The sequence below is a fragment of the Muscardinus avellanarius genome (genome assembly GCF_963383645.1).
Source record: "Muscardinus avellanarius genome assembly, chromosome: 13".
NCBI lineage: Eukaryota > Metazoa > Chordata > Mammalia > Rodentia > Gliridae > Muscardinus > Muscardinus avellanarius.
Genome location: NC_137799.1, coordinates 94,924,591 through 94,996,679, shown reverse-complemented (window position 1 = coordinate 94,996,679; position 72,089 = coordinate 94,924,591). Strand labels below are relative to the sequence as shown.

The following is a 72,089-nucleotide window of genomic DNA, read 5'->3' as shown; positions in this document are numbered from 1 at the left end:
GAAGCGAGCTGTGCACATGTGTTTGCATAGATTTCCGCAAGGTGGGTGGGATGCGAGGGGGCCGCTAGGCGCAGGGGGTGGCGCTATGCGGAGAGGAAAGACCCAGTGAAAACAGGGCATTTTTTTTGTCCCCTGAACAAGTTTACCTTGGGCTGCAGCTTAGCATTAGCTCTGAAATAAAACGAAACACGGCAGACGGCGAAAGGGAAAGGAAGGTGCAAGGTGCTGGGCGCTGCGGGAGCGCGCCTCCCTCCGGGTGGGTTTCAACCTGTGAAATCCTGGAAGATGTCGGCCGCCTCCACCCAGGCCTGGAGGCAGGCCAGTCCCCGCTCCCGGATCTGCTTCCACCCGCGGTGGGTGATCACCTCCCCGTCCTGCTTCACGACCACCAGCCTGGGCAGGGCTGTGATGTTGTACTTCCTCCTCAGCTCACTGCGGGAGAAAAGAGGGGGGCCGGCGGTTAGCACGGCTGCGACCCGGGCTGGCCCCTCCCGAGACGACTGGGGTGGGCCCCGCTGCTCCTTTCTAGTTTCTAACCAGGCCCAAGAGGTGGTGCGCACCTCGAGAGCTGAGCTGCTTCTGGACTTAGCTATTTTATTATCTTTTTTTATATTGTGGAGGTGGTGGTTGTTTGGGGTTTGTTTGCTTGCAATGCTGGGGATGAACCCAGAGCCTGGACGTACTAAGCAAGCATCCTGCGACTGAGCTACGCCCAGCTCTGTCATTTAAAGTTTTTGTTTGTTTTTGGTACTGAAGATCGAACCTAGGGGCATTCTATCTCCAAGCTACAACCCCAGCCCTTTTATTTGTATTATTATGGTTTTTTTTTTAAGTTTTGAAACAGGGTCTCACTAAGTTGTGAGGTGGGGCTCAAACTCGCCATCCCCCTGTCTCAGCCTCCCAAGTACTAGGGTTACAGGTAACTTAGTAGCCACACCCAGCTGTTGGCTTCAGTAGTGGATGGGGCAGCTCTACATGCATAAATAAACCCAATAATTTTTTTTAGCATTCTTCTCTTGAGAGAGAACAAATACTAGGCATCATTTAATACTACAAGTTAGAATTCCATGAGTTCTAAAGACATTTTTCCTTATGAAATCAATGATGTGGCTGTCTACACGATTATGGATGAAATATTTCTTTAGTCCACTTTCCCGTCACCTGTAACCCTGTGGACTGTCATTTTACAAAGTTCTCTGTATTCATTTGGGGAGAGCAGCGCCACCTTGACCCTGCGACGCTCCCCATATCCGCCATGGGGATCACCTCCCTGAGCACGGGGCTTCTAACCCAGGCAATCCTCCTCTCTCGGCCTCCCGCATGCTGGGATTACAAGTGTGCGCCACCATGCCCGGCCAATAAGGGCTCTTTTTAAGACAGAGTCTAAGCTGCACATTTTAGCTCACACCTGTAATCCCAGTACTCTAGGGGCTAAAATAGGATTACAGTTCAAGGCTAACTTCAGCAACTTAGTAAGATCCTGTTTCAAAATATAAAAAGGACTGGGGGTGTATCCCAAAGGTAGAATGCCCCTGGGTGTGGTGGCGCAGGCTTGTAATCTCAGCATTTGGGAGGCTGAGACAGGAGGATTGCAGTTTGCCAACAGCCTCAGCTACTTAAGTGAGATCCTTGGCAACTCAGAGAGACCCTGTTTCAAAATAAAGAATAAAAAATAGAGCCAGGCGTGATGATGCATACTTGTAATTCCCGTGCTCGGGAGGCTGAGACAGAAGGATCGCACGGGTTCGAAGCCAGCCTCAGCTACTTAGTGAGGCCCTGTTTCCAAATAAAATATAAAAAATGGGTCTGGGAGGATAGCCCAGAAGTATAAAGGCCCTGGGTTCCATCTCCAGTACCACGAGAGAGAGAGAGAGAGAGAGAGAGAGAGAGAGAGAGAGAGAGAGAGAGAGAGAAAGAACAGGCTTATCGCACAGTAAGTGCTTAATAAACAGTGGCTGTTCTTTTTGGATGGGAAGGACCAGCCTTCAGCCCAGGCAACACGTCCCTGGGCCACACTAACTAGTCCAGGACTGGGTAAGAACAGAAACAGAACCAGGCGGGCTCCACGGAACACCAGCCTCGTGCCAAGAAGGAGGATGCGTGTGAGGAGGTCAGCCATCCTGCCGCCGCCAGGAGAGAACAGACTAGCCGCAGCGCGGCCTGGGCCAGGAGGAAGGCCCAGAACTGTCGCCAGCGCCGTCACTTCCCTGGGGCCGAGCTGCCGGCTTCCAGGAGGTTCATTCAAGCCAGCCCGCAATCTTTATTACTCAATTTTTTTTTTCTTTTGGTTTTGCTTTTGTGGTACTGGGGACTGAACTCAGGGGCACTCTACCTCTCGACCACACCTTCCCCCAGCCCTTTTATTATTCTGAAACTGGGTCTTGCTGGTTTGCTGAGTCTCTAGGTTGCTGAGGCTGGCCTCAAACCTGTGACCCTCCAGTCTCTGCATCCCAAGACCTGAGATCACAGGTGTGCACCACCACGCCCTGCTGTTCCAGCGCCTGGAGCTCCTCCTGCTCTTATTTTAACCACCTTCAGTAATAAATGTGACAGTCGGGGAAGCTGAGGAAGGAGCCTGTGGGCCCTCAGCCCGGATTCCTCACCGGAGGCCTCTGCCCCAGGCAAATGTGACCTGGGAGTAGCCCCCACTCCTAGCACCTCAGCCCTGAGGGCGCAGAGAACAGAAGTGCTCTGGAGGGAAACCGTGGCCATGCCACAGGGCAGGGTGCGCAATCGTCCTGGTCCTCCTGCCGTCGGGGCTTCTGGGTTCCATAGCAACGCCTGGCTCCAGTTTTCCCTCAGCCGCAGACCCTTGCCAAGCAGACCTCTGGCACGGCTGCTCGCTGGCCCCACTGCCATCAACACACGCCCTGCAGCTGCCAGGTGCCGCGTCAGGGCTGGCTTGGTCCTGTGGGTTACGGGGCCAGGTGCCCCTGGAGAGCAGAGTTGAGTGCTTCCCGGAGCAAGAGCCGGCCTGGGAACCAGAAACATTCTGCCTCCCAGTTAGAGCTGGCGGGGGATGTTCTAACTGCCCGGCCTCCGAATGAAGGAAGCGGCCAGCAGAGACGGTAGAGTATCTGGGTCCGCGGACGCGCTTTCAAGAGCTGTCCACACACGGAGCCTCCGCACTCGGCCAGCAACGTTCCCGGAGCTATTCATCCTCTGCCAAAGACAGGAAGCCCTGGCCAATGGGCTTTTCAATCGAACCCAAAGGTAGCCCGGAAGGCGCCCAACACCCAGCCGCGGCCTGAGCTGAGCGGGCAGCAGGAGGAGCCCCTCCAGGCCTCCTGTGGGGCACTGGCACTCCTCTTCAAGAGGAGACCATCCTGTGAACAGCAACCCGACAGGAGTCCCTGCTGGTGACTCCTGGGCTCCCTCCTTCCTTCTTAGCCAGGCTGTGAGTCTGGCCCATAAACTCACCCACAAGGGAAGGAAGGAAGACAGCAAGAAGACTGGCCTGCAGAGACGCCTCCGGGGGTGCTGTCCCCATAAGACGAGGGACATCCGGGACCCTCCTGTCCGCCCGCCTGAACTTGGCACTGGCCAGGGAACCGGCACTGGCCAGGGAACCGGCAGCCCCAGCCAAGCATGCATAGCTCTACTTTCAAAAACATTAGTAAAAACAGCTGCCCCCCCCCCCCCCGCAGCACTGAAGGAGGTCGGCACAGGGCGGCAGGGTCCGGGGCTGCACTGAAAAGCACTGGTCCACCTTTTTTTTTTGCGGTGCTGGGAATGGAACCCAGGGGCATCCTACCTTTGAGCTTCACCCCCAGCCCAGTTTTTACTCTTTATTTTGAAACCGGGTCTCACTGAGTTGCAAAGGGCCTCACTAAGTAGCTGAGGCTGGCTGTGAACCGGGACCCTCCTGACTCAGCCTCCTGGGATTACAAGCGTGCGCCACCACGCCCGGCTCTATCCACTTTTTGATGACAAGCTGAGGGCTCTAATGTCTTCTCCCTAGAGGACCACCTGCCAGCAATGCCGAGGGTGGCCCCAAGTTACCCCCTGGGGGGTTCTTTTCCTTTTTCCTGTTTGTTATTGAACTCAGGGGGTGTTCTACCTCCAACCTTCACTCCCAGCCTTTTTTTTTTTTTTTTTCCTGCGGGTCTGGGGATGGAACCCAGGGGCATTTGACCTCCGAGCTACACCCCCTGCCCTATTTTTTATTCTTTATTTTGAACCCTGGTCTCACTGAGTTGCACAGCCCTAAGTAGCTGAGGCTGTCCGCGAACCTCGATCCTCCGGACTCAGCCTCCCGAATGCTGGGATTACAAGCGTGCGCCACCATGCCCGGCTCCCAGCCCTTTTAAAAAAAATGTTTATTTTTTACCTGTTTGGAAACAGGGTCTGGCCAAGTTGCTAAGGCTGGCCTCGAGCCTGCAATCCTCCTGTCTCAGCCTCCAAGAACTGATATTATTATCTGTACACACCCCACACCCAGCGTGGGATCTCTTTGGAAGCCTTGGCTGTTTTCTTCCTCCTCCTACCCAGAGGATTCTCCAGGAATCTGGTGGCCATCAGGGGAGAAGCACGGGCCACTGGGAGAGGTGCCACAGCGCCACAGGTGGGTGTGTGACAACCAGAACCCGCCCCAAGCACGGGGCACCAGCACCCTCGGCCGCCTCCCTGGAGCCCCCCGCTGCCGCCTGCGCTGCCTGGCTCCTCCTGGGCAGCTCCCTCCGTGTGCTCCCACCCGATCCCGCCAGTGCAGCTGCAGCCAGCACTAGTTAAAGTCGAGCGCCAGCAATGCCACAGAACCACCCACGCCCTGGTAATGCAGGGCCAGGAAAACCCCGAGAAGGTGGTAGGGACAATCAGGGAAAAACATCTCTGTGAGGGGCCACCCGGGTGGCCAGGCAGGATGACCAAGGCTCACATGCCTGCAGCTGCGCGCAGGCTCCACACATCTGCAGGGGACAGAGAATTTTTCATGGTCCCCAAAGTGATGCCCCTTCTGAGCAAGGCCGTGGTCCCTGGGGCTGAGGCTCATGGCGCCCTAAGAGGGGAAGTGGGCCAGGGCAGAAAGAAGGCTCAGATCCAGGAGAACTGGCCTCTGGCCTGAGTAACTCACCCATGAAGTGGGCACCGGACCAGGCGCCAGTCCACACCCAGCCTGCGCTGGCAGGGGCCCACTCACAGCCCGAGCACCCGGCCCCAGCCGCTGGAGGTGACGCCCTGCTCATGTCCCTGTGGCCCCAGAGCTGGTCCCCGGGGCAAGTTCTCTGTTAATTACTCTCCCATGGCTGTCTCACCTTCAAAACAAACATGTTCTCACAAAAGCTGCCGTGTCGCCTGAGTGCCACACAATCTATCCACCACTTCAAGGGGTTCTCTATGCATCCTCCTGCAAAGCTAACCAGCTGCCATGTAGACCTACTGCCAATAAATCTCTTATCACACGTGTGGCCTTAAGCTGAAGGCCCTCCACCTTCCTGGGAATCATCAAAAAATATGTTTGGGGGAAGAATCAAACATCTTCCAGTTAGTTACATTGCTACTCCAGCTCCCCGAAGTTAGCTTCTGTTCCCCCAGAAAGAGTATCATCTCCCAGTAATTAATCTGGGGGGCGACACCACAAGTTAATGATAGGCCTCAAGCAACAACGGGAAATTTCCATCAGCGCCGGGCGGAGCGCAGGGCCTTGGCAACCGTGACTTAAATGTCTGGACTCTTACATCCCAGGAGACCCCACTCTCTGGACCCCCGCGCACCCGGCAGCTCCCCGCGGCTTTCCGGGTGCCCACCCACCCTCCAGAGAGCGCTGCGGGCACCTCAGCTGTCCATAAGGCCGGCCCCAGGACTAGGGACAGGGCCGAGGGGGGAGCCAGGCGGCCCGCGGCCCGGGGGGCGGCTAGCCCCAACATCTGCCTCCGCGGCCCTCCCTGCGCGTGTGGACAGGGCACCCCCGGCCGTGACCTCGTGTGGACAGGGCACCCCCGGCCCTGACCTCGTGTGGACAGGGCACCCCCGGCTGTGACCTCGTGTGGACAGGGCACCCCCAGCCGTGACCCCGTGTGGACAGGGCACCCCCGGCCCTGACCCCGTGTGGACAGGGCACCCCCGGCCGTGACCCCGTGTGGACAGGGCACCCCCGGCCGTGACCTTGTGTGGACAGGGCACCCCCGGCCCTGACCCCGTGTGGACAGGGCACCCCCGGCCGTGACCCCGTGTGGACAGGGCACCCCCGGCCCTGACCTCGTGTGGACAGGGCACCCCAGGCCCTGACCTCGTGTGGACAGGGCACCCCCGGCCCTGACCTCGTGTGGACAGGGCACCCCCGGCCGTGACCCCGTGTGGACAGGGCACCTCCGGCCCTGACCTCGTGTGGACAGGGCACCCCCGGCCCTGACCTCGTGTGGACAGGGCACCTCCGGCCCTGACCTCGTGTGAACAGGGCACCCCCGGCCCTGACCTTGTGTGGACAGGGCACCTCCGGCCCTGACCTCGTGTGGACAGGGCATCCCCGGACCTGACCTCGTGTGGACAGGGCACCCCCGGCCGTGACCCCGTGTGGACAGGGCACCCCCGGCCCTGACCCCGTGGGGACAGGGCACCCCCGGCCGTGACCCCGTGTGGACAGGGCACCCCCGGCCCTGACCCCGTGGGGACAGGGCACCCCCGGCCGTGACCCCGTGTGGACAGGGCACCCCCGGCCCTGACCCCGTGGGGACAGGGCACCCCCGGCCGTGACCCCGTGTGGACAGGGCACCCCCGGCCCTGACCCCGTGTGGACAGGGCACCCCCGGCCGTGACCTCGCGGGACACCAGCGCTCCATCACTAGGTAAAGGGGGAGCCGGCGCCCTCCCGCCCCGCCCCGGCCACTCACAGCCGGCAGGGGTCGTGGAAGGGCAGTGCCAGCCAGGCGCCGTGCAGCTGGCGCATGAAGTCCCGCATCTCGCGGGCGCTGCGGTCGGCCGACACGAAGACCACCTCGAAGGGCGCGGGCCGCCGCGCGGCGCTCACCAGCGCGCCGTAGAAGTCGCGCAGCAGCGGCGTGAAGTCGCGGCTGGGCGCGCACCTGCCCGCCGCGAAGTACAGCGCCACCACCTTGTTCTGCAGCGCCGCCTCGGCCTCCACCGCCTCGCCCTCGCGGGTCAGCAGGCGCCGGCCGCCCAGCACGTCCACCATGGCGCGAGGGCGGCGGGACCAAAGCCGCGGGTCCGCTCCCGGCCCCGCAACTGCAGCCTGCGCCTGCCGAGCGGCCACGCCCCTGGCAACAAGCCACGCCCCCAGGCACGCCCCCACCAGCTCACCACGCCCCTCCCGGCAACCGCGCCACGCCCCCTGAGCCACGCCCTCGCAACTTGCCACGCCCATTCCAGCATGCCACGCCCCTAGCAACGGCACCACGCCCCCTGCACCACGCCCCTACCAGCTTGTCACGCCCTCGCAACTTGCCACGCCCCTCCCAGCAACTACGCCACGCCCCTACCAACTTGCCACGCTCATCCCAGCATGCCACGCCCCTAGCAACTGCGCCACGCCCCCTGCGCCACGCCCTACCAACTTGCCACGCCCCCTGCGCCACGCTCCTACCAACGTGTCACGCCCTCGCAACTTGCCACGCTCTTCCCACCATGCCACGCCCCTAGCGACGGCGCCACGCTCCTCCCAGCGTGTCACACCCTCCCAGTATGCCACGCCCTACCAACAGCGCCACGCCCCTAGCACCTTGCCACGCCCATCTCAGCCTGCCGCGCTCCTCCCAGCCTGCTAGGCCCCTACCGAGGGCGCCACGCCTCTCAAAGTGCTCAAATCTCACGTTTGGGGACGTTCATGCACGCACGTGTGTGTGTGTGTGTGTGTGTGTGTGTGTGCGCGCGCGCGCGCGCGTGTGATGCCCTCGTGCAGCTATTTATTATAAGTTAATAAATGTGTGTGCCCTTTTCCCTGAGAATCTGCCTGAGGTCCGATAATGTAAGAACCCAGGGAAGGAAGGGCTCCAACCCAGACAGGATCCGAACCACGCAGACCCTGCACTCCCCTCCTTTTCCAGAGTGGAGCACAGGAAGGCATTCTGCAGGTCCTACGCGAGCGCAGAGCAGAGCCAGGGAGGCTCCGCGGCACAGATGCGAATATGTGCGATTAAAAGCCGTGAGATCCAAGTGGTACTTGGCGCGTGTGAGCCCAGACCGTGAAGCGTGCGCTTTCTCGGCCCGATTCCCTCGGCCTCTCTATGGAGGCATCCGAGAGGAGGGCTGCTCTGCCCGAGCTCCGCAGCCTGGCGGGTCACACTGCGGCACTGGGCCAGGGAAAATGAGCTGCCCGGCAGAGCTGTCCTGGGGGCAGGCCGCCAGAGCCCTGCCACTCAGTGTTCCCTGGGAGTCCAGCACAGTGGACAGAGGAAGGGGAAGAAACCAGCAAAGGTGACAGGGGTTTTGTTTTGTTATGTGGTGCTGGGAATGAAACTCAGGAGCTTTCTACCTCGGGGATACACTCCCAGACCTATTTTTATATTTTATTAGGGAACAGGGTCTCACTAAATTGCTAAGTTGCTGAGGCTGACTTTGAACCTGTGCGACCCTCCGGTCTCAGCTCCCAAGTGCTGGGATTACAAGCATAGGCCGCCACACCCGGCTAGGAGCGGCAGTTTAGATGTAGCCTGTGAAGTCCCTGACTTTTGTCCCTCAGAAATATCCTAGTAAGAGCCGGGCGTGGTGGCACAGGCTTGTAATCCCAGCATTCCAGGGGTGCGTTTTGCTTCCGAGCCCAATCCTATTTTTATTTTTTGCTAAGTGGCCAAGGCTGATCTTAAACCTCCGGTCCTCCCATCTCAGTCTCTCAGGTACTGGGATTACAGCCACGGCACCTGGCTCGCTCTCTAAGGCATAAATTCCCACCCGTCTGTGTATTGGGAACTGAGCTCAGCTCTGTCTTGTGATAGTACTGACTAGAATCTGTCTATATTGGCTCAACTGGGTTCCAGCTTATTTTGCTTAGTAGTTCAGATTCCGGTGAAGATAAAGACACTTCCAGGTGAGCAAAAGCACAAGACAATTCATTAACAATTCAATAGAGAAAATAATCAAGACTCAAGCAAACTCTTTAGAATGTATGAAAGTGACTACAGGCATAAAATCACAAAAAAGAGTGCTGGATACCTGCGTGGCCAGGGAGAAATGGCTCCCCAGGGTGGCCTGTGAGGTCCCCCAGTGCCCTCCAGGGCCCTGGTGAGAACAAACCGGTCCCGGGTGCTGCATCCACTGGGGCGGCCTCAGATAGACGTCTTGGCTCTGCTTTTATGGGAACTGCTGCTTGAACTTTGTGTGAACCAGCTCAGCCGTCTCTGGAGCCCGCCCAAGGTGACCAGCCTTGGACCAAACGTCCCAGTGAGCTCGTTTTCCTCTGGCATCTGGGCCTGCTGAGGTCTCGTAAACAGGCTGATGTATTAAGTGCGTTGAGTAAGAAAAATAATCAGTAAGTCAAGGCAGCAGGGTAACCAAGATACCATGTGGCAAGAGGGAGTAGCGGCCTCTTCAGCCCTAACGGCAAGCGAAGATGCCGGGCATGGCAGCCCATTCTGTTATCCCAGTACTTGGGAGGCTGGGACAGAAGGATCGCAGGTTCAAGGCCAGCCTTAGCAACTCAGTGAGACTCTGTCAAAATAAAAAACAGAATGGGTTTGGGGTTGTAGCTCAGAGGTAGAACACACCTGAGTGCAATCCCCAGTGCCCCCTATACACGTAAGGGGGCGACGCACAGCCACGAACACGGCGTAGCTCTGGTTCTCTTGAGCCGTCACCAGGGGCTGTGATGCCTGAGTTGGCCTCTGGCCGCGGTGGGCTTCATGGAAGGTGGAGTTCTTCCAGAGCTCCTGTCAGCGGGGCGACGGGCTGTACATGACCCCCCAGGGAGAAGTGCCTTTCCCCGCTTGGACACAGGAGGGCTCATCAGAGGGAATTTCCTGGGTTGAGTGTCTGCCGGGTCCCAGCCCAGCCCCCTCCTCAGGGATGCTCTGCGTCTGCCCAGCAAAGGAGGGCCCTGTGAAGAAAAATTACCCTGCCTGCTCCACACGAAAGCCGCTCTGCCTTTCCTACCAAGGTATGCATAGGATGATTGTGAGGATCCATTTATTCCTACCACCACTTATGAATATACAAATTATGGAATTTTTTTTTTGCTCTTATCAGCACAGCAAACATTAGACATCTCAACGTGCAAACATAGCATACTGAATTTCCTGGTTTTAAATATTCCTGCTTCAGCCGGGCGTGGTGGCGCACGCTTGTAATCCCCGTGCTTGGGAGGCAGAGACAGGAGGATCGCGCTGGTTCGGAGCCAGCCGCGCTGGCTTAAGAGACCCTGTTTCTACATAAAAAGTAAAATAAATAAATAAATAAATAAATAAATAAATAAATAAATAAATAAAGTCTGGGAGTGTAGCCCGTGGGAGTGTACCCTGGAGGTAGAAGGGCTTCCAGGAACCCTAGTACCACCAAAATAAATAAATAAATAAACAAATAAATATTCCTGCTTCAGTTGTTTATTTTCCTAATTCCTAGGGATTGATGTCGTAAAATATTTGTGTGTTACTTTTCAGCACAGTGGTCAGTCCGTGGCATGGAAGGGGCGCTGGGGGTGAACCAGGCTGAGGTTTGTCAGTGAGGGGCTGTGGGTGCTCAGGCAGCCACCAGACACGTTCTTCCTAGGGAAGCTCTAAGGTGATTCTCCCACTAGACGGGCACCGACACAAGCTGTCAGCATGTATAGCCAGCTCTGGCTGCTACGACAAAATGCCACAGACAAGGTCCTTTAGATGACACGCATCCGCCCCTCACCTTCTGGAGCCGGGCGTCACGTCAGTGCGGCCAGAGCCTGGTGAGGGCCCTGCTGGTGTGCAGACAGCCACCTCCCCTCCACGTTCACGTCCTCGCCTGTGACGTTCCCACTGCCCACTTACACCAGGGCAGAGCACCACCTCGTGACCTCATTTAACCCGAGTCCCCCCCAATCTCCCAGAGGCCCTACGTCAGGACACAGCTGGGGGTCACAGGTCAGAGAGCCCTGCAGCCCCTCCGCGGCCCCGCCAGGACTGTGGTCCGCACTGAGGTTGTATGCTTCCTGGGTCTGCTGCAACAAAGGCGACTCGGTAGCTCAAGGCAACAGAAGTGGGTTGTTGCCCACCTGGTCTGAAAAATCAGGGTGTCTTCTGTAGGTTGACACCTGCAGGAGTGCTTTCTTTTTAATTAAAAAATTAAGTAATATTAAATTTTGGTATTAAGGATTGAACCTAGGATCATTCTACCTCTGAGCTACACTCCCAGCCCTCCCTTCCTTCCTGCCCTCCCTTCTCTAGTGTGTGTGTGGTACTGGGGATTGAACCCAGGGGAGTTCTACCTCTGAGCCACATCCTTAGCCCTATTTTACTTTTTAGTTTGAAATGCTGTGAGGTAATCCACATAGACATGCCAGACTCCACAGCGCCTAAGAAGTCACTTTATTTACAACCAGCTGGGGCAAGCAGTACCCTTTATACTGCCGCCTTTTATACCCCTTGGTTATGGAGTTGGGGGTATGGAAAAGTCAGGTCTTTATGGTTATAAAAATTATTACATCAGCTGGGCATGGAGGCGCACGCTTGTAATCCTAGCGCTTGGGAGGCTGAGACAGGACGATAGTACAGGTTCAAAGCCAGCCTTAGGTACTTAGGGAGGCTCTCAGCAACTTAGCGAGACCCTGTTTCCAAATAAAGTATAAAAAAATAGGCCTGGGAGTATAGCCTGGAGGTAGAAAAGCCCCTGGGTTTCACCCTCAGTACCACACATACAAAAATAATAATAATAATAATCATTACATCATTTGACGAATACCAGGTGTTCATTTAGAACAGACAACATATTTTATTCTGATGTTATCTTCCATCCCAGACAGCTTCCTCATACCCTGTGCAGCTAAGCAGATAACAGAAGCAGACAATAGCAGTTAAAATTCCTTTCCACAGCCGGGCGTGGTGGCATGTAATCCTAACATTCGGGAGGCTGAGACCAGAGGACCCCAGTTCGTGGACAGCCTCAGCTACTTAGCGAGGCGCCTCTGCAACTCAGTGAGGCCCCATTTCAGAATAAAGAATAAAGCGGGCGTGATGGCGCACGCTTGTAATCCGAGCATTCGGGAGGCTGAAACAGGAGGATCACGGTTCACGGTCAGCCTCAGCTGCTTAGTGAGGCCCTCTGCAACCCAGTGAGACCCGGTTTCAAAATAAAGAATAAAAAATAGGGCAGAGGGTGTAGCTCGGAGGTAGAACGCCCCTGGGTTCCATCCCCAGTACCACACACACAAAAATTCCTTTCCATATTCAGGTTTAGTTACCAGATATGCTTGCACAAGGCTTCTGCCCAAACCGCCTGAGAAACAGAGTCTCACTAGGTTGCTGAGTCTCACTAGGTTGTAGAGGCTGTCCTCGAACCTGTGATCCTCCTGTCTCAGCCTCCCAAGTGCTGAGATTACAAGCATACCGTCGTCACTCCTGGCATTATTTTTTACTTTAAAACAGGCTCTTACTAAGTTGCTGAGTTGTGGAGGCGGGCCTTGACCCTCTGGATCTTTCTGTCTCAGCCTCCCGAGTACTAGGACTCCAGCCAGGTGCTGCTGCACACAAGGCGCCTTCCAGGCACAAAGGAGACCTTCTTCCCTTGGGGCGATCTCTGGAGTGTGCCCCCCTGGCTGCTCCTCATTCACAGGCACCGTCAGATGTCCCAGACCCTGGGCTACTACTTAACACTGCTTGTTCCCAAATGACAGCCATTGAAAATATTCATGTGTTTAAGGAGAAATCCCCGTTCATAAGCCTTTCCAGTTATGAAAACTCTGAGTGCTACAGTTGGTGCAAGTCTCAAGAAAGTGGGTGTGCAAGCCGGGCGTGGTGGCGCACGCTTGTAATTCCAGCATTCGGGAGGCTGAGACTGGAGGATCGCAACTCGAGGACAGTCTCAGCACTTAGCGAGACCCTCCACAACTTAGTGAGACCTTGTTTCAAAATAAAGAATACAAAACAGGGCTGGGGGTGTAGCTCAGAGGTAGAATGCCGTTAGTTAGGTGCCATCCCCAGACCCACACACACAAAAAAGTGGGTGTGCTCTGGGGCGGGGAGACCCTGAACTCTTGCTCAGACCTGCAGCCTCTGCAGATGAAGTAAGATCGGAGAAATAAAACAGGAAGGAGACAAAGAGAAGGAAAGGGAGGCTGCAGCTTTGAATCTGAAATCTCTGCCATGGCCTTCTCCTTCATTCTCAAAGTCTGCTGTCCTCCAGACCCAAATTCCTAAAAATTTCCGTGATAGAGCACGGAACATCCAGTTAGTGGGCGTTTCCGTTTTGTTACCTAGAGCAGGTGCGCTGGACTGTTAGGGTCTAAATCCTTAACCGGCCCACAGGTCAGGGGAGCCGGCCCATCCCCTCCGAGGCTCAGCCTTTACCGCCTTCCTCACCAGTCCCTCAGAGAGGAGCCCTGTGGTCCCCCAGAAGCCTCTCGCACCAGCGGGGTGGCCCACGTTCTCTCCGGAACATGTGTTTTACTTTCCTAAAAACCCTCTGTCCACGTCCCTGACACATGCTGAAATTCCTTTTCATCATGTTAACCAAGGATCCCACAGCCGAGGAGTCAACGCTTCTCCCATGACAGGCAGGGGCTGCCTGTGGCTGAGCTGGGTTCACAAAGGCGAATGCGTCCCAGCAGCCTCCTGAGAGCAGGTCAGAGACCAGGTCACCCTCTAACCAGCGGGCCGAGAAAGGACTACGCGAAAAAACTAGGGACCACTCACTTTTTTAAGGTAAAAGGAACACCCTAAGACTACATTATCGTTTTCTTTTTTTTTTTTGGGGGGGTACAATATTGAACCTAGGGGTATTCCGCCTCCAAACTACGCCCCAGTCCTTTATTATTTTAAAACTGGGTCTAGCCGGAGTGGTGACGCACGCTAATCATCCCAGCACTTGGGAGGCTGAGACAGGAAGATCACACAGGTTTGAAGCCAGCCTCAGCTACTCGGTGAGGCTCTCAGTACCACAAAAAATAAGAAAGAAAAAAAAAAAACTGGATCTAAGTTTCTGAGGAGGTCTTCAGATCTGGGGTTCTCCTGTCTCAGTCTCCCAAGTGCGTGCTGGGATTTTGTGTGCCACCAAGCCTGGCTCATTTTCCTTCTTTTTTCCCTCCCATCCACTCTCTTTCCTTCCTTCCTTCCTCTTCTTCTTCTTCTCCTTCCTACAACCCCTGGTCCTCCTGCCTCAGCCTCCCTGGTTAGGGGGAGGTGCAGTTGGACCTGTCAGCTAAAAGTTTCATTCATTCCACAGGTGTGCGTGCGTGTGTGTGTGTGTGTTACTGGGATTGACCCCAGGGGCAGTCTCCCTCCATCTACACCCCCAGCCCTGTTTTACTTTATTTGTGGTAGTGGGATTGAGCCTGTCACGAGCAAACACGCCTTGGCTTCTGTGGTGAAAAGAATTACAACAGGAACCAGTTAGAGGTAAAGGCAGAGGTTTTGGTTCAAGTGAAGTAAGGATACTCGCAGAGAAAGAGTGGGCTAGCTCAAGGGCGTGAGACTCCAGAGCGGAGGAGGCCCTGGGGGTCCACGAGCTCGGGGTGACGAGGGGCACATGGCTGGACTGAGGGTCTGAACTTTCACCTCCTGGAACTGAGGGGCAGTGGCGGGTGGTATCTAACCTTGTCTCTCCTAACAACATTTCGTTTACAGCGCATCTCAGATATCTCAGGCAGGGAAGCGGGGCCATTGTGATTAATGGTGTGGGCTCATCGAAATTTCTGCCTAAAACACACCCTTAAGGAGTTGGAGATTGTAACCTTTACAGATTTATTTTTTAGGTGGTACTGGGGATGGAACTCGGGGGTATTCTACCTCCGAGCTATACTCCCAGCCCTATTTCTTTTTATTATTTTGAAACAGGGTCTCACTGAGTTGCAAGAAACCTCACTAAGTAGCTGAGGCTGGTTGCGAACCATGATCCTGTCTCAGCCTCCCGAATGCTGATTACAAATGTGCACAACCATGCCCTGCTCCTACTGACTTTGTACTAAAAAAAAAAAAATTAAGTGTTGGTACAAACAAGCCGTCTATTAGTTTTAATTTCCTTATTCAACACATTGCACTTGAATGAAAGCAGCCCACGTGCTGTTACAAACCGTAACACTGGGGACTGAACCCAGGGGCGTTCTACCGAGCTACACCCCAGACCCCCCTTTTTCCCGTTTTTTGTTTTTCAAACATCTCACTGGTTTTCTGGGGGTTTCATGAAATTGCTGAGGCTGGTCTCAAACCCGTGTTCCTCCTGTCTCAGCCTCCCAAGTACTGAGATTACCGGCATGAGCCTACATCACTCACGTAGACTTACGCATCTATACAGCCAGACCCCCTTTGCTCACTTTCTTCTAGGTTTTTTTCTTCCTTGAGATATTTTCAGTTCTCATCTGAGAGTGCTTAAGTATGTTCTTTAGTTGGATATACACTGAGCCTTTGCAAATCTAAAAATACTTAGAGTTCTTTTTTTCCTGTTTTTGTAGTACTGGGGATTGAGCACAGGGCCATCCTACCTTGAGCTACGCCCCCAACTCTATGTCCTTGAGCCTGCAACCTTCTTCCGGTGTCAGTCCGTCAAGTACTGGGGTGACAGACAAACACCCCACACCTGGCTCTTCCATCTGTCTCGACACCAAAGGTTCAGATCACCTAGAGGACGTGTGGGCCCAGGGACAAGATGATCAGTCCAATGAGAAGCGAGCCCTTGGTCTTCCCGCTGGGGGAGATGAGCTGGCACAGGATGTGGTCAGAGGGCTCGGCAGGGCTAAGGGAGCACAGGACAGGCTGCCCAGGAGCGACAGGACCTCCCCACGGCCCCCTCCAGTAGCCGCCTCTCTGGATGGGGCCTGGATGCCCTGGGTGTCACGCCACACTGCTGCCCCTCAGCCTTCCACCCCAGGCGGTGAGCAGAGGGAGTGGCTTGCAGTCTGGAGGCGCTTTCTCGCTCCCTCCCGGGTGTGCGCCACCTTCACCTCCGGGCCGTGTGGGCTACGCTACAGAGTCCTGCACATAGAAAGCGGGTTGTTCAGGCTGTGATGGAAACCTCCAAATATGCCCCAAAGCAGAACGTGGGGCCCAGGTTGCCCACCTCGGCGCTTCTTGACATGGGTCTTCACCTTAACACTTGTGCCATCCTGGCTCCACTGATGTCTTTTTCTGAAACATTTTAAAGCAGATCCCAGACATGGTGTTGCACGCAGAGGTGGGTCTGGGGACGGAACCCAAGGCATTTGACCTCCGAGCTACACCCCTTGCCCTATTTTTTATTCTTTATTTTAAAACAGGGTCTCACTGAGTTGCAGAGGGCCTCAGTAAGTAGCTGAGGCTGTCCGCGAACTGCGATCCTCCTGTCTCAGCCTCCCGAATGCTGGGATTACAAGCGTGAGCCGCCACGCCCGGCTCCCCAGAGGTACTTTTCACCCAGCCATTATTTATCTAAGAACACCAAGCCACGACTCCTCTAAGAGGACTTTACAACTGATGTGGATTCAGTTCTATGTCCCCAAAGCCTGCTGTCTTCCTCTTTCTCCAGGTTGTTCATCAAGAACCACCTCCCCTCCGCCATGTCCCCAGGCCGCGCGGCACTCGTGCTGTGGTCTGTGGTGACGCTGCAGTTTTCTCAGCCTGAGGCCGGCCAGTGCTGCCTCCAGGTGGCCTTCAGCTTGTTCCTCGTCCCCATTCTCACGTAGTTCTTCACTCAGGAGTCTCCTGGCCCTAAGAAAGAGACGGTGTACCTGTAATAGCTTCGACAGAAAACTGGCAGCCTGGAGGGAGAAGAGAGCAGCGTTTTCATGCAGGAGGATACACGGAATGTTTTCAAAGACAAAAAGGGACCTTTAAGAAGAACCAAGACGCCCATTTGGACTATCAACTTAAATGCCTGTGAACTGGTTTAATTCCTATTGAACATACCATATCTAGACTTAAAACGGTGCTTCCTTCTAAGAACACTATGATTTCAAATTCTTCTGTATTTATAAAATGGCTGTTGTTCAAAGCTGGACTTGGTACAGTGCCTCCACTGAAGAGGAAAACCCACTCTGCCGTTTAATGGGCTGAGGACAGAGCCAGATAAGAGTAGCTGTGGAGTCAGTAAGAAGCATCTCTTAAGTCGGGTGAGGTGGCGCAAGCTTGCAATCCCAGCATCTGGGAGGCGGAGACTGGAGGATTGTGGTGATACTTGGTGATACTTAGTGAGGCCCTACGCAACTCTGTTTCAAAATAAAAAATAAAAAATAGGGCCGGGGGTGTAGCTCAGAGGTAGAATGCCCCTGGGTTCCATCCCTACTTACAGAAAAAAAAAAAAAAAAAAGCATCTCTCAGCTGGACAGGGTTGCACCCTGTAATCCCCAGTACTTGGAAGAGGCAGAGACAAGAGGATCGCAGATTGAAGGCCAGTGCACAGTAACTTGGCAGGACCATTTCAAAATAAAACATAAAAAGGGCTGGAGCTGCAGGTCAGGAGTAGACCAACTCGGGGTTCAATCCCCAGCAACCTTCCTTCCCACAAATTCTTCTCTGGGTCCCTTAAAAGCCCAATGTAGCCGGGCGTGGTGGTGCACGCTTATAATCCCCGCATTCGGGAGGCTGAGACCGGAGGATCGTGGTTCACCGATAGCCTCAGCTACTTAGCGAGGCCCTTTAGAACTCCATGAGACTCTAAACAAAGAATGAAAAATAGGGCAGGGGGTGTAGCTCGGAAGTCGAATGCCCCTGGGTTCCATCCCCAGACTCGCAAAAAAAGAGAAAAGAAGATTAAAAAAAAAAAGCCCAACATTTCCCTTGGTCACCACTTTCCCTCAGTGTGTCCCGCTGAGTCTGAGGACACCCTGAGCCTCTGGCGCTGCCCCATTAGTCTCACCTCAGCGCCCCTCCCGGGGAAGGCTACAGATGCAGCCCCTGCAGTTACCCCCGCCACACCTCACTGTGGTCTTCCTGGCACATCCAGGTCCCTCCTCACCTGACTGACCCATGGCCAGGCCAACACACCCTGCTCCTACATAACTGCCCAGAGCAGGCACATGGCAAGGCCCCAGCCAGCCCTGGAGCACCAGGCAAGACCCAGAGGTGAGTAGCTGGATACCAGGACACAAGCCCAGCCCAGCAGAGGGCGCTGCTATATGGTGACCCTGAGGCTCACATGTGAGTGTGTCCCCAGGACTGCAGGCAGCATGGGGCTGGGCTGCCCTGCCCAGCAAGGGGGCTGCAACCTGTGTCCTCCCCAGGCTATATCATGCACATTTTAAGAACCAATGTGTATATTGGTTCTTAAAATGGTTCTTATGTATATATTTGATGGTATATTTATTTATGGTATATATATATATATATATATATATATATAAAATGGTAATATATATAAATTGGTTCTTATATATATATTTCACCCTCTGAAGTGTCGTTTGGAGGGTTCTAGTAGATTCATGGGCTGTGCTACCAATAGCACAATTCCTAGAACGTCTTCATAGCGCAAGGCGTCCCCAGACCCACTCAGCAATCACTGTGCATTCCCAGGACCACTTACCCACCGCCTGTCTCCAAGGCCTTGCTGTCTGGGCACGCCCGTTGGTGGAGTCTCAGTCTGCGGCCTGCGCACAGACTTCGTGTCGCTGGGTCTTCAGGATTCATTCCCACTGTAGCACATCTGCATGTCATCCCTTCACATGGCCGAGCGATACCTCATGGCCGTGTCTTATCTATCCATCAGTAGACATGTCAGGCTTCTACTTTTTGGCTGCTGTGAACAATTGTGTCTATCTTTATGTGGACATTGTGTTTTCATCTCTAACTGTAGGAATGGAGCTACCGGGTCATATGGTAACCGTATATTTTGTTTTTGCTTTTATTGGGTGGTACCAGGGGTTGAACCCAGGGATGCTCTACCTCTGAGCTATACCATCAGCCCTTATTTTTCATTTTAAGAGTCTTGCTACTCTGCCCATGCTGACCTCAAACTCAAGGTGTTCCTGCCTCAGTTTCTCAGCTACTAGGATTACAGGTGTGTGCCACCGCATAGGCTGTGATGGTCTTCTTTATTAGACGCATTCTACAGGCTGAAGCCAGTGTGAATGTACTTCTGTGGAGAATAAGTACCCTCTTCTCAGGACCTGTACAGCTCGATGAAAATCTCTCCAGCCGCATCTAAACACGACACAGTTGCGAGCAGTGCTGTGGAGCTGAGGCAGATGCTGAGGATAACTGGAGACTCAGTCACCTCCTGCCTCAGTTTCCAAATCTATAAAACAGAAACACTTGTGAAGGATTTAATGAGGTAACATAAAGCATGTCCGGAACTGTGCCGGAGGCGAGCTGTTGTTCTTAGATAGAAACTGTGCCACGGAGCTCTCGGTGGCGACAGTCGACTGAAGTCTGTGGCAGAAAGTTAGAGCCCAGTGATGTGATCTAATCACGTGACGACCACCAGGTGAGTGTGTGCAAGACAGCTGGCCAGGGTGCAGGGCCCTGTGCGAGGCCTCGGTGTTTACACGACTGACCTCCAATTGTGACGCTACACGCTCCCCTGAGCTGAGACAGAAAGCCTGGAGGTTCATGCCAGGCGTAGTGGCGCACACTTGTAACCCCAGCATTTGGGAGGTTGGGACAGGAAGATCTCGCAGTTAGCGAGCCCTTCGGAACCCAATGAGACCTTATTTCAAAATAAAGAATAAACAACAGGACTGAGAGTGTAGCCTGGCATGCGGGGAGGAGGCCAAGGATCCCCCAGACACACTAAAGGGGGAACAGTGATACCTGCACCACTGAAGCAGCTATGCGGACAGCCCGCAGGTGAGACACGCACTGCGGCCCCGTGCAGGGCTGTGTACACATGGAGATGTAAGCAAATTGAAAAATCGCAGGGCTTCAGTTCCACAAGTCACATTTCAAGCGAAGCCCAGGGCTGCCACACTGAGGTGCTGACGGGGAACACTTCTTCCACAACAGGCCGCTCCTCCGGCAGCCTGGCCTCAGAGCCTCTCCAGGCTGAGCCCCTGGCTCTCAGCCAGCCCCCGTGAAGCGGAGCAGGGGCTGCGCCTCCCTTTCAGGTTGCACTTGATAACACACACACACACACACACACACACACACACACACACACACACACACACACACACACACGGCTGCTGGCGTGTACCTGGCATCCTGGGGCTCCTGGCGCAGGCGCGTGCTGACAGGGCGGCTGACGTGAGCCCTGCTGCAGCGACGGTCTTCATTGGGTCTTTCCTGATCAACTCATGAGCCAGGAAGGTAGAGGAAGGGACTAGGGTCTCACACACCCTTCAACATAACCCCAAGGTCCACCTCTTAAAAGGTTCCACTACCTCCCAGTAAAATTCTTATATTGATATAAAATTTAATCTGAAGCTAGGCATGGTAGTGCACACATGAAATTCCAGTATTTGGGAGGCTGAGACAGGAGGATCATAGGTTGAAGGACAGCCTCAGTAGATCCTGTTTCAAAAGGAAGAGCTGGGGATGTACCGTGGTGGTAGAACACCTCTGGATTCAATCCCCAGTACCAAATGATAAAAAAAAAAAAAAAAAAAAACTAAATCCCTTGATCTGGAGGCTTAAAACAGGAAGACTCAGGGTAGGGCCCCAGCAGCACCTTGGGGACCAAATCTTTCACACAGGATCCCTGGGAGACACTCATGCACAACAGAGCAAGAGCCTGTCCCCTTTTCCTCTCTTCTCTGATGTCTGGCAGTGCCCCCCAGTGGAGCTGCCCCTGTATGCTCATTCAAGTTCTTATCACAGCTCTCAATGACCACTAAGTTCTTGCAAATATGAATCCCTTTCAGGACATTATCAAGGAATAACATGTGGGGCGTTAATTATCCAAATTAAGCTCTGTATCTTGGACTTGGAGCAATGACATTATATGCTGTAATTCAGACACAGAACCCAACAATCAGACCGTGACCTGTCTGAAAAGCTGTACATGTTCAGTATTGAGACACTACATGCACACCATGACTCAGACGGTCTGTAGATCAAATGTGGAACACACAGCTAAGGAACGCCAGGTGCACACAGCCAATGGGTTATGGCCAGATAGTACTCTGTTCCTACAGTACTTGACTGTTCAGAGAAACCCCAAGTGTACTCGAGAAAGGAACTCTGACCACATACAACTATTTTGTTTCTCCAAGAGTGGTTGTTTCTTGTAATAAGGAGGTTTCTTTAAAAGTTAAACATGTAACCAGGCGTGGTGGTGCACGCTTGTAATCCTAGTGCTTGGGAGGCTGAGACAGGAGGATCACAGGTTCGTAGCCAGCCTCCTTAGTGATCCTTAGGCCCTCAGCAACTTAGTGAGATACTAGTTCAAAAATAAAGAATAAAAAATAGGCCTGGGGGTGTAGCTCCAAGGTAGAATGCCCCTGGATTCTATCCCCAGTACCAGCAAAACCCCCACAAAAGCCCAAAAACGTAATTCGGTACAAAATATTTCCCTGTCCTAGTGTTTTCTTTTAGTTCTGTATCCTTTCAGGAATAGGATGGAGGCTACCCGAAGGTGACCGGGCTCTTCTGAGGAGGCAGCCAACATCACCTGACACTGAAGCCCAAGGGTGCGACCCCACCAGAAACAGCCTCAGTGACGGGAGGCAGATAAGCCCCTGGCAGGGCAAGCACGCCGCCTGCGGCCAGGGGAGACAACTGCGAACTCAACCCCTGTTTCCACAGCCCCAGTCTTCTAGAATGAAATCCCTATCTGGCTATAAAATAACCTATAAAGCAACCTGGAGGTTGAAAACAGAAGATTCAGGTCACGGTCATTAGAAACACAGAACACCGTCTCCTCACCCAAGGTACAAATTCCAAATATTAAAATGCTGCTAGCTGTCCCCAGGATAGTAGGTCTCCACCTATATGGGTCCTTAGAGGTGGGGGAAGAGCTTCGTAGAGTTATCTGGGCCTAACTTGAGTCTATGGGAAGCCTAGTGCTCCCCAGTCCACTTGGAGGGCTGGGTCAATTTATATAGAAGCGTGTCTAGTTCTGGTGATGGCCTCGTGCTGGTGCTGTTGAGACAAGGAGCCCATGTGTTTCCTCTGGTCTCTCTCCCTTTTCTTATAAGGTCACCAGGATTTTATCATGGGGCTCCACCTGTGACTGTATAACCAAACACTCCCCACAGGCCCAACTCTGAAGGTCAAAGTGAGCTTCAATTTAGGGAACATACTCCAAGCACAGCACCCAAGAACCTGAGCTTTCAACGCCGCCCCCATGATGCAGCTGGTTTTCAAGCTGCACTTGGAAGCACTGGCCAGACATAGGTCAGAAGTAATAACTGCATTCTTAGCACCATTGACCTCTGATGAGAAAACTACTCTGCAGTGAATTCCTGTCTCTGAAGACATTTAACCCCTATCCATCCCAGAGGAGTAAAGAACCCAAAAGGAGTTAGAAGCCAACCACCAGCCACTGATGAAGCAAGCACAGAACCACTTTTTAAGGACCCACAGTAGCAACCGAATTTTCTGGAAGGGCATATCTGGGTTTGTGAACTTTTTTTTGTACCTGTGCGATCCTCCTGTCTCAGTCTCCCAAGCGTGGGGATTACAAGCGTGCGCCACCACGCCCAGCCTGGCTTTGTGCAGGAGCATTGTCACGGCAAAGCCTGCCAACAAGAGGCGCATTCCTCACCTGGCAGTCACACGGGCCAACTCGCAGGCCGCGGAGGACTTGACGTGGCTTCTGTGTCTTCTTTCTTCACGGTCCTCCTGAGACCCACAGCAGGACTGCAGCCGCGCCAGACTCACCGGACTGCTCCTCCCGGAAAGCAGGGGCGAGCAGCCACCTGACTCCTGTCTGCTGGTGCCTGGTCTCAGCCCAGCAAGCTGCCCGGTGTGGACACCGCAGGGGCCTCTGCAAGCGAGATGGCAACGTTTGGGGGCCCGTGAAAGCAGCCTCGACGTCAGGAGAACCGCTGCGCTTTACCGCGTGACTCTGCCCTGGGAGAAGGGGCTCTGACGCAAAGGTGGGTCTCAGAGCTGTAGCCAAAGAGATCTACTTAAAGACGGACTGAACTTGACAAGGACCGCCAAGTGTTTCCTGGGTATAGGTACTTCAGGCACCGTATGAATGAACTTACTTCTTTCCTAATAACGTGCTCTCGTACATTTCCCTTGGGGGGATTTCCTTCTCCAATACACTTAACCCAAAAGTTACCAAGATGATACAGTATTTCAGACAATGAACTAGAGCTCCATGTAATGATATCCCTTCTAACAGGAGTCTTACAATCCTACCTTCAAAGGGCATAAAAATAAACTTAGCACAGTATAACGTGACCTAAATAAATGTGTGACAACTGAACTTTACTTCGTACACACTGAGTCCTTAAAACCTCAATGGCATATAACTATAACGAAAAGTTAACAATTAGCCTCAGAACAATCAGCTTCTTACTGAAGACCTCCATATCGACTTTGGAAATTTTCTACTTCACTCAGTTCAGTGCTGAACCTGCACGTACATTATTAAGTCAAACCTAGCATTCTTTCCAGTGTTTGAAAAACGACACATTAAAGTATCTTCTCTCACTCAAGTCCCATTTTCGTAGTTTCCTTCCTCAAAATATGCCAATGTTTTTGAAGTCCATTAAATACCACAATATTCTCATCATTAAACTCAGGCTGCAGGGCAAGAGGGCGTGTCTGGGCAGGTGACCCACCCAATCACCCTGGCACCTTCCTCCTGCTCTCATTCCACACGGCAACACAACCGTTTAAGGATAAGAAAACACAGGCAAACAATTCTATCCATTTAGCAGACATAACATTGCATCAGCCAAGGCCCAGACCAGCCCAAAGGTTCTTGCTCCAAGGCCTCCCATTTGGGTTGCCTGGTCGGAAAGCCCTGTCCTGGAAAAGGAGCCTCGGTGAGTGCCCAGGTACTGTCTGCAAAGCGCTGGCTGTGGCTGCAAACTGAAATATGCTGTGAGTGACTTGCATTTGATTTTTATACTATACCACTCTTTAGACTCACAAAGAACAGACTTTAAGGCGTCTCTGGACACAGTAAGTCCGCCATGAACACACCGTCTTGATGCTCCTCGTCCGAAGCCAGGCGCAGGGACAGGGAATGTACCTGCTGCACACAGGCCACGGCAAGCTTGGGACACAGCAATACTCAAGACAGGCCAGGGCGATTTACAGACAAGAGCTTGTTACATTATCTTACCCCCCCAACACACACACACACTTCTACTTCTTGTGGTACTAGGTTGACTGAACCCAGGGAACCTTACCACCAAGCTACATCTTCAGCCCTTTTTATTTTGAAACCAAAAGTTTCCCAGGTTGGCCTTGAACTTGTGATTCTCCTGTCACTGGGATTATAGGAATATGCCACATGCCTAGCTATCTTACTAGTTTTACAAGCAATAAAGATTGTTGCTTATTTTGACAAGTTAGGCAAAACACAACTCTTTCCAAATGCTTTTAAAAAAATATTAAGACATATTATCATTCTGTTTGGATAAAGAAACTAGATGCTTGGAGATGTTCAGAAAATGCTGCAAGTAATGAGACTAAGGAACAAGAGATGTTTTACAGAAACAAAATCAAGAATGCTAGGTTTGACTAAATCTGCCCGAGGCTTATTTTATTTATTTTAGTTATTTATTTTGCAGTACTGGGGATGGAACCCAGAGGAATTCTACCACCAAGCCACACCCCCAGTCCTATTTTTTCTTTATTTGAAACAAGGTCTCAATGAGTTGCAAAGAGCCTAAGTAGTAGCTGAGCCTGTCCTCGAACCAAGATCTCGGTTCTCCGGTCTCAGCCTCCCAAATGCTGGGATTACAAGTGTGCACTACTACGCCTGGCCCAAGGCTTATTCTTATCAGACCTTGTTAATTTGTCAGCAAAGCCAACTGCTTCTCCAAATCATAGCACCCCAGCTTCCCCTACCCCCAGAGTGGGGATGTAATGGAGGTTAAACTCAGAGGCATTCTACCTCCAGGCTACACCCCCTCCTAGGCCTCTTTTGTAACTTTGAAATAAGGTCTTGCTAAACTACTGAACCTCAATCCTCCTGCCTTAGCCTCCCAAATGATAGAATTACAGGAGTGTGCCACTGTGCCCAGCTCTGAATAGAAAATTAAAAAAAATACCAGTGGTCATGAGTTTCAGAAGCCATTTCTGCTAACTGCCTCTGAGAATAGGTGGTAAAATACCCTGTCATTCACACTCATCTGGTCAGTAATTTTCAACATGACAGATTAAAAAGTCACAAGCCAGGTGTGATGGCATATGCCTCCAATCCCAGTACTTTGGAGGCTGAGACAGGACGATCGGAGGTTTGGGGCCAGTACACTATAACTTAGTGAGACCCTTTTTCAAAATAAAAATAAAATAAAGCGGAGCTGGGGTGTAGCTCAGAGGTAGAAGGCCCTTGTGTTCGATCCCCAGTACCACAAAACAAACTCACAAATGGTAAAGAATTCCTAAGAAGGGCAAGCATTTATATCCACATTTTCCACAAAAGATTTTAGGTTGCTTATGAAATTATTTATATATGTTCTCCTTTAGAAAATAGACATATTGCCGGGCGTGGTGGCGCACGCTTGTAATCCCTGCGCTTGGGAGGCGGAGACAGGAGGATCGCGCAGGTTCGAAGCCAGCCGCGCTGGCGTAAGAGACCCTGTTTCCAAATAAAAATATAAAAAATAGGTCTGTGAGTGTAGCCCGGAGGTAGAAGGCCTTCCAGGAACCCCAGTACCACCACCAGAAAGAAAGAAAGAAAGAAAGAAAGAAAGAAAGAAAGAAAGAAAGAAAGAAAGAAAGAAAGAAAGAAAGAAAGAAAGAAAGGAAGGAAGGAAGGAAAGAAAGAGAAAAGGAAAATATAGATATTTGCTATCTGAATAGCATTAAAGCTGAATTAAGTTAGATCTGATCTGTAAGTTACAGTAAGATACCAACACTTCTAAAGTTTAATGAAATGAGTGTGGTGGTGCATGCCTGCAATCCTAGTGCTTGGGAGGCTGAGACAGGAGGACCGCAGGTTCACGGCCAGCCTCATCAACTTAGCAAGACTTTCTGCAACTCAGTGAGAACCTGTTTCAAAATGAACAATATCAAATAGGGCTGGGGGTATAGCTCAGAGGCAGAATGCTCCTGAGTTCAACTCCCAGTACCTCCAAAACCCAAACCCCAAAATAAAGTTTAATGACCTCCAGTTATATATTCCAGACAGGAGATCTACAACATTACCTCTCAGAAGGGTAGCCTGCTAAAGTCACCTCCTCCTAACGACCCACACATGATTCTTCTCCTTGCTTGGCTCCTGCAGCCACCCACAACCTCCACCACTTTACAGAGTGCCAGAGAGAAGAGCTACAAGTCTCATCGACTATGGGAGTCACCCACACACAGCCCAATGGTGTGCGTTGCTCCTCCTCCTCCTCCTCCTCCTCCTCCTCCTCCTCCTCTTCTCCCTCCCCCCCCCCTCTCTCTCTCTCTTTTGTGGTACTGGGGATGGAACCCAGGGGCATTCTACCTCTGAGCACCACCATGCCCAGCTGGTAGTTTCTTTTGAGTACACATTCCAAAGGAATGAGATAGATTCGAATTATTTATTAGAAAGGAGCCTGGCATGGTGGCACACACTTGTAATCCCAGCATTTGGGAGGCTGAGACAGAAGGATCTGGGTTTGCGGACAGCCTCAGCTACTTAGACCCTTTGCAACTCAGTGAGACCCTGTTTCAAAATAAAGAATAAAAAATAGGGCTGGGGGTATGGCTTGGAAGTAGAGTGCCCTGGGGTTCTACCTCCAGTATTGTGGAAGGGAGGGAGGGGAGGGGAAGGGACGGAGTAGCCTTGGATAGTGTGTATTTTGGATCGTTTTAGAAAGGAACAGGCTGTAACTAAATGCAGCCACACAGAAGGCGCTAGGTGGACGCGCAGACAGTGACGGTCACTCTCCTGTCGTGCACAACTCAGTGTGTGCGACTGTCTTATTAAATCTGGAAACAGCTTTGCTAAGTTGCTGGGGCTGGCCAGAAACCTCCTCCCGTCTCAGCCTCCCAAGCCCCGGGATTACAGGCATGCACCGCCATGCCCAGCTGCAACTGTCCTTTTTAAAGAAAGGCCACTTCCCTCTCTACAGGAATACATCTTTTACTTGTCTGCAACGAGCAGACACTGCAAACGCCAGTCCTGTTTTATTTACTGGGAACTGAATGCAGGGACACTCCAGCTCTAAGCTAGACCCCCCCAGAGCTATTTGCTTGCTTTTGAAGCGGTCTCACTAGTTGCTGAGAGTCTAAGTTGCTGGCGCTCCCTGGAACCTGTGATCCTCCTGTGCCACCCTCTCAAGCACTGGGGTTACAGGTGTGTGCCTCCACACCTGGCCTCAGTAGTCTTTTTAGTATCCTAACAACTTTTACCTTTCTTTTCTACCACAACAGAACATTAGTGTTATTATTAAAAATTATTAGTCTTTGCCAAGAATAATGCTGTGACATTATGAAGGCTTCTTAGCAATAGCGAGAAAATCCAGTATAAAAGGAAGATGGCGGAACCTACCATCAAGTTTCTTAGAGAATTGCAGGGGACTAGTTCAAGGTAAAAATCTTTTGCTGAAATCCAATCTTGAGTTGTTGAGCAACTCAAGGTAACATAATAGGCTGGGCGTGGTGGCGCACACTTGTAAGGGAGGCTGAGACTGGAGGGTCGCAGGTTCACGGCTACCTCAGCTACTTAGTGAGACCGTTTCAAAATAAAGAATAAAAAGTGGGGCTGGAGGTAGAATCCCCTGCGGTAGAATGCCCATGGGTACAATCTCCAATACTGCAAAAAATAAATAAATAATAATAATTAAAATAACAAACTTAAGTTAGCATCAAGGTTTTAAAAAGGCTTTTTGTCATGATAACCTCCTTCAACAGTTCCAACACAAAGACAATATCCTACAGCTGGCCCATCTTATAAACTACTTTAGGCAGCTTCCCTGGTGTGATAAAGTAATGGGGGAGGAAGAGGATGAGAGCAGCCAGGAGTAAGCCTACTCCGCTTCAGAACAGCCAGTGGAAAGCAGAGGGACTGCAGGGAGAGGACTCCCAGGGGCTGGCAGGGACCCACAGCGCACCCGGCCCTGCGGCCTAGTTTAAAAGTCAAGCAGGGAGAATCCCAATGTCATTTTTACTCACACTTACGCGCCAAATAAAAATCGAAATCCACCTGCTACTTGGTTTAAAACCATCAATACCTGTCTTAACCGATCTAAAGCGCAGGTGGAGATTAGGAAAGTCCAGAGAAATAATTTAAAATACTTACTTCTATGAGACTCTGGCCTGAAAAGAAATAATGACATAAGACAAATGAATTACTGTAACAATTAGGTACACTGCCATGTACTACGAGGCTAAGAAATTCAGGTTTTGTAAAGATACTAATTTCACGGTGTACTTAGAGCAGCTTTGGAAGGACCTCATGAAGAGAGACCAGTAGAGTAGGGGAAGGGGACTGGAAGGAAGAGAGGAGAGAGCAAGAGCAGGTGTGGGGACGGACACAGACCAAACAGTGTCATTGCATAAATCAACTCATCGCTATGAATCTATGATGTACAATTATAATGTACCAACTATTTTTTTTTTAAAGTTAGCATCCTAATTGGCAAAAAAAGGTAATTTTGGAACCAATTCTAATACTTAGTATACAAATAGAGACACCAAAGCCTATATTCTAGTCACTTAACGTGAAGCCTTTTATTAGGCTCAATTTGGAAATAAAACACTTTGTTATCAATTTATGAAATAAGGTTACCAAAAAAAAAAAAAAAAAACTGGTCAGACATTATACTATAGATTACTCAAATCACCCCACTAAAATAATTGAGGCATCAACAGAGCAGCTGGGGACCTGAGCACAAAGCCAGCCCCATGATCCTGGACTTCTGGGTGTAAAGCAGGGAGGAAGGCCAGGTCTTCCTTCTCCTCACAGGTCTTGGAGGGAGGGAGGCAAGTAGGTTGGTGCTAATGTTTTATTAGTGTAAAATATTTAACTGTGCCAAGAGAAGGAACATTAAAAAAAAGAGGGCCTCCCTCCAACTCACCCACAGGAGTGGCCAACGAGTCGATTTGGACTAAACCGTGGTTACTTCTTAAGGAAAGTATCAGTAGACGCAAGACACCGACTCATCTGCCTTCAGCAAGAAAGTCAGAGAGCCAAATGGGCTTCCCAGTGGCTTGTTCCTCCTGATACTACGGTCGGTCACAGTGGCCACACCCACAGAAGCCTGGAAGCAGGGGTCCGGAGCCCAGGGTTGCTTTAGCCCTCACCCAGTATCATCCATTCTCTTAAAATCAGGGAAAAGGGGGTTGTTCCTGTCCTGGCCTTAAGCATGGCCCTTAGACCAGAGTGAACAAGGAAGCATTATTAAAAAATTTCAATGAAAGCATATCACAAATTCTATAAACCTCATTTAAAACTACCAAAGGAAGATACAACATAGAACACACTACTTTGGTACAGGTTTTTATCCTTAATCTCTCTGACCAGTGTTTAGGTCATGACTAAAGGTCTCTGAGCAATATTCAAAGACTAGATAGCAAAGTATAAAACATTTGATTCTACTTCAAACCACTCTTTTACAGTTTAAAATCTAATGATAAACTAAATTTCCTCGTCACTGTCTAACCACAGACTTAAGATCCTTAGGATATAAATTATTGTCCCTTGTCCTTTCAGGCATTCTTCCATGTACTATCAAACAAAATTTCTGTTTCTATCCATAGCTGATATTTGTATGTGGTGGAAACGGTAACTTGGCTTAAAAACCTTTTTTCAGAATCAGGTTTAACACATCACATTTTGCTAACAAGCACAAAATTTACAGTCAGAAGTTGCACATAAAGGGTTTATTTTAAATGTTTTAAGGATAGGATAGAGTTACATCATAATTATAAAAAGTACTTACAGAATTAACAGATTTATATTGTGTATACTTCTAAATGCAGAGAACAGGGAACTGTCTACACACTGTATAAAATAAAGTTAAAATTAAAAATGAATTCAAGCTTGAAAGATGAGGTCATTTACCTAGTTTTAAAATGAGAACACGAAGACCTCTGAACTACACACATTCACCCGACTGCACTAGTGATGGAGGTACAGAGCGCAGCACTTCCAAGGAACCACAGTCGTTTCCATCAGAATTTGCTAGAATCATTGTTCCTGTTGTGTCTTTGGAGAACTTTCACTTTTTAAGACAATCAGTTTGAGTGTTTTCAGGCACTACAATTTGTGACAATCAGAACAGTCTTCTAATGGGTCTACAGTGTTCAGAGATTCAAGCCCAATGCACTTTGGGGTTTGGCACATAAAACAAGAATAGAAATGAAATCTGGTGTAGAAGTGACTGTGACTCTGAAGAATGCACAGTCCCTTCAAATGCTGCATGACATGCACAACTGGAAGACCACCTTCTGTTGGCACTACGTTTGCTTCACCAGTGCATTTTATCCTACAACCACTAAACAGCACAGTAAGCAAATATACAGGAAACTGAAAGCAAACAAAAAGAAAGAAAGGAAGAAAGAAAGAAAACAAAAAACCTAAATATCTCTGACATGCAATTTTAGTTAGTTACATTGGACATTCTACTTAGAATAGAGCATGCAAAAAGGATGGTCTGCTTTTAAGGTTCTCTGAAGTCTTACATGGCAGCCTGACATCACACACGCACGCACACACAATACAATACTAGAGCAGGTAAATGAGAAAGGCCAGTAAGTTTTATACATAGATTCATGTCTTGTCTTTTCACAAGTCCCATGATAATTTTGGAAATTAATGTTGAATTCCTAGAACAAGGAACCAACATTCAGATACCAGAAAAATGCAAGCAATGCATGCAGATCTGAAACATGAGCCTAAAATAAAGCCCAAGAGACATGGGCTTGGGAGCAGAATTAGTCACAGCGCCATTAATTGTGGTGTATGCCACAAAAGTATGGGGGAAGATATGAAAAAATAAAAAATAATAAAAAAGAGAAAGAAAGGAAAGAACCCAAAAGAACAACAACAACAAAAAACCCTTCCCTTTCCCTCAGCCTAAAGGCAATAAATGGAAGGACAAAGGAAATCAGTACGATGCTGCATTCCTCTAGAGACTGGGAGGTCTGGGTGTATTAAAGTCACTGAAGTCGCTTGCAGAAAAACCACAATGCAAGCCATTAGGTAATGCTAGAAGTGTTTTAACTGACCCAACCCTCAGGACACTTCAAAGGAACTAGGTTCCCAGGCTGAAGTCACTGCGCCACGCTCTGCACACTGTGCGTGCCAGACACGCTCGCCAACTGGCACCACAAATAGCAGCACGGGCTCGGGAGCCAGGCTCAGCTTTTATGCAGGGAGACACACGAGAGCAAGGCTGCAGGACGATGCCTGCTCACCCACATTTGTGACAAGCACCTGCGACTGGGGGTCACGATGCTTTGAGAAGCTCGCCCCCGACTGCCCGCGGTGAAGCGCTGGGCACGGGCGATCACAGTTAGGGACAGAGAAGAACTGATGAGGTACTGTGTTCACGTGGGAGCAGTCACTGCTGTCCAGAAGCAGCACAAGGCACAAGCCCTCAGCAAGGCTAAAATGGGCACCAGGCAACCTGTGCTGCGAGGCCTTCAAACTACGACATGATTTCGAACACCAAAAGCAGCCCAAACAGAGATCACACGGACCACTGACCCAAACCTCCAAGTTTTGGTTGACAGCATACACACGTAGGTGCTGCCCAAACCACAGGTAAGACGGCCCACTCCACAAGAGGCTGGTCCCACGCCTCACCTTTCTCCTGGCTCAGCCTCCAAGTTCTTCCAAAACAGAGAACACTCATTTGGCTGACCAACCACACTGGCGGCTCTACCGGGCTTCAAACGGCCCTGCAGGACGGGGCCCTCGATGGCAACAACACATCACCGACACACAAACCCGAGGGCACTGCAGGACAAGAGCAAACAGCACTGGAGCAGGTGCCAAGCGGTCGAGCTCTTACTTGTCCAGACAGCCTTTGTGGGGAAAAGCAGGGATGGGGGTAGAGAAGGGGAGAAGAGGCTTTCTTGACCATAATTATATATCAGCACAATAACAGTAATAAAAACTAAGAAGTCCCAGAGAACTTGTTAGAAGACAATGAGGCCACTCTTTAGACTTGCACTTCTGGTATAAAAGCACTGTTCTTCAGGAACTTATCACATACACATAAACCACTGATGTGCTGTTGCCTTTGAAATCCGTGTACTGAAGTTCAGATGACTGATAATTACAAATAATGGACCAAATGTGCCTTCCAAAACATACCTAGTGACACTGAGAACCAAGGACCCGGGCTTTGTCAAAAAGTATTCACGACTAACATGTAAACAAGCAAACAAAAAATCCACAAAGCTTGTAATGAAAGGCAGCCAGTTACCCAGACTTTTTCACCAGTTTATCAGATTCTAATGTGGGTCATTAACTTTCACAATTCACTTTTGGACTCACAGTTTAAAGCCTCCAGATTGAAACGGTGTGCTGAACTTTTCTCATACAACCCGAACGTCCCTGTGTGCTTCCTGTGCCCTAATTTGATTTTAAATAAAAAGCAGGAGCATGATCAGTATGACTGAGTTAGGTCAAACACTCCTGTACTGCCCCACCCAATCCACGAGGAAAGTCTGCCAGTGGTGTGCGTGTGCATGTGTTATACACGCAGCACACAGATACAGGTATAAACAGGTAGGCATAGTACATATATCTCAAAAAAGGCAGTAACAAAAATACCAAACTATGCTTGCATTGTGGCAGAAGAGTAAGACAGTGTTAGCGCGAAGGGGGAGTGATTAGGATCTATTAAATGACTGTGATACTAGCTCAACCTTCACCAGACTTGCCCGTAACTCCCCTCCCAACAGACAGACTTCGTGTGAGAGGAGGGAGTTCTCCTTACACAAATGCTTTGTGTTGACATCAATCTGTACTATTCAGAGCAAAACCAGTTCTGCTGGCAGAGATTGTGGGTTCGCAGGGACATTTAAGCTTTCATTAAACTGGAAAGCAATCGAGTCTTTATGTCTACAAATTATACATTTAATAGTTCCACCAATGTGGCCAAGTTCATGATGACATCTAGGATGTTTTCACCAGATCGTAGACATAAATATGGAAATCGTCATCAAACTTGATGAAGTAGACGGAGGGCTTGGCTTCCACTTGATGGATGACCATGCCAGTCCTTTTGGAGCCATCTTCTTTGGCATACTCCACCTGTTTGCCTACCAGGCTGTCCACAACCTCTCCTGGTTCCCTTTCCGCTGGAGGTGAATCATCTGGATTCAAAAAGAAAAAACTATGTCAGTTCTTAGATACTTGCCAACTCACATGCTTAACGTATTTTAAAAAACATTCTAAATTTATCATGATTATCTAGACCAGCAGCCAGCCAACTATTTTTGCAGGGCCAGACAATAAATATTTCAGGCTTAAGGGTCATGTGGTTTCTGCCCCAACCACTCAACTCTGTGACTGCAGCATGAAAGCAGAAGTGAACGGGTGTGTGGTGTCCAGAAAAACACCAGTTATAGAAAGAAGGGTTTGCTGACCCCAGTTCTAGACAGATAAACGGGGTCTATACCTATGACTTTTAAAAAATATCATAGCCCAAAAGTACACTTGACTCATGTTAAAATTTACTATAATTACCTAAAATTACCTATTGTAACATTTTTCTCTCACAAGCATCCTAAAAAATAAGTCTGAATGACTACAAAATAAAATTTCAAAGCAGACAATGCCCATAGGGACTACTGAAAATATGCTACATATTTAAAACACCTAGGTATTAAAGACTGTACTCTGTGGATCCTGAGAGCATTTCCTCAACTTCAATGCATTTCATACATCTTCCTAACCCAGCTTCAGAAAAAAAAATTCATCATAGTTTAAAAACCCGAACTCCAACCCCAGACCAAGTCCAACAGAACCTGTGGGGCAGCCCAGACATCTTTAGTGTCTCCAAGACCCAGGGGCAATGCAGTAACTTACCACCCCTAGGAAAACACAAAGTATGAGTGCAAACCCACTGGCACTAAAAGAAGGCAAAGTAAACAAGGAACAAAGTCAGGCATGGTGGCGCAATCTTGTCATCCCAGCATTCAGGAGGCTGAGACCAGAGGATCGCGGTTCGCAGATAGCCTCAGCTACTTAGCGAGACCCTCTGTAACTTAGTGAGACTTAGCGTAACATAGAGCTACACCCCCCGCCCTATTTTATTCTTTATTTTGAAACTGGGTTTCACTGAGTTGCGGAGGGATCAACTAAGTAGCTGAGGCTGTCCCCAAACCGTGATCCTCAGGTCTCAGCCTCCCGAATGCTGGGATTACAAGAGTGTGCCACCATGCCTGGCTTTATTTTTTTATTCTTTATTTTGAAACCGGGTCTCACTGAGTTGCAGAGGGCCTCACTAAGTAGCTGAGGCGGTGTGCGAACCGCGATCCTCCGGTCTCAGCCTCCTGAATGCTGGGATTATAAGTGTGTGCCACCATTCCCAGCTCCCCTGTTTCAAAATAAAGAATAAAAAATAGGGCAGGGGGTGTAGCTCAGAGGTCAAATGCCCCTGGATTCCATCCCCAGACCCACAAAAAAAAAAAAAGAAAAGAAAAGAAAAGAAAAGGAACAATAGTGCTCAAGGTAGTTACAGTTCTACTTCAAGAAAACTCCTTTGAGACTCTGGGTAACTCGAAACTTCTTTCTGTACAGTACCAGAAAGTCATCAGGTAGGATGACCAGATGCCCCCGCTGCAATCTGTGCTACCCTGGCACGATTCGTACTACTGTACCATTTTTCTCTCACAAGCATCCTGATTTGAACCACGTAATGTATTCACACCAACAGCAGTTCTTGTCTTGGTGACTGTAATAAATCCTCTCACTGCACAATCCAAACACAGATCTTCTGATCTCTGGCACAGGGTCACACACAACACCTGCACCATCAGTTCTCACCGACCCTCCACACGCCCAGCAGAGGTGTGCAGAGAGAGCTAAGCTCGACTCTTCAAAAGGTCTCTTCCCTCAAGCAGCATCACCGTGCTGCCAGACTTTCATTAATTTTCAAGTTAACAAATGATTCAAAATACACAAGCACCGACTTGACTAACAGAGCCTGGGGACTCCTAAGGAGGCTTACCAGTGGCAGGGCTGGGACGCCAACCGTGATGAGAGAGTCTCTTTGGAATTCCTTACCCAGAGCATCATCACTGTCCAACGGTAAATAAACCTCGACGCTCCTCAGCCACACACTCGGGACGACTCAAAGAAACCAAAGACCTAAGCAGGCGGGGAATCACCCGTGTTCACGGGCTGGAAGATTCGCTGGGATCTGTTAACCTGATGGCAGTACTGCACACACTCATCATCCTTACCATCCCCCAGAAGACTTCTTTGAAGAAACCTCGTACATATTACGAGAAATTCCTTAAAAGAAACGCTCTCATAATAATTAAACTTCTGACTATACAAATACTTCCCATTATTATACCTTTATAATAAATGCACATATACTTTTCAAATTCAAGGCCTGATAAGCATACCAGTAAGGTCATTAACTGGCCTCTTCATAGGAAGAACTTTTTAAAAAAAAGAATAACGCCAAAGGAATAGAGATGATTCGACACTGCTGGCATATGGAGTGTCCGTCAGGCCCCCTCGTCCACGGCCAGGAATCCCAGTGTTTGAGAAAAGGCTATGGAGTCTAAAAAGAGCAAGCTCATCCGACAATGACACAAAAGCCATTGCATTCACAACAGCATCAAAAAGAACAAAATGCTGAGGAGCAGGTTTAACAAGAGATACAAAGCTCATCCTCTGAAAATTGTAAACATTGTTGGAAGAAGTCAAAGATGGCAGTAAATGGGAAGATGCCATGTGCAGGCACTGGACGATGTTAGGATCTGTGCAAACTTGTTAAAACAGTGCTGTGTAAACTGATCTACCGATTCAACAGTCTCTACCAGAACCCCAGAGGACTTCCTCGTAGCAGCGACTGATTTAAAAATTCATATGGAATTTCAGGGCACCCAGAATAGCCAAAGCAAACCCGGAAATAAAGTAGGAGGACTCACACTTCCCAATTTCAAAACTTACTGCAAAGCAACGCAATCAAGACAGCGTGGGAGGCTGCATAATGACAGACACACAGACAAATGGAACAGAACTGAGAATCCAGAAATGATTTCCATGGCCAACTCATTTTCAACAAGGATGCCAAAACCATTCTGTGGGGAAAAGAAAAAGCTTTTCAAAATTGGTGCCCAACAACTGAATAGCCACATGCAGAAGAATGACTGAACCCTTACCTAACACCAGAAGCACAAATTAGTTCAAAAGATGTAAAACTACAAATCTGCCAGGCGTGGCGGGCACGCTTTTAATCCCTGCGCTTGGGAGGTAGAGACAGGAGGATCGCGCAGTTCGAAGCCAGCAGCGCTGGCTTAAGAGACCCTGTTTCCAAAAATAAAAAAGTATAAAATAGGTCTGGGAGTGTAGCCCGGGGGTAGAAGGGCTTCCAGGAACCCCAGTACCACAAAAAACAAAACAAAACAAAAAAAACTACAAATCTAGAAGAAAACATGGGGGTAAATCTTCATGACCTTGAATTTGCTAAGAGACTGTTAGGTATGACACCAAAAACACAAGTGAAAAAGAGAGACCAGATAAATTGGACCTCCAAGTTCAAAACTTTTATGTCTCAAAGAACATCAAGGGACTTGAGGCAGGAGGACTGCGGGTTCAATGTCAGCCTCGGCAATTGACCAAGGTTCTCAGCAACTCAGTAAGACCCCGTTTCCAAATGAAATGGGGCTAGAGATGTAGCTGAAGGTGTCACTTAAAGGCAGAACACCCTGGAGTTCAATCTATAGCGCCACAAAAGAAAGAAAGAAAAGAACCAGGTGAAAAAGTCACACCGCGGAATGGAAGGAAACCTTTTCACATGAGATATGTGATAAAGGACTCACATCTAGAAGACTGACTCTCGCAACCCAATAACAAAGACAGCCCGACTTAAATACAGGTGGGAGGTCTGAACGGACGCGCTGCCAGTGGGATAACCAATGGCCGACAGCACATGACAAGATCCCTTTCATCCTCGTCAGCAGGAAACCACACGGAGACGCCACTTCACACTCACTAAAGGACCAGGGCAGTCAGGTAACGATGCGGCTGTGCAGACAGCAGGACTCCCACTCGCTGGAGAGAATGTAAAACGGGATTCCTTGAAAATTAGCCTGGCAGCTCACCAAGCAACTAAACCTAGAGTGACTAGTAACAATCCAGCTATTCCAATCCTAGCTACATATTCAAGAGAAATGAAAACAAATGTCCACACATAAAACTACACAAATGTTTATGGTAGCAATAGTCGTAATAACCAAAATGCAGAAGCGACCAAATATTCAACAATGGACAAATGAATAAACAAATGTGGTACTGTCAACACAAGAGAATATCCAAAAAAAAATCATACATGCTACATGAATGAATTTTGGACACATGTTAAATGAAAAGAAGCTGGCCACAAAGGACCCCCACACCATATAATCCATTCAACACCAAAGTCCGCCATAGGAAAATCTACCCAGAAAGTAAAGTTACTGGGAGCTTGGGGCTACGAGGAAGGGGCTGGAGGATAAGGGAGTGACATCTAAGAGACCCAAGGCTCCTTCATTTGATGTGATCAAAGTAAAAGTGTTCTAAAACAAACTGCTGTGAGGACTGCACTTATCTATATACTGATACTTATATACCACTGAAGTATACACTTCAACGAGTTAACGTAAACTACAGGACTTTATAATAAAATCACTTTTACAACCAGGCTTGACAAAATGCGCCTTCCTATCTTCTCCACATGAATTCAAATGACCCGAGACTACATACGGAAATAGTTAACACAGTCTAAATATTGACCTTGTGATTTAGTGATGACTGAGTTTCCTCAAATTAGTTTTCTGAAATCGACATTCTCTAACAGTTCAAATATTTACAGACAAAATGATTGACCAATAATATTAGCTTCAAAGTAATTCATCTGGGAGAAAAGTTAATAAAACAAGAACAGCAATGGGATTATTATTAATTATTAAAGTTGAAGAGAATGAATTTATTTTATATTATGTGTAATATTAGTAATTTTAAGGTAACCTCTACCACAGATACCAAAAAGTGATTATCAAACATTTACTAATCTAAAATTCATGAGAAGGTAAATTATACACTGTTTGTGTGCATGACTAAAATAATCACCCCCGCCGGGCGTGGTGGCACACGCTTGTTATCCCTGCACTTGGGAGGCGGAGACAGGAGGATCTCCCAGGTTCGAAGACAGCCGCGCTGGTTTAAGAGACCCTGTTTCCAAATAAAAATATAAAATAGGTCTGGGAGTGTAGCCCTGAGGTGGAAGGGCTTCCAGGAACCCCAGTACCTCAAAAATAAATAAATAAATAAATAAATAAATAAATAAATAAGTCATCCCCAAATAAAAAAGTAGCTGTGAAATAATCAAATCTTAGTTAAAATCCAATTCCTTTTAAACTATCAAAAATAAAAGTGGTCAAGAAGCCAGGCTTGGTGGCGCACACTCGTAATCCCAGCGCTTGGGAGGCTGAGACAGGAGGATAGCATAGGTTCAAAGCCAGCCTCAGCTACTTAGTGAGACCCTGTTTCCAAATAAAGTATAAAATAGGTCTGGGAGTATAGCCCAGAGGTCGAAAAGCCCCTGGGTTCCACCCCCAGTACCACAAAATAAATAAATAAAAGTGGCCAAGATATACTCACTAGAGTCAGGCATGATGCGAAGGTCACCTTCTTTGTAATCATCTAGAAGCTGGTACATGTACAAGACAGGGTCTTTCTCATATGTGATGTAGAACCACGTGTTCATGACAGGTGCCCGTGCTAAGACCATTCCCCTCCACTCATCTTTAGAGCCATCCTCTGTCTCAAACATATGCTCCACTGCTTTGCCGATCATTGTGTCTGCGAGGTGTGCATCGCTGATTCGAGATGTTGCTGGGGATTTAAACAAGAAAAACGGTGTTTGGGGATGCGCAGGGTGACGAGCTGTTTCCCTGACGATTTACCACGGAGACTGAACTTAGGAAAGAAGAGCAAACACTAGGATCATTGCAAGGGCTTTAAGAAGTACAACTGTCAAAATAACTGCGGGCCGCAGTCCAAGGATAGATGTAACAGCAAGTACCTCGAGTCAGGAACTGGGAAAATGCGAACTTTTTATTTTCTGGACTTGTCTGTTCTTGGTTCTAAACCTAAATCACAACTTTTATTTGTTCATTTAAGGTATAAAGTACTTCTTTTTGTCATTGCTTATATAGCAGTTATTTGAAATGAAGTTAATTTCAGACAAAAGTTATAAAATCAGTTCTTACATACAGCTCAACACCACACTTCCCTTTCATTTGAAGATATTATATAACCACACCTCATTTATTTATTAGAACTAAGACATTAACCTACTGAAGGTGCAGGTAGGGGTTTCTTACTGTTTCTGCTTTCTCTCCCCATCAACATTATTTCCACATTCTGTTAAGGACTAGTTTTTTGTTTTGTTTTGTTTTTTAACTTTTGCCCCTACAAGCTATTTTTCACAGCAACCAGAGTGATCACTGTGACATTTACATCAGACGGTGTCACTTAATCAAACACTGTCCAAGGCACACCAGCCCCGGGCCATTCTGCCCTCAGATATATCTCCCTCCTCCTTGCCCCACACAGGCAAGCTCTCCTCTGCCCAACTAGCCTTGCAGTGTGTTCTCTGCAGAGACTCTCAGGGGCCACCCAGGCGACAACACTGCAGATCCTGGTCACGTGATCCAGTTACATTTCTTAATATTTCACAGTATCTCAAGTTGTCTTCTTTTATGCATTTACTTGATTACTGCCTGTGCATCCTCCTGAAAGTAGAAGCCTACTTTATTTCAAATATTTAGAGCACAGTTCGGTTTTTGTTGTGGGAGTTAATTAGATGGCCCACTTGGTAGAGAGCACAGATCTCCCTAGTGGTATAGAGATAGCCCTAGCCTGAATATTGATATGCTTTTCAAAAGCACACCTGCAATCCTACTACTTGGGAGGCTGAGAAAGGAGGATCGTGGCTAGTCTCAGCAATTTAGTGAGACCCACATTCAAAGGAAGAATGTCTCTGAGTTCAACCACCAGTACTAAAAAATTTTTGAATAACTGTCCTTAAAAAGAGATTAGCACTCCCAATTTACTCATTCATCAGGTTTCTGTAAGTGAAAACACAAAAGTTAGAATTTGATAAATGTTCTACATTCAATTTAATCAGGACACCCAAATGTACATGGTAGTGTTTGTTTACCTATGCAGTAACAATAAAAAATTAGAGAATTCCCCTCTACATAGTACTAAAAAACAAACCAAAACAAAACAAAGAAAATGCCACTGGTTTCTTCAAGCCAATAGGCCTTAGGACTCCTTTATACTCCCCCCCAAATCACTAAGTACTTAGCTTGGTGTGGTGGCAAATACCTGTAATCCCAGTACTTGGGAGGTTAAGACAGGAAGACTGCAAGTTTGAGGACAGCCCCAGCAATTTAGCAAGACCCTGTTTCAAAATAAAAAATAAAAAATGCTGGGGTAGCCGGGCATGGTGGGGCATGCTTGTAATCCCAGCATACGGGAGGCTGAGACCAGAGGATCATGGTTTGCGGACAGTCCCAGCTATTTAGTGAGAGCCTCTGCAACTTAGTGAGACCCTATTTCAAAATAAAGAATAAAAAATAGGGCAGGGGTGTAGCTTGGAAGTCGAATGTCCCTGGGTTCTATCTTCAGACCCGAAAAAGAAAAAAAGTGCTGAGGGTGTAGCTCAAAGGTAGAATGCCCCTGGTTAAATTCCCAAAGACTACCCACACCCCCCAAAATTCCCACCAACAAAAAACTTAAAAAGTATGTATATATGGATTATATCTATCAATATAACACTGAAAAATCATTTTAAATATCTATATAGCAATGAAAAATAACTTGTTTCTAACAAAAATTTAGCAGAGTGTCATAACTTTACAATTGACACTCTTACGAAATTACATTAAGAAATCAAATGGGAACTCCTTAAATGTTAGTTACAATGCAGAATCTGAAACAATTATTAATCAATTTATCACTGATACATTAAAACCCACCTGTCTCTAGAATGTAAAAAGGACTCCTACAACTCAACAACAAAAACCCAATTAAAAATGATCAAAAGCCCTAAAGAAGAAATCTCTACAAATATGATATACCAATGGATAGCAAGCACACAGACATAGAGGCACTAAACACCATTAGCTGCAAATCAAAACCACAATGAAGTATCCCTTCCCACCCATCAGGATAGCTACTATTAAAAAAAAAAGTGCTGGCAAAGAGATGGAGAATTGGAATCCATATACTGCTGGTGGGACTGTAAAATGGTACAGCTGTGGAGAAAAACAATATGACAATTCCATTTAGAAAACTCAAATTAGAGTTACCATTAAACTGTGTGTGGTGGCACATGAAAGGCTGAGACAAGAGGATTTATGTTCAAGGCCCACCTTAGCAACCTAGATCCTCAGCAACTTAGCAAGACCCTGTTTCAAAATAAAAAGAGCTGGAGGTGTAGCTTGGAAACAGAACCCCAAAGGATCCAATGCCCAGCACCAAAAAGATTACCACGTAACTGGACAATCCTACTCTTCCATACACATCCAGAAGAATCAAAGGGGGACTTCAAAGAGACACTTGTACCACTAAATTCACAGCAGCACTTGACATTCAACTGTGATTTTATATTTCTGTAATTTTATAAGCCATCTACTAATGCACCTAAATGTTCGTCAGTGGCTAAATGAGTAAACAAAATGTGGTGAATAAATACACTGGGATTATTATTCTCAGCCTTAAAGGGGAAGTAAATCCCATAACATACTTCCACATGAATAAACCTTGCGTACATTATGCTGAAATAACCCAGGCACAGAAAGACAAATCCTTCTGATACCACTTACATGAGGAATCTAGAGCAGTCAAATCCAGAGACAGAAAGGAGAGCTGTGGGCAGCAGGTTCAGGAAGAGGGGGAGTTGTTTAATCACTATAAAGCTTCAGATTTTCAAGATGAAAAAGTTTTGGAGACCTGTTTCACAACAGTGTCAATGTACTTATCACTATTGAACTAGACAATTAAAAATGGTTAAGATAGTAGATGTTTTATTTTTAATCAAAATTAAAAAAAAATTGTCTTGCCCTTTGAATGGATCTTTTACCAGTGTATGACTTCGTGACATAGCATTGCTTGTATGTTTGCTGAGTTTATATACATCTTCCAAAACTCCACTGGGCAACTGTGAAAGAATGAGAACGAAGAGTGGAAATTATATCTTAATATTATGAAAATATTTTTCACTTTGCAAGATTCCTGAAAGGGCTGCAGGGGACCCAAGGGCCCTAGACCTCTGTTATGAGAACCATGCTGTCATTGCAACCTTCTGAGCTTTTTTTTCCACCTTTAAGGAAAACATAATTTTAACCATGGTCCAGTATAATGCCTGAAGCAAACTGGAGGTGACTGTTTTCTTCCTATAGAGGATACAAATAAAGGGTAAATGAGTTTTTAGACTTAGTATCATAATGAATCCTAAACCTAGCAGCAGCTGACATTAACTGAATCAGGCATAACTCAGGTCACTAATGTGCAGAGGCTTTTGAATTGCTTTACTGTTCATAAAAGCAGTCCAAGTACACTGTTGGAAACTGGGAAAACCCAAAACTACAAAAAAGGAAATCACATAGCACTTGATCCCATCACAGAGACACCTGTGCATTCATTCTTCTTCCATCCTGGAGTTACAAGGGGACTACAGGCAAGACAGGTCAAAAAGCACTGCGCAAGAAGGGCCAAGTAAGCCTCAGTCTTCCCTAGGTGGAGACCAAAATGCAGGGTCAGCAGTGAATAAATGTGTGGCAATCAGTAGAAATAATTTATATTAGTGCTTAAGATTATAGCATTTTTAGCTCTGAAGCTAAGATTGTCTGAACTATTTAAAACTTTCTAATGTGGGAAATGGATTGATGTCAAGATCAAGAAAACATATATTATGTACATCCTAAAGGCAAAACAAGAATCAGTCACACATAAGAATATTCCATGGCCGGGCGTGGTGGCGCACGCTTGTAGTCCCCGCGCTTGGGAGGCGGAGACAGGAGGATGGCGCAGGTTCGAAGCCAGCCGCTTGCTCTGGCTTAAGAGACCCTGTTTCCAAATAAAAATATAAAAATAGGTCTGGGAGTGTAGCCTGGAGGTAGAAGGGCTTCCAGGAACCCCAGTACCACACACACACACACACACAAAAATCCAAAATAAAAGACTTAAATATCAGGAAAAACTAATCTCTGTGTATACAGTAGGAAGGCAGATTGAGCACTGGATATCCAAAGGAAACAAAATAACTTGCTGCTATAGCAAAAAGTTACTAACTTATTGGGGAAACTCTAGTCCCAAGATTAAAATTCCTACTCTCCAAATCCAAATCTGCCAATGTGCTTTTTAATGGCACAGACTTTTAAGGATAATTCTAAAAGTATAAGCCAGTGTTCTAAGCAATAGCAGCATCACTGAACTATCATGAAAGCATTTCAAAATACTCCCAAAGTATTAATTTGGTTTCATCTACCCAGCCTAAAAAATAATTATTAGCCTTAAGGAACATTTTCAAAGTAAAACTGGCATATGATGTGCAAGAGAGAGAAACAGAGGTGGGGGGAGAGGGGGGAGGGGGAGGACGAGAGGAAGCAACTCATTTCTACCAACGCTGTGCACAGGACGTAAAGAACTGGTAGTGAAGCTCACATGTTCTGGCTGCTTACATTGTGGCTCAGAGCACAGCCATCCTTTATATAATACACAATGAAAGAGACACTCCAACGATTCTAAAGTGAATTCATTAAGATCTGTTAATTATACATGATAAAACCAGCACACGGCATATTTGCACCTAATTTATCCATTAAAACCTACATAATAGTGAGAAAAAGTATAAAAAATAACCAGGAAAATTTCTATATTGTAAGCTTCTTGGGGAAACTGTATACATCTTCAAATCCTTCACAACTCCTCGAGCTGTGGTTTCAGACATGTGCTTTGGATCAACTCTTGTTGTTTTAGATGACTGAGTCAAACGCTTATCAGGGATGGCCAAGTTTCAATAAAAGCAAAAACACCAACAACATAGAATAATCAGAGTACCCATTTCAATGGTCAGTTAAAGCGGGGATGCACAATAGTAAAAGGACTTACCCACTCTGTCAGGGAGGACTTCGAGCGCAGAAACTCGGTCGTCTTTATTAAGTTCTAGTCCATACACACAGTCAAATCCATCGTACTTTATAAGGTACAAAGAAGGGTTTACGGGAACCTGGTCCAGAACGGTCCCCTTCCACTGGGTGACAGGGCCGCTGCCCTCTCTCCAGCCGTGCTGGATCCTGCAGCCTACGATGTTCCGCCGGGGCTGGGACACAGGTTTGCTGGGCCCCACACTGCTCCGATGTTTTCTGTATTCACACACACACACAAGGTATTATCGCACAAGTATGCACACCTAGACCGAACACAGCCACTGTCTAACAAACTCTCATTACAGAAGGCCCCACACAGGTGCAAACTCCTGCAGGCCTCCAGCGGCCTCGGGGAGCCCAGGTGCTCAGCTCACCTCCTGCACTCAGGGCGCTCCCGGCAGTGCCTCTGCCTCCAGCAACAGGAACTCGCTGGCACCTGAGTTGGTGCTGGCAGAAGAAAACTGCCTGTCAGCAGCAGGAATGTGGGAGCCCTATTCTTGGGTGAAAGTTTTTCCAGCTTTCTGAGTTTCCTTTCATCCAAGCAACCCAGAATGACTCAGGTTAAAGAAGGGCTGATCACATAAAATTCATTATACCAATAACTACACTTGTACATTTTATATACTATGAACCCATCTGACGTCAGAAAGAAATGCTCAACTATTCACTTTGCCCGTTATGCCCTAGCAATTCTGTTCCTCCTGGCTTCAACACTAAAAATAGATTAGGCATTCAACTTTTAACTTAAACCAGAGTCCAGGCTGGCTTACATCAATGTGTGACACCACTGTTATATTTCTAAGAAACATACACTCTTTGTCACACACCTGAGTTTAATAAATCTTTAATGTAAAATTAAAAATTGCTGAAGCGACAAACTACATCATTTCTGGATTACTAGCAGCTGAAATCCAAGGGCAAGGGGCAAAACTTGGCTTGGATAGAAGCTGATGGCCAGACCTAACCCAACCCATGCCTGCCCACGCCGAGAGGGAAGAGAATCCCTCTCCCCAGCTGTATGGTATGAAGTGCATGTGATACACCATGAACAGAAATAATTGAGGCCTGGCACATAACAGACATGCAAACTAAAACGATTTATTATCGGTTATAATGGCTAAAAATATCTATACACATATTCTAAGCAGAAATAATGTCCTCTGGACTCCTTACAAAAATTTAGTAAGTCAAAGTTTCTGGAGGAGTGGCGAGGGGGGCCTCTTTAAAACACAAGGGGAGACACCTGAACCAGGGAGAGAAGTGAACCTGGCAGGAGCTTACCAGTCGGGAGCCTGGAAAAAGCGAACAGGAAAGGCCTCCTTCACTGCAGGACGTGAAGCCAGGAGCCCAGCACCACACCTCTGCCCTGGGCTCCACAGACACTCAGCACACCTCCCTTCCACATCCCTAAGGACACCCACTAAAAACAAACTTCTATGCTGGGCGTGGTGGTGCACGCTAGTAATCCCAGTACTCGGGAGGCTGAGACAGGAGGATCTCAGGCTCGCGGACAGCCACGGCCACTCAGTGAGGCCCTCCGCAACTTAGTGAGACCCTATTTCAAAATAAAGAATAAAAAATAGGGCTGCAGTATAGCTCAGAGGTAGAATGCTCCTGGTTTCCATTCCCAGAACCTCAAACAAACAAACTTCTAACTGAGCAGGATGTGACCAGGGGTAGAGAAAATGAAAAGCTGAAGTTCAAAGGAGACAAATCTTGAGAAACTGACAGGCTAACTACTGGAGGGGACTAATTGTAAATATGTCACAGGAAAATAGAAGAATCCCCAGAGCTTCTGAAGCTCATCCTGGAATCCTTTGACCTCTTTCATTTAAATGAGGATTGGGGCTGGACAGCACACAAAGATAGTTTAAGGAGAAAAGAAATACTCGTGAGCAGTGTTCTGAGGGGTCCAGGAGTAGGCAGAAAACATGCTCATGAAGTAGTTAAAACTGTCAGCTAGCACCAAGCAAACAGGCCAAGAAGGAGGTGCTGTGACTGCTGGTGTCTGCACGGGTCAAACCACAGTGTCCCAAGGTGCCCAGGTGAGCAGGGTTTCCAGGGGCGTCTTGAGGCTGCTTTAGAAAGGGACTGGCATTTGAACCCAGTGGGCTGCATAAAGCACTCTATCTTCACCAGTGTGGGGGCCTCGTCCAATCTGCTAAAAAAGAGCAGAAGCAGAGGAAGAGGTGTCCTGTCTAGAATCGGGCACTGGTCCTCTGGGCCCACACCCCCATCCTGAGGCTTCTGCACCTGGACTCAATCACGCCTTCGGCTCTTCTTAGCATGCAGAAGTCTGTAGGACTTCTCGGCCTTCAAAGTAAGGACCAATTTCACGTAATAAACCTCTTCTGCATTTATCTACCTCCCACTGGTTCTGTTTCTGAGAACACTAATATAAAATATATACATAAGTCAGGCGTGGTGGCACACGCTTGTAATCCCTGTGCTTGGGAGGCTGAGATGGAGGATCGCACAGGTTCGAAGCCAGCCTCAGCAACTTAGTGAGGCTCTCAGCTACTTAGTGAGACCGTGTTTCCAAAAAATATATAAAATAGGTCTGAGTAGAAAGCCCCTGGGTTCCACCCCCAGTACCACACACACAGAAAAAATTATATACATATATATCAGAAATAGAAAATCTCAGAAATCAGACACAGACATGATGTGAGAAACAACAAGGTTATAAAAAAATAACTAGCAATCCGAAATTTTTTAGACATGGAAACTACAATGAAAGGAACTGGATGTGGTAGTGCAGGCTTGTAATCCCAGTACTTGAGAGGCTGAGACAGGACTGAGGACAGCCTCAGCAGGTAGCAAGAGCTTTATCAACCTAGGGAGATTCTGTTTCAAAATAAAAATAAGATAGGGCTGGGGTGAAAGGCGCACAGCGCAAGGGGAATGAGAATATGAACGACCATGAATGAGCCCAAGACCAGGGGAGCTTGTAAGAGAAATGGATGATGAAAAGGAGACAGATGGGGCAAAAAATAAAAAATTAAGAGATGGCGACAGATACATATTTAATAGAAGTATTTACGACCTAAAACAAATAACCAGAAAAGAGCACTGAAAACATAATCCAAGTTAGCTTTCCTAAAATAAAACACTTGAATAAATGCAAGCCTGAAAGTCAGGCCAAGAATGACCGGCACTATGACATACTCCAGTAAATGGGTTTATAGAGCGCGACGTCCTGTGGACATCCAGGCTAAAGAGCAAATAAAGTAAGACAACACAGTCAAAGCTCGCAGCAATACCTCACGCCAGAAGACAACAGGGCGGCAAGCTAAGGCTTTCAGGGAAAAGAAAACTCGAGCCAACGATTCTAGAATCAGCCAAGAACTGTCTGCTGACCTTAAGGTATAAATGCCACCGAGAAATTATGAACATGCAAAAAAGCAGGAACACTGTTCCTATAAATGTTTTCAAGAGCTGCAGGTCCTTGAGCTTCAAACAGCCAAGGGCTCGTGGACAGGCTTTAGCCAAGGACCGAGAGAAGCAATGGGTCTATTCAGCTGTAGAACAAATGGTGGGAACAAGACAGAGGATGAGAACAGAGGCACCCCTTGACACAGAGCATAGGGACGCCAAGCCTCCGGCAGTCAAAAAACCCACCTAACTACTAACAGCCTGCTGTGCACCAGGGGCCTGACAACATACACAGCCAATTAACACATATTTTGTATATGTATTAGATACAATGAAAAATACCCAAGAACCATGACAGGGCTTTTTACTGTGAGACCTAACTTACTAGAAAGAAGAGCAGAGATGATTAAGTGCATGCCAGAAACATCCGAGCTAACCACAACAGAAACAAGAGGCGGCTGTGTGCCTACTACAGTGGGACAGCAGGTGCTACAGAAAATGTGCGGCTACGATTTACTGGTGTGCCCTTATGTTTCTCAAGTTCTGTAAGTGCTTATGTGTTATAAATTTTGGTAAACCTTACCTTTAAATAGACAGCTGTGTATTTTATGATAGTAAATAATAAAAAACTAAAATATTATGCACTCATAACATCCCCTTTCCTCATTATTTAAATATTTCTAGGTTGTAAGATTGATCTTACAAGTTTTTTCAAATTGCCACCAATCTCCCACAAGAAAATCCACATATAAGTGAATCCACAGTTGAAAATTGTGTGTAAAGCACTACCAAGTCTGTAACTCAGGTCCAACAAAAATAGCTTCCTAGGCATTTTCACAATCTCTGGAAATCTGAAATGATATCCAACTGGCCTCTTCATGAAACAGCTGGTAAAGGAGATTACGCTTCTTTTTTAAAGTAAGGGACTCCTCCTCAGCAACACTTTCTCCCCCTTAAAGCAGACAATCAACAATTCTGTATCTTTTGATTGTCAGGCAAAAGTCCCCACAATTCCCCTCTACAGGATCAGGCTTTCTTTACATTCACAGAAAAAGCTAAGGTAGGTACTCAGGTTTCACTAAAGAAAGCATTCATGTGTACCATTTTGTAATTTTCAGACATCCAGTCATTACCACCAAAATTATAAGCAAATAAAGCATCTTTATTGGTGTGCTGGTTAATTTTATGTGTCAATTTAGCTATGTCACAGAACTCAGAGTTGGTCAAATGGCAGTCTAGATTTCACTGTGAAGATATTTTCTATTAGCTGGAATGAACAAATCCACACATCATGAGCAAAGCAAATCACCCTTATGAGGTAGGCAGGCCCCATCCTGGGTAAGAGGAATGCCGCCTCCCGTGACATTTGACCTTTGCTTTCCGGCTGTGGCACTAGCTTTCTGCTGGCCTGCCCTGCAGATTCGAGATCCACCAGCCCCACAACGGTCTCACAGGACTCCTTACCATAAACTCTCCCTCCGGCCTGCCGCATGTACACATGTGGATGCACAAGTGCTCGTTTTCCATTGATTCTACTTCTCTGGAGAACCCTAATGACCAGGAAAGGTTCCTTCCCAGATTGAGAGGAATGGATATCCACTTTGATCCCCAGCAAAACAGCTCAGTCAATGACAGCAGCATTTCTGGTTCAGCAGCACATCCCTCCTACATATTCTAGCAGTGCTCTGTACACAGGTACAGTTCCTCCTGATAACGCTCCATAGATGGTGGGAGTCCTATTTCAGAATAAGCAGTGATCCTACAGTGCCTCCAGCGGTGGGAATGAAGCCTACCTCCTTCAAGCACTTCCAGCAGCTGGACTTCCAATCAGCAGGGCTTCCTCAAAGCTGCTGTGTCCTGGGATTCAGAAGATACACAGACCTTCCTATGGGTATTTGATTTCCCCAACCTCATTTAATATGAGAATTTTAATCATAAACTTTTGTGATAAACAATATTGCAGGTCTTGTTTTTAACACCGTTTTATTTTCTATTTGTCTTTTGTTTTCATTTCCTCATCTCCCTTTCTTTGATCTACGTAGTTGTAACAACTGCAGTTCCTTCCCACCAAAGGAAGCTTCTGGTGTAAGCTAGTTTTCTTTTTTCTAATCTTCTGACAATTACCACAGACTTTCTAAGTACACCAAAACTTACATTTCTCTATAAAATCTACAAGTGAGCAAAACTTTCTTTCCCCATATAAAGCAAGACTAAAACAACCAAACAAAATCTTTAGTAGAAGCTAGGCACAGTGATGCATGCCCGTAATCCTAGTACCTGGGAGGCTGAGACGGTCACAAGTTGGATAACTTAGCAAGATGCTGTCTCAAAAGAAAAAAGGGCTGAAGGTGTGGCTCCGTGGTAGGAAGCCCTGGGGTATCACATCCAGTGCACTAATGCAAACAACAAACCGTAAAGAAGGAAAAATTACATCTATACCTTACTGTATCTTCTACACTACTGAAGTTTAGGCTTTTGTTCCAAATTGTTTTGCTACTATCTTAAGAATATTTTTTGAAACACATTTAGAAATAAGGAAAGTTTTTTGGGGAGGTGTTTTTGTGTATCCTCTGGTAATTTAGATAGTTTAGAAATATAGTCTTTCTCACAGGCCTCAAAATTTCATCTGGCCCTCATCTCTGAACTGCTTTGGTAAACAAGTCAGGTTCAAAAAAATTCCCCCCTCAGTACTTTGAGCGGAAAAAAGTATTTTCTTCTCTCACCTGGATTTGCTGATATTAGAGCTAATCTAATTCTAGCTCCTTTGACGAGCACCTACTTTTCAAATTGCTTGCAGAACTTTCTTTGTACCAGATTCTGAAACGTCACCAGAATTTTGACAGGTCGTTAGCTCTCCATCTCCAGAAGCTGGACAATCTACAGACTGAGTTAAACAAATGTTGGACTTGAGGATCACTCTTCTACGACTCCACTGCCCCCTGTGCTTTCATCTTTAAAGAAATCCTCCAGCTCAATGGACCTTGAATTAGGACGTAATACTTTAATTTCTAGAAACCAGTTGTTTCTTTACTGTCTAATCTGAAAAGACTTTAAGAACATGCTTTCTTTCTGACAGAGAGGGCCCCCAACTGCTCTATGAGCTCTTCAGGCTTGCATCCTCTGCTGGTTTTCTTCACATATTTGCTGAGTCTTGGTCTGCAATCTGTCAGGACTGGAGACTTTCTTCCATGGTCTAAGTGCTTCTATGGATGCTTGATGATTCTTGGGGCTCATACTTTTAGATGAAGTCAAGACTTGGAGCACCTGTAGCTGCAGTGTATGTCTTCAAGCTCAGTCTCCGCCTGCTGTGTCACACGTGAAGGTTCTGATGAGAGGGGCCATGACCCAAGAAAATGCACACCAGCCAGCAAGTGGGAGTGGGAGGGCGACCCTACCACCTTCCACCCAAACGTCAACTGGTTCCCACCACCTCGTCTTCTCACCCTCCATCTGTTCCACCTTGCATGCACCCTGTTATCTTGGATCCTCACAGTTCTCTAGGACCGATGGACTTTGAATATTATCTTTTGAGATTTTTAGCACACTACTTGAGTTCCTTGACTCAGCATAGTTTTGATATAACTTCTTCTCATGTGCTTCAGATATTCTAGAAATTTCTCACTGTCCTATGGTTTTAATGTAAAGTATGGTGAGGTACCATTTTCTGTCTGCTTATAGAACAGATATGGCCTTTCTAGAGAACACTTGGACACTATTATGTCTAAAGTGGACATATAATCCACTATACACTCCATTTGGAGTATCCAAGTCCCAGTGAGTGCATTTCTAAAAATTTACTGAAAGAAAATAATGGATGTGCAAAAACAAGAGGAAACTAAAAAGTACTCAACAGGTTCCAATGATTAAATGACTATAGTGTGTAGCTATGATGGAATTAACTACACAGCTGTTGAAACTGTAGAAAATAGCAGTGTGATGGCGCACACTTTTAATTCCAGCATTCGGGGGGGCTGGGACTGAAGGATTGCAGTTCGCAGACAGCCTCAGCTACTTATAGTGAGGCCCTCCACAACTTAGTAAGATCCTGTTTCAAAATAAAGAAAAAAAAAATAGGGCAAGGGGTGTAGCTCAGAGGTCAAATGCCCCTGGCCCCCCAGATGGACCCCAGGATGGACCCCCCCACCAAAAAAAAAAAAAAACCCCAACGTAGAAGTTAAAGACATTGAAAAATCACAAATGTAGAAAATATAGCACAAAATTTTTATATGCAAATATCCATAAGATTATGTAGAAAAAGAACTTGAAATATCTATTATTAATAGCCATAACCTCAGGATGATAGCATTAGAAATAGATGTTTTCTCCCTGCATTGGACTGTTTTCAAAACTTTCCACATGACTTTGGCATTACAATATAAGTTTTTAGCTGAACATGGTGGTGCATGCTTGTAATCCCAGTATTTAGTAGGCTGAGACTGGAGGATTACAGTTGGTGGACAGCCTCAGCTACTTAGTGAGGCCCTCTGCAACTTAGTGAGACCTTGTTTCAAAATAAAGAATAAAAAAATAGGGGAGGGGGGGAGTACAGCTCGGAGGTCAAATGCTCCTGGGTTCCATCCCCAGACCAGCTCCCCCAAATATATATGTTTCAATTTAGTGCTAAATTAATGCTATGAATATGTACTACAATGAATTACATATTAAAATATTAAAAAGCAATTTTTTTCTTAGAGTACTGGGGATTGAACCCAAGGGCATTCTACCTCCAAACTACACTCCCCATCCTTCTTTTTATTCTTTATTTTGAAACAGGGTCTCATTAGATTGCAGAGCGCCTCACTAAGTAGCTGGGGCTGGCCGGAGACCTGCGATCCTCTTGTCTTAGCCTCCCAAACCCTGGGATAACAAGTGTGCGACACCGCACTTGGCTCAAATTCATATTCTTCATGACATTAGTTTCTATATTCCCATTGTCTTTTGGTCAAGAGCAATGCTACTTCTGGAATGTCATTCTACTAATTCCGAAAGAACTAAAATGGAATTAATATAAATGCCATTTCTTTTCCTATTTTTTGTGGTACTGGGATGAAACACAGGGGCATTCTACCTCCACGTTACATCCCCAGCCCTATTTTTGACTCTTTATTTTTGAAACAGGGTCTTCCTGAGTTGCAGAGGGCCTCACTAAGTAACTGAGGCTGTCAGCGAAAGGCGATCCTCGTACCTCAGCCTCCCAAATACTGAAATTACAAGAGTGCGCCACCACACCTGGTTCTTTTCCATTTATTCAAAGACCAACTTAGACAGTTTTCCCACCAACAAATGCTGCAGGTAGACATGAACAGGAATTACTAATGGTATCAGGAGTCCAACTTTCTAACCACAAGCAGTCAAAGTTTATAGGCAAGAGTTGTTTTTTAAAAATCTTAAGGACAGCAAGGCATGGTGGCAAGGCTTGTAATCCCAGAACTCGGGGGCCAAGAGTCAAGGCTCGCCTCAGCAACTTGGGACTCTATCTGAAAATAAAAACTAAAAAAGGGCTGGAGATTCAGAGATAGAATCCCCCAGGTCCCATCCATAGTAATAAATAAGCCAGTTACAGTGTCACAATTAAACAACTCAAAGAGAAAAGCAGAGGAGTCAGAAATTAGACATCTCTCATCTTTCCTTGGTTCTTTAGACACTATTTTGAAACAAATGATTCAAGGACAAAATAAGTAGAAAGGAGTTAGTGAACTCTGGGCCTCACATATAAAAGGCCAAGAAGCTCCTAACAAGCAGCCAGCCCACTGACCACAGCGCTGCTCTAATCCAAGGGCCACACACTACGAGGGTAGTAGATTCAGAACCGACACGAAGCTCTATGTGTTCACGTTCCCAGAAGGTAAATTGAGACTGCAGGAGACATACACGTCCTCTCCTCAATACTTACAAGTTTCGACAGCACATTCGAATTCTCCTGCCACAGAGAAAAGCCCTGCACTGAAAAGCCGTTCATCTTCTCTCCAGACTTCCTCAGTGCCTTCGGTTGCCTAGTACTCCTAATCAGACTTTCAGTACCTTATTTTAGTAACCTACATCATCACACACACGAAACTAATTTCCAACTACCATGATTGCACTACGAGCCAGGAAAAGCCTGTCAGGCATTATGCACTTGGGTGTATGGATTAATTACTGATACTCTTTCCAAGCTAGTTGGTACTATCATATAAAAGCAGTCAAGTTGCTCAGAGTTCCAACTGATTTTATAAGAAAAAATTGGTTAATCAAAATAATTTTTTGCTATATGCAAACTAGCAAGCGGAAAAAAAAGTTCTATTTCCCAGCTTAAAGTGACAACATAAAACAAAGTGAAGAAAGAAAAAGTCAGCTTTCTATCCACATCACTGTGGGTTCACTCCACACTCCTGGTAATACCAGATGTCCACTGTCATCAACGCCCGAAGGACCCCACTCTAAGGTGACAGGGCGTTAATGTCCTCACCGGCTGACAGCTGTCAATACCACTGCTGTAGTCTGGAGCTGGAGCGTCCCCAAAGGCTCGAGTGTGGGAGACCTGGTCCCCAGGGCAGCAATGGCCACAGGTGGGCGTTCGGGAAGGACTGGGTGATGGAGGTGGTGACCTTATGGGCACATTACTCCCCTGGATGACTGGTCATCTGAATGGACTACTGGGAAGAGGTGGCAGCTGCAGGCAGGGAAGGAAGCGGGTCGCGGGTGTGCACATGGGGACTCTTCTCTAGTCCCAGATCGCGCTCTGCCTATTCGCTACCAGGAGCTGAGCAGCCTTCCTCTGCCATGACGTCCTGCCTTGCCACGGGCCCACAGCGCTGGAGCCATGCGCCAAAGTCAGTCTTTCCTCTGAGTAAGTTGTTTATGCCAGGTATTTCGGTCACACAGTGAAAAGCAAACACAACAATGGTGCATTTTGACATGCGCGCCAAGCATGACCCAGCCTGCACATCCACAACAGAACCCGCAAAGGATGCAGCGAAGTGAATGGGATGTGGAGGTTAATGGTACGGACTCTATCTAGAATGCGAATGTCCTGTTTCTGAGTGCTAGCTCAGTCACTGAGCAGCTGTATGACTTTGGACAAGTTAACTAACAAGCTTAATCTCCTTATGCATCTGCAGTAAAGGCTCATGGTAGCTTTTGACAGGGTTACCATGAAAACTCCATGAGACCATAACAGGGATAATGAGGAGTCAAATGACATTCTCTTCAGTGATTACTATTTGTGTCTTATAAAATGGAAGGGAAAAATCCCTAGAAATACATCTACTTAGTAGTTCTTACTCAGTTATTACTGAGACGCACAGTACAACTTGGTCTACCAGCTTGTCCTCAAAACACAGCAAGGTGGCTCAGTGCATTCGAAGCACACACGTTTATTTCTATTTACTTAAAACACAAAACTAGGGGTGTAGATGTAGCTCAGTGGTAGAACACTTACCTAGCACATGCAAGGCCCTAAGACAGAGCCCCAGCAATGCAAAAAAAAAAAGGTGACACCATTATTTCCTTGGTGTCCTGGTATTCCAGATCGTCCTGGCACCCAACAGGGACGAGCGTGACGGCACCAGGTGGAGCTCTACAGCGCTCTCTCTGGCAACAGAGGTATCTGCACCTGCAGTTCCTTCTCAGCCCTGCTGCACTACACAGGAAGTGACCTGAGGGGTGACCAGAGCCAGGGTAACACAGTGCTGCTCCCAAGGGCAACACAGAGGGTGGTGATGGGCCTTAGTCCTTGAAGCTCCAAGCCACAACTAAAGGCCAGTGAGGAAAGAGGCTAGAGTTCTGTTTCCATGAAAATTTAACTTGTAGACAGAAATCTGTTGAAAAGCTAAAAACGTCACTGTGCCAGTCCAATGCCTTGATTTCAGATACTAAGGAACTTGCAACGGCCCAAGAGCCAGCTCCAAGACCAGTGCAAGGAGCTCCAGCAGGCGGCCTCCCCAAAGCTCCGCGTGTCCACCCTGCTCACCCCATTCCCAAGACAGCACCACCACCAGCTGTGAATGTGGCCGTTTGTCTCAGCCTTCCTTTTCCCTCTACCCATCCTCCAGATTTGCACTAGGAACAGGAAAAGAGGGCTAGTCAATTTCTCCCCACAGTGATGTGTTCAGGGTGTCTAGTCCTGAGACAAGCCTGCCTTTTAAAGCACCAGCTCAAGTTCCTGAAACCTGGAACATATAAGAAATATCTTCAGCTGGTATGCATATGAATGTTCAAGTTATTTATTTATTTACTTGTTTTTGCAGACTGAACCCAGGGGGGCATTCTACCTCCTAGCTACAACCCTAAGCCCTATTTTTATTTTGTATTTTGAAACAGGGTCCCACAAAATGGTGAAGGGCCCAAGTAGCTATGGTTGGCCACAAACTTGCGATACTCCTGTTTTATCCTCCCACACCTGGCTGAACATTCAAGTTTTTCTTTCTTTCTTTCTTTTTTTTTTTTTTTTTTTTGGGGTGGTACTGGGGTGAAACCGAAAGGCTTTTCTACCTCTGGGCTATACTCCCAGATCTATTTTATACTTTTTTTTGTGTGTGCAGGTCTGGGGATGGATCCCAGGGGCATTTGACCTCCGAGCTACACCCCCTGCCCTATTTTTTAATTATTTATTTTGAAACAGAGTCTCACTAAGTTGTGGAAAGCCTCACTAAGTAGCTGAGGCTGTCTGCGATCCTCCGGTCTCAGCCTCCCAAATGCTCGGATTACAAGCATATACCACCATGCCCAGTTTTATTTTATACTTTATTTGGAAACAGGATCTAAGTTGCTGAGAGCCTCACTAAGTAGCTGAGGCTGGCTTTGAACCTGCATGATCCTCCTGTCCCAGCCTCCCAAGTGCTGGGATCACAAGTGTGCGTCACCACGCCCAGCCTCAAGTTTTTTAGATAGGTGTTTTCTATGCTTCAGGGAATCAAACCCATGGGACACTAATACAAAGTATGACTTAGGAAGCGGTACACAGAAACTCCCTTGCACAAAATGTATTTAATAACACACTCAAGGGCTCAAACCTATGAAATGCTGAAATCCTAAATAAATTAACTTTATAATCATAATTACTTGAAAATATGTACAATGGCTGAAATAGATATTCACAAGAATATCTTCAAAGTCCTTTATTTTAACTTAAGTGGCATGTCTTTTTTTATTTTTCCTTTTCAGTGGTACTGAGGAATCAAACCTAGGGTCCCGCACACGGTAGGCACGCGCTCTACACTGACCTACATCCTAGCTTGCAAAACCTATTTGAAATGAACCCTTTGGGCCTTGCGAAGCTGATTCTTCCCTTGCTCCCCATTACCTAGTGTTATGGCTTAGACTTCTCTTTGTTAGCACCTGCTGGAGGCAAGCGATAACCTGACGGTGTGGCGATGCCACTGACACGAAGGCAATGAGCAAAGAGTACGACAGGACAAACGCTGCAGAATCCCAGGGAAACCAGAGCAAACTCATCGAAGCCTCCCTTTTACTTCCCATGTCATCTGTCAGGCTGAACACTAGGAACATTTCCAATACACACCACACACTCAAAGACAGGCCTGTTTGTTTTAATCACTAACAGTTATTAAAGGACGGTCCTCATTTGTCCAGACCTCCCATGACCCAGAGGCCCCTCACACTCTTCAGTGATACTGGGTGACTAAGGGGCATAGACTTTCAATATGAATAATTTGGAAATAACTGCAATCATGAGTAAATCAGGTGGTGATATGGTAAAAGAAGACCTTCTCCATATTTAATCATGTGTAACTAAGAAGACTCTTATAGCCATAATGTATTGCTAGAGCAGTATTTATAAAATGTGGTAGCACAGCCACTAGTACGTGGTGCAGCAGAAAATGTAGGTGGTAGAATAGGTGTGGAGGTGCACACATTCTGCAATCCCAGTACTTGCGAAGCTGAGACGGGAAGATTCCAGGTTCAAGGTTAGCCTCAGCAACTTGGTAGGCCCTCGGCAACTTAGTGAGACTGTTTCAAAACTAAAAAGGGCTGGGGGTATTCCAAAAAATAAAAAGGGCTAGCTGGGCGTGGTGGTGCACCCTTGTAATCTCTGTGCTTGGGAGGCTGAGACAGGAGTATGGCACAGGTTTGAAGCCAGCCTCAGCTACTGAATGAGGCTCTCAGCAACTTAGTGAGACCCTGTTTCCAAATAAAGCATAAAATAGGTCTGGGAGTATATTCCAGAGGTAGAAAAGACCCTCCAGTATCACAAAATAATAATAATAATAAATAAAAAGGGCTGAAGATATAACCCCCAGGTTCTCAAAGGTAGGGCACCCCTGGTTTAAATCCTCAGTATCATCCCAAAAGAAAAAAGAAAAAGTAGCTTTTATACCCTGCCACTTTAAATATGTGGGTTTTTAACATGGGTATGCTTTCTCTGAATGACAAGGTTTTTATTCACCCAGCAATGTTACAAAGTGGAATGGCGGCATACTCAGCAGCTTTCCAGTGTCAGATGCCACCTCAGTGCAAAAGAAGCTCTCACACAACAGCAGAGCCCCTGAGTACCGCACCCTGCACCCTTGCTTGGCAAGGAAAGGTGCCAGGGAGGGCCAGTGCGCCTCCATTCTCACCACCACTGTTCCCAGCCATCAGGTCTGCTCTCATCCCTGGGGCACCCATTGTGACTTTATGGCTCTTAGCTGCCCAAGGGCAGGCCTGGCATACTTCAGCCAGGCCAAGAAGAGGAAATGGACAGAGAAAACGTCCACATACTATTACTCACTAGGCATCGGGCCGAGGTAACTAAGAGCCCCCATGCAAAAGGAACTCCCATGTACTAGGTGACCAGAGGCCACACTATCTAAAATGGGCTTCGGAACTGCTTACTTGTGGGACGTTCTCTTCTTCACCATGTTTGCAGACACTCCGGCATGGCCTGCAAGAAGAGAGAGACAGTCACTAAAGACCAGGCAAAATACTTCAACCTCTGAAAACTACTATGGAAAGCCTGAAAATAAAACACTAAAAGCCAACACACAAGAAGGCCATACTATGACCCACCTTAGCATCCATTGCCAGAACAGACCTCAACACTCTCTAAGATACAGTAACAAAATACCAGTGTTCATTAACAACCACATAGCATTTAAAATATCTAATACTCTAGGCCAGGCAGGCCAGGCTTGTGGCCTAGCCTGGTGGCACACCCTTATAATCCCAGCGTTTGGGAGGCTGAGACAAGACTGCACAGGTTCGAAGCCAGCCTCAGCTACTTAGTGAGGCTCTCAGCAACGTAGTGAGACGCTGTTTCCAAATAAAGTATAAAATAGGTCTTGGAGTGTAGCCCGGAGGTAGAAAGCCTTTGGGTTCTATCTCCAGTACCAATAATAATTAAAAAAAAAAAAAAAAAAAAGAACGGAACAATCAACAAACCTGGTATACAAACTATCCAAAATGGCCAGGAGAAAATAGCTGGGAAAAGTGAACACTTTACAGACCCACCATGGAGCATTGGGCTAGACTCCAAGAAAAAGCAGGGCAAAGATAAAGGAAAAACAGTGAAAGTTTCCTTAAGTGATTAAAAGAGAAAAAAAAAAAGGCACCCAAAAACAGGGCCAACAAGTAACACAAAGGCAGGGCAAGATTAAAAAAACGAGACACAGAGCTGGGTGTGGCAGCGCAGGTTTATGAACCCAGGACTTGGGAGGCTGAGACAGGAGGATCGCTGGTTTGCAGCCAGCCTCAGCAACTTAGACCTTTTCCAAATTAAGGAAAAAAAGGGACTGGGGTGCAGCTAGGAGGCAAAATCTTCCTGCATTCAATCCCCAGTACCACAAAAAATAAACTTATAGAAAGGGCTGGACAGTCCTTGTTTCTTGGGATCTAGCTTCCCACGTTAGGCTACTCACTATGGCTCCGCAGGTCTCTAGACTGTGCTTACTCCCCTCTCCTCATTACTGTGTGTGCAATTTGGATACTTTGCACGGCTATATAGCAAGTTCACTGATCTTTTCATCTTCAGAGTCTATTCTGCTATTTATCACAGCTAGTGAATTTTTTTTATCTTAGATCGTGTATTTCCCATTAGTTCTTTTTCCTCTGGCTTCAATCCCCAGTACTGTTCAAAACAAATAAAAGGCAAACAAAACAAAACCACTAAAAATGTAAACCAGAAAGTAGGGGGATAAATTTTTAAGGTGATACAAAATGAACAAGCAAACTTACCTACAGATTACACAGAAAAGTGTCTTCCACCCCAACACCATCAATATATGTTAAATATAGATAGCCTAACTGCACTCATTAAGAGAGGAGGCCAGGCCGGGCGTGGTGGGCACGCTTGTCATCCCAGCATTAGGGAGGCTGAGACCTGGAGGATCACGGTTCGCAGACAGCCTCAGCTACTTAGTGAGGCCCTCTGCAACTCAGTGAGACCTGGATTCAAAATAAAGAATAAAAAATAGGGCAGGGGGTGTAGCTCGGAGGTCAAATGCCCCTGGGTTCTATCCCAGACCCACAAAAAAAAAAAAAAAAGAGACTAGGCCAATTCTTTTATTTTATTTTATTTTATTTTATTGGTGCACTGTATTCATACATCATAGTGGGATACAAACTTTTGTAGACATATATGCACACATCGCCCAGTCAGCCCCCACCCGATCCCCCCCCATTCCCTCCCCATCCCTCCTTCCCATGCTTGGCTTAGTGGTTGACATCTAGTATTATAGCAATTTATCCAAAATTAAAAATGTTAATCTCACATAACAGTTTCATTTGTCTGATACCAAGCTTTTGATAACTTAAAGATAACATTTCAATATTTCTTTATGCTTTCTTTCTTACCAGAGCATATTTTTTTCTGTTTTTCTAGGTGAAACTATCATATTCATATATTTATTTTTCAGAAAAAAATCTATTCTAATATGGAATATGAATTCTAGATACCCAAAACGATCTTGAAAAAGAACAAAGCTAGCAGATATATATTTTCTGATTTCAAACCATATAAAGCTACAATAATTGAAACAGTGTAATACTGTTCTAAAGTCAGATATATAAACCATTGGAGTTAAATACAAGCCTAGAGCTAAATTCTTCCCTATATTGTCAAGTTATTTTTGACAAGGTTTCCACGAACATTTGGTGGTGGAAATAATAATCTTTTAACTAAATATTGTTGAAAAATAATAATTACATGGAAAAGAATAAAATTGGACCCTTACCTAATCCCACATACAAGTATTAACTCAAAATAGATAAAAGACCTAAATATAAATCTTAAGACTATAAACTTTTAGAAGAAAATCTGGGTCATAAAACCTCACAACATTGAAGTTGGCAGTGATTTCTTGGATATGATTTCAATGGCACAGGCAACAGAAGAATATACAAACTCCCTAAAAAATAAAAAAAAAATATTGTATATCCAAAGACAATGTAAACAGAGTTAAAAGTTACTAATAGAATTGGATAAAATATTTCCAAATGCTATATCTGAAGGTATATTAATATTCCAACTAGAAATCCTAAAAATTAACAACAATAAAGGCAAACAATACCATTTAGAGATAGGTAAAGACTAACAAAAATAATGAATCTCCACAGATAACCAATCTTAGTTGTCTGTTGGATGGAAAATCTTGTTTCTCTGGTTCTGGTGTGTGTTACCTATTTCTTCTTTGTAGTTAATCTCTTTGAGTATTTTCTCTAGCGCTGGTTTTGAAGACATAAATTCCTTCAGTTTCTGTTTGTCATGGAAGCTTCTTATTTCTCCATATAATTTGATAGAAAGTTTTGCTGGATAGGAAATTTTTGGCTGGAAGTTGTTTTCTTTCAGAGTTTGGAATATATTACTCCAAGCCCTTCTGGCTCTCATGACTTGGTTTGGGAAGTCTGGAGTGATTCTAATTGGTTTGCCTCTGAATGTCACTTGGCCCTTTGTTTTTGTTGCCTTTAAGATTCTCTGCTTGGCTTCCACATTGGTCATTTTGACAATTATGTGGCGTGGGGATCCTCTTCTCCAATCCTGTCTAAAGGGAGTTCTATAAGTTTCCTGGATCTGTGTATCAACCTCTTGCTCTATATTTGGAAAATTTTCTGCTATTACTTCCTTGAAGAGATTGTTGATCCTTTTGGTTTCACTTTCTTTTCCCTCCTCTATTCCAATGATTCTTAGGTTAGCTCTCTTAAGATGGGCCCATATTTCTTCCATGTCAGATTCCTGCTGTTGGATATTTTTTTCTAGATTAGAAACTATGCGTTCATTTTTGGATTGCTCATCTTCTAAGAGCGAGATTCTGTTCTCCACGTGTTCTAATCGGTTGTTTGTGCTTTGAATTGAGGCCTTTACTTCATTAATTGCATCCTTTATCTCTTTTTGGCTCTCTCTGAGTTCTTTTCGAAGCACCTCTATTATTTCTACAGTTATTTTCCTGATTTGATCTTCTAGAAATCTCTGATTTTCTGTTTTATCGGGTTCTGATGTTGTGGGGTTGTGAGCATTCATTGCTCCAGTATTATTCCTCTTTCCCATGATTTCGGAGGTTTGTGCCTTCTCTGGGTTCTTCCCTTGGGTCACTATGGCTTCACTTAAGGTGCTCTGGATCTCGAGTCTGTATTATCTCAAACCCCACTACTCCTTTACTGGGTTGTATCACAGAGTCTCTGACCCAGGGAGTCGATAGAGGCTGCTTTAAACTATGGGGGGTGCCAGGTTGCACGTTCTCCTATGGTGCGATATCTCTGCCACCACCACTCCCTCACTGGGTCAAGTCCCAGGAGGTACAGTACTGGGATTTCTCCTCTGTGGCCCGCAATTTGACTCACTGTTCTTGAGTACGCAGATGTAGCTGTACTGGACTCGGTGAATTCACTGCTGCTGCCGCCGCCGGTGGCAATATGGCGCCTCTGCCACGCCCTCGGCCATGAGGCTGGCGTATTTTTTCTTCTCTGGTTTTGATTTCCACTCTGAATCCCTGCAGCGTGTGCTGAGCTCGGCCACTGGGAGCTTTAGACGCTCTCTGCGTGGAGAAATCCCGCCTGGCTGTTCCGCAGTGGCTCACCTCGGATTGCTGTAGCCGTCCGTTGAGTTCGCCGCTGCCGCCGGCAGTATGGCGCTGCTGCCGCGTCCTGGGGCGCGTGTGTCTCCTCTGTGGCCCTGAGCTCTGTTCTCAGTCCGCTTTCTCTCTGGAGCCTGGTGGTTTTTTTTTGTTTTTCTGGTGATGGTGTTTTCTGGCTATGAAAGGCGCTGGTTTTGTGATAATGGAGATTGGTTGTTAGCGGGGCTCTTAAGCCCCGCTTTTCTCGGTCGCCATCTTCCCGGAAGTCCTAGGCCAATTCTTAATAGATTTATTAACTTCAGGACAGATAGTACCACAGATCAGAAAAGACATTTCAATCTGATAAAAAGGTTAATTAGCCAAGAAGTCATAATAATCTTAAATGTACATAAAACAAATGGCAGAGTACTAAAAATCACAAAGCAAAAACTGACAGAATTGGAGACAAAGTCATATGCATAATTACACTTAATTATATAACTCTCCTCTCTCAGCAATGCATATAACATGTAGGCAGAAAAATCAGAAAAAATATAGAAGACCTGAACATCACGAACAATCAAATTGGAACAAATAATGCCATATACATATTCCCCTAATTAACATGGAAACACCCATGTACACTATATGCAGAGTCACCACGAAAGACTTAAATAATTACAACTACCTGATGTTGTGTAAAAATATATTCTTACCACCTCAGAATTAAAGGAAAAGTAAATAATAAAAGCTACCAGGAAAACTAAGCAATAGTATTCTTAAAACCCATGGTTAAAAATACCACAGTGAAATTTTCAAATATTTTGAGCAGAAAATAAAAACACAATGTATCAAAATCCAGAGGCTAGAACAAAAGCAACCCTTAAGCATATTAATCAGGAATGCACACTTCAGTGATAAAAGTTTGAGGACAAAGGGCTTTTGACCAATAAGCCAGACCCAGGGGTCTCCTTGCTTGGGAGGGAGCTCGGGCAGAACAGGGGCACTGTATGCTTCTGTTTTACCTGCTGAGTTCTCTCTCCTTGGTCTTATATTAAAGTATACATTTTTAAATTATAAGTTTCTGTAGTAATGGAACACTTATAATTTTTCAAAGCTAACTAAATAAAGGCACTATATGGCTGATTGGTCTACAAGACTGTAGCTGTGGAGCAGATAAAGAGAGTGAATCAGGGAGCTGACTGCCTAAGACAGTGCCCCAGGTCACCAGCATCTCACAGGGAGCCAGTGGATGAAGAGGAAGACTGACAGCCTCAAAGGGTGGACGGAGGCTGAGACGTACAGGAAGCAAAGCAAGGTCCCCCTCCCCTTGGGGGACCTTTGAGCTTGGTGTGGACAAGGAGGTGAGATGTGAAAAAAGGAGAAACTGAAGGATGAACTCAAGGTCTACTGAAGTGCAGCAGATGCCATGACCCCTTCTCCCCACAGCACCCGTGCTCGCACGCGCGCGCGCACGCACACTCACAGTACTGAGAGTTGGTTTCTAGGAAAAGTGACTCAAATTCTACACAGCAGAAACACTGTCACTGTCCCTGTATGATAAAGCCAAATGTTCCAGTTCTCTATACATCACCACCACAGGTCTCACATAGCTGACCTTCTCATTTATAAGAAATGGAATTCCCAAGCCGGGCGTGGTGACAGGCACTTTAAATCCCAGCATTTGGGAGGCTGAGACAGGAGGATCCCAGTTCAAGGACAGCCTCGACTACTTAGTGAAGCTCTTTGCAACACAGTGAGACCCTCTTTCAAAATAAAGAATAAAAATATAGGGCTGAGGGTGTAGCTCAAAGGTGGAATGCCCCTGGTTCCATCCCCAGTAATCCCCATAAAAAGAAATGGAATCCCCAGTAATCAAAGACTACCAGGCCACAAAGGCTATTTCTCTCAGTTTCCCAACAACTTGTCAGTGGCTTGCCAAAGGATCAGCCTAAGCACACAAGAGATTTAAGGGATGCTTCCAAGCCAAGGACACAAAAAGAACTTCAAGCAACAGAGTCAATTTCAGAAAAATCTCAATTTATATCTTCAGAAATGCAGGCTGCTTATATTATGAAATAAGTACGAAAACAAAAAAGTCCCTTACCTATTTGAAATGCTGATTTAAATATTTTAAAAATAGCAACATTAGAAAATAGTCAATAGCCGGGCATGGTGGTGCACATGGTGGCACACGCTTGTAATCCCCACACTTGGGAGGCAGAGACGGGAGGATCGCGCAGGTTTGAAGCCAGCCGCGCTGGCGTAAGAGACCCTGTTTCCAAATAAAAAATATATAAAGATAGGTCTGGGAGTGTAGCCCGGAGGTAGAAGGGCTTCCAGGAACCCCAGTACCACCAAAAGAAAAAAGAAAAAGAAGAAAAAAAGAGAGAAAATAAAGTCAATAAACTCCCCCCAGGGGAAAAAAATGATAATATCAGATGAAATCATTGTAAAGGGAGCAGAGGGTATCAACCTAAGAGACCCAACATTCAAGGTGCTTGATTTCCAAAGAGAGATAGATGATCAAAGAAGTAACAAAATCCCACTTTGTTTAAAAGTATGAACCTACAGCCTGAAATAATAAGTGAAAAAGACTCACATTACCATGAAGCTCCAGAACACATAAAAAGAACATTTTACAAGTTTTCAGACAAGGGAAGACACTAGTGGACACATGCAATGGATGAGAAAGTGGCACCCAACTTCCCTAAATAGCTACAACAGAACCTCAAGAACAACACATACAACAATAATTCTGACTAAGAATAATTTCTAACCTGACTGACTCAGCCAAAGGAGAGCAAGACAGTAGGTGCAAAATATCACAAACTACCTTCCGCATGCATTTTTACAAAACTTACTACAGACAACTGCAAACATATACAAAAGTGGTGAAGGTGAATCACCCCACAGACAAGGAGGGTAACAATTTATTCATTCACTGCCTCCTCTTGAAAACTCTCGAGGATAACATGCTTCTCACAGACAAAAGAGGGGAGGCCTGGCCTCCAGGAAAATAGGAGAACCAACATAGGAGAAGGAATTCCTAAACTGGCAATGCTCTATCTGGTCTGCAGAGCAGCCAACAGAAAAAAGAAGTTTCTAGCAAACCATGACAGAGCCAGGCGTGGTGGTGCACACTTGTAACCCCAGCATTTGGGAGGCTGAGAGCGGGTACAGTCCCTAGAAACCAGGGAAGCACAAGGTGACGAGTGTCTTTTCTATGATAAGACCACATGGCTAGAGCCTCTAGCGTCAGGATGTGGTCTGCTCACTAGGAAAGCCCAGGGCTAACCCTGAGGGGAAGCTTGCAGCCCTACCTCAGGCTCTCCCAGCTGAACACTGATAGAAACACCTTGCCCACTTACTGAGACCTCCACAAAACCTGACAAGGGCTGGGACTGGACAGCTTCCTGACTAACACCTCAACTGCCTGCGGGTAGTGCCTCGGAGAGGGCAAGAACTCAGTGTCCCTGCCCAGGTGCCTTGTCGTAGGCACCGCTTTCATCTACATCCTCTGTAATACACTCTTTCTTTCTTTTTCTTTTTCTTTTTTTTTTTTTTTTTTTTTTTGTGTGGTACTGGGGATGGAACCCAGGGGCCTTCTACCTCCAGGCTACATTCAAAGACCTATTTTATTTTTTGTTTGAAAACAGTCTCACTCAGTAGCTAAGGCTGGCTTCCAACCTGCATGATCCTCCTGTCTCAGCCTCCCAAGTACTGGGATTACGAGCGTGTGCCACCACGCTGGGCTCTGTAATACCCTTTCTAATAATCAAGAAAACACAAGTGTTCCCTGAGTTCTCTAGCTGCTCTAGCAAATGGGGTCCCAGAAAACCAAGCTATCACCAGTTCTGACACTATTCTCCAGGTCGAATCAGCACTGAATAGAAAAGGACGATGTCCAGCTGAGGTCCACTGCATAACTGCTCTGTGAGGACACCCCCATATCGACTATGTAAGAGAACTGAGAGGAAAAGCACTCTGTCTCCTCCTTATCTACTTAACTATAAGAGGTGAAAAAAGAATATCTAACAATGAGCAAAATAAGCAAACTGGAACTTGGGCTTTAGCCTGATGCTGTAAGAAATACTGAAGAATTAAAAAAGCAGACGACCAAAATACTTCTCCAAATAAAGCCTCCTCCCCTTAAAAAACTCTTCACTGAGGTCCTCCAGGTACTTCTACCAGAGCGCAAGTCACTTTGATTAACTAACTTCCTCTAACAAGAGGAAGACCTGAAAATCAATAAAAATGCCAGGCATGGTGGCACATGTCTATACCCAGTACTTGGGAGGCTGAGATAGGAAGATCACTGGTTCAAGGGCAGCCTCAGCAAGTAATGAAACTCTCATCAACCTAATGAGACCCTGTTTCAAAATATAGGGCTGGAAATATAGCTTAAAGGTAGAACGCCCCTGGGTATAATCCCCAGTACTACCATAACGCCCCGGGTGTAATCCCCAGTACTACCATAAAGCCCCCGGGTGTAATCCCCAGTACTACCATAACGCCCCCGGGTGTAATCCCCAGTACTACCATAAGGCCCCCGGGTGTAATCCCCAGTACTACCATAAGGCCCCTGGGTGTAATCCCCAGTACTACCATAAGGCCCCCGGGTGTAATCCCCAGTACTACCATAAGGCCCCTGGGTGTAATCCCCAGTACTACCATACACATATGCATAAAGGAAGAAAAGAGTTTGAATTTAGAATGCTGTGCATCAAAGAACTTTGAAAAATGAATTATTTCAAGTAACACAGACCTGTAAGGTTTCACTCAATGACCAATAAAAACCTGATAGCAACTTTCTCAATAAATGAAATAAGAATTGTATTGTAAATAGTATGACTAATACTACTACTAAATGTGACAGACACCTAGTAAAACACACATTATCTCATTTTAGTGTACCCAACAGATACATTAAAAGTCTTTTACTAGCCGGGCGTGGTGGCGCACGCTTGTAATCCCAGCATTTGGGAGGCTGAGACCGGAGGATCACAGTTCGCAGGCAGACTCAGCTATTTAGTGAGGCACTCCGTAACTTAGTGAGACCCTGTTTTAAAATGAAGAAAAGGAAAAAAAAAAAAAGGGCAGGGGGTGTAGCTCAGAGGTCAAATGCCCCTGGGTATCATCCCCAGACCCGCAAAAAAAAAAAAAAAAAAAAAAAAAAAAAAGTCTTTTACTGGGCATGGTGATGCAAGGCTATAATCCCAGTAGTTGGGAGCTGAGAGAAGAGAATTGCAGGTCTGAGGCTAGCTGTGGCAACTTAGTGAGAACCTGTTTCAAAATAAAAATAGGGCTGAGACTATTGCTTGATTCACCTAGGAGCATTCTACCGCCAAGCTATACCCTCTGCCCCAGCCTCTGCCCCCGCCAAGGAGCTGAGGCTGTCCTTCAACCTTCAATCTTCCCATCTCAGCTTTCTTAGTACTGGATTATAGGTATGTATCACCATGCTCAGAAACAGTCTCATATTTTAGATGAGAAAAACTAAGGCTCAATAAGACTAAGAAATGCACCAATGTTTATATAGTTTAAGAAAGAGCTGAGATTCTAAATAAAAGCTCTCAGATGATTTACAGTACAGACATCAGTATTTCAAATTAATCTTATGGATAAATATTAAACATTTAAATCAATATTACCTTTACAAAAAGAGGGGTTGAAATAAAGAAGATTAAGAGCCAGGCATGGTGGCACACACTTGTAATCCTAGCATTTGGGAGGCCAAGACAGGAGGATAGCAGGTTCTCAGCCTCAGCTACTTAGTGAGGCCCTTTGCACCTCAGTGAGACCCTGTTTCAAAATAAAAGATAGGGCTGGGGGTGTAACCCAGAGGTAGAATGCTCCTGGATTCCATCCCCAGTACTGCAAAAAATAAAATAAAATAAAATAAAATAAATATATACATATATAATTATGATGAGCCGAGTATGGTGGCGCAAGCTTGTCATCCCAGCATTTGGGAGGTTGAGACTGGAGGATCCTGGTTTGTGGACAGCTTCAGCTACTTAGTGAGGCCTCTGCAACTTAGTGAGACTCTTTTTCAAAATAAAGAATACAAAATAGAACAGGGGGTGTAGCTTGGAGGTCGAATGCCCCTGGGTTCCATCCTCAGATCCGCAAAAAAAAAAAAAAATTAAACAAAGATGTACACCTTAGACAGCCAAGCTAACTCTCTATCTTATAGAGCTAGCAGACAAACCAGAAAATTGGGAGTTAAAAAGTAGACCAGTCTTCAAGGCCACAGAATTAAGAAAACACAACTGGAGACAGGAGGTTAAGAAGTCAGGGCAGACTTCTAAGGCCACGCTCTCGATAGAGATACCAAGAAACCACAGCCAAGAAAGACAAGGTCACTAAAATAGAACCTACGGAGATAGGACAATGGTCTGCCCTGTTCTGAAAGTAAGATTAGGGACTCTCCTTGTGAGGTAGCAATGAGGGGAAATGCATGTGCAGAATAGACCACGAAGGCTGGCGTGGTGGTGCACGCTTGTCATCCCAGTCCTTGGGAGGCTGAGATGGGAGGATCACAGGTTTGCAGCCAGCCTCGGCTATTTAGTGAAGCCCTCCACAACTTAATGAGATCCTGTTTCAAAGTAAAAAATTAAAAACTAGGACTGGGAATGTAGCTAAGAGGCAGAATTGCCCCTGGGTTCAATCCCTAGTAAAACACACACACACACACACACACACACACACACACACACACACACACACAACAACAACAGCAAAGTAACCCACAGTGAGCTTCCCTTATTAGACAGTGATGAGACACACACTGCATGAAGATGCACGATGAAGCCAAGTGCAGCTGCGGACGCCGACGCCATCAGGAGGAGGCCACTGCCAGCCCTGCACATACACACTGCACTCTCGGCCCCTCCCTGAGTCACTGTGGAGCTCTGCCCCGGCGGGCTGCCTCCTAGGCCCACACATGGAAAGCAGCCTGGTGCCTGTCCCAGTAGTGCTTTTATGTACTTTTTCTCATAGAGCACAAGAATCCATCAAGTTGTAACACATCCTCGTGACTTCTACAAGAGCGCCTCAAATATTACCGTAAATATTTAAAAAAATGTTTCTACATCACAAACTAAAATTTTGAAACATTTATAATTTAGCTGGTAAAATTCTCAGATTCTTAAAATGGTATCTGATATTTTTTTCAATTTTCAAATGTACAACTGAAATGGAATAGAAGGTAAAGTATCAAAGAAAGTATCATTTACCAATTTAGTGCATGCAGTAAGGTTTTGTTTATCCTTATTTTGGGGAAGGTAAAAATCAAGCAGTCTAAATATAGTTGTATTAGCTGTGCGCTACAAAAATAAGAACTGATATAATTTCTCATAAATATTCATTTCATACCAGTCAAATTCCATCAAATAAGCATACTAAAAACTTTTGAGTTTAACTTTCTTTCTTAGAGCTGCTCAAATCCTAATCTCACTAAATCCAATACTCACCTTACGCTTCAACCTTCTCTTTCTTTTTCTTTTCTTGCGGGTCTGGGGATGGAACCCAGGGGCATTTGACCTCTGAGCTACACCTCCTGCCCTATTTTTTTTCTTTTTTTTGTTTTGTTGTGTGTGTGGTTTTTTTGTTGTTGTTGTTGTTTTTTTGTGTGTGGTACTGGGGTTCCTGGAAGCCCTTCTACCCTCCAGGCTACACTCCCAGACCTATTTTTTTTATATTTGGAAACAGGGTCTCTTAAGCCAGAGCGTCTGGCTTTGAACCTGCACGATCCTCCGGTCTCAGCCTCCCAAGCACGGGGATTACAAGCGTGCGCCACCATGCCCGGCTTTTTTTTTATTCTTTATTTTGAAACAGGGTCTAAGTAGCTGAGGGCCTAAGTAGCTGAGGCTGGCCGCGAACTGCGATCCACCGGTCTCAACCTCCCAAATGCTGGGATTACAAGCGTGCGTCACTACACCCAGCTCAACCTTCTTTAAAAAAAAAAAAAAAAAAAACTCCTTGATTTTACTATATGCCTATTAAAAACACACACTTAAAATTCACTTCTTAAATTCACCAGATATTGATACGTACTAGATTATACAGAGGGGAAAAAAGGTGAGCTCCCTCTCTTCAGGTAAATAAGGCTGTTTTTCTTTTATATGCACATGTGTGTGTACACACACACACACACACACACACACACACACACAATCACAGAGCTTCAAGAACAGCAAAGTACTAGGTAATACATAAAAGCAGTCTTCACTCTCCTATTGTCTTAGGACTGTGGATTGTACCAGAGCATGTGCAGCTGGACTGCTCACCTGCATCAGCTCTGGACCGCTGGCCAGGTGTCTTCCCGAATGGGGTCTTCATTCATCTGTATTTATGTGAGCAGCAGAGCTGCTGGACTAGGGTGAAAATTCAGTATCCTCCAATTGGAAACTTTCCACAGAAAGTCCGTGTTGTTCTTGTTAATCCACCATCCAAGGTCTCTGACAAGCTCAGCAGAAATATATAGAATTGCAAGTATTCTGTAAAATAGTAAAGCAGTTCATTAGCAGAGCATCAAGATAGCAAAATGTGTCATCAAATATCATCTAATATTTAAATAAATACCTTACAGTTTTGAGGCCAACCTTAGTTATACATAGCAAGACCTTCAGCAACTTAGCAAGATCCTGCTTTAAAATAAAAAATAAAGGGTGGGGGGGATCTCAGAGGCAGGATGCCCCTGATTTCAATCCCCAGTTATTGTCCCCCCAAGTTATAATGTTTTAACTAAAATGTACTTTTAAAAAAACTTGATTTCCTAAGACCTGGGTTCCTAGTACAAGACAAACTCGAATGAAGAGGGGGTGACAGATTAAGAGGCCTGAGATAATTCCAAGACCCAAAATTAAAGTCGCTTAGAGATCAGCTGAAACACTTCCCCCATATATTCTAATACAGTTTCTAACTTTTTTGTGTTTTTGAGGTACTGGCAATGGAACCTAGGGGCATTCTACCTCTGAGCTACAACCCCTGCACTATTTTTTATTCTTATTTTGAAACCAGGTCTCACTGAGTTGTAGACAGCCTCACTAAATAGCTGAGGCTGTCCTCGAACCGCGATCCTCTGGTCTCAGCCTCCCGTATGCTGGGATTACAAGCGTGCGCCACCACATCCGGCCTTCTAATGTACAATTCTAATGCATTTTTTCCCCCACAATACTGGGGATGGAACTCAAGGGCATCCTACCTCTGATCTACACCCCCAAGCCCTGTTTTTAACTCCTTTATTTTTGAAACAGGGTCTGAGTTGCAAAGGGCCTAAGTAGTTGAAGCTGTCCACAATCCACAATCCTCCTGTCTCAGCCTCCGGAATGCT

General features: G+C 46.5%; 2 protein-coding genes across 2 annotated transcripts; both read right to left on the bottom strand.

Annotated features, from left to right (window-relative positions):
* Positions 1-263: 263 nt before the first annotated feature.
* Positions 264-7,129, bottom strand: NXNL2 (nucleoredoxin like 2; the record flags this gene model as incomplete). Its single annotated transcript, XM_080709528.1, has 2 exons — positions 264-432; positions 6,828-7,129. 2 exons carry the CDS (start codon positions 7,127-7,129, stop codon positions 264-266), a joined length of 471 nt encoding a protein of 156 aa, XP_080565654.1.
* A 25,978-nt stretch (positions 7,130-33,107) lies between these two features.
* Positions 33,108-71,095, bottom strand: SPIN1 (spindlin 1; the record flags this gene model as incomplete). Its single annotated transcript, XM_080709209.1, has 5 exons — positions 33,108-33,341; positions 38,848-39,081; positions 44,371-44,624; positions 58,599-58,647; positions 71,044-71,095. 5 exons carry the CDS (start codon positions 71,093-71,095, stop codon positions 33,142-33,144), a joined length of 789 nt encoding a protein of 262 aa, XP_080565335.1. The 3' UTR covers positions 33,108-33,141.
* Between the last annotated feature and the right edge of the window lie 994 nt (positions 71,096-72,089).